General features: G+C 34.0%; 7 protein-coding genes across 7 annotated transcripts in view; 4 read left to right on the forward strand and 3 right to left on the reverse strand.

Moving 5' to 3' along the window:
- Nucleotides 1-3409: 3409 nt before the first annotated feature.
- On the forward strand, nucleotides 3410-9853 carry LOC145574966 (trigger factor-like protein TIG, Chloroplastic). The gene is made up of 13 exons (XM_081632869.1): nucleotides 3410-3809; nucleotides 4185-4268; nucleotides 5250-5378; nucleotides 5583-5671; nucleotides 6021-6204; nucleotides 6925-7015; nucleotides 7463-7617; nucleotides 7865-7957; nucleotides 8045-8137; nucleotides 8293-8373; nucleotides 9017-9166; nucleotides 9341-9436; nucleotides 9533-9853. The coding sequence occupies exons 1-13, from the start codon at nucleotides 3498-3500 to the stop codon at nucleotides 9608-9610; spliced, it is 1635 nt and encodes a 544-aa protein (XP_081488995.1). The 5' UTR covers nucleotides 3410-3497; the 3' UTR covers nucleotides 9611-9853.
- Nucleotides 9854-17121: 7268 nt separating this feature from the next.
- LOC145574967 (65-kDa microtubule-associated protein 1-like) lies at nucleotides 17122-21896 on the forward strand. Its single transcript, XM_081632870.1, has 10 exons — nucleotides 17122-17267; nucleotides 18426-18520; nucleotides 18600-18803; nucleotides 18937-19185; nucleotides 19270-19485; nucleotides 19845-20000; nucleotides 20097-20408; nucleotides 20696-20783; nucleotides 20905-21053; nucleotides 21423-21896. Exons 2-10 carry the CDS (start codon nucleotides 18449-18451, stop codon nucleotides 21708-21710), a joined length of 1734 nt encoding a protein of 577 aa, XP_081488996.1. The 5' UTR covers nucleotides 17122-17267; nucleotides 18426-18448; the 3' UTR covers nucleotides 21711-21896.
- Nucleotides 21897-22978: 1082 nt separating this feature from the next.
- Nucleotides 22979-25973, forward strand: LOC145576937 (putative disease resistance RPP13-like protein 1). The gene has a single exon (XM_081634637.1). The coding sequence runs from the start codon at nucleotides 23091-23093 to the stop codon at nucleotides 25914-25916; it is 2826 nt and encodes a 941-aa protein (XP_081490763.1). The 5' UTR covers nucleotides 22979-23090; the 3' UTR covers nucleotides 25917-25973.
- Nucleotides 25974-29186: 3213 nt separating this feature from the next.
- Nucleotides 29187-37043, forward strand: LOC145576938 (protein HOMOLOG OF MAMMALIAN LYST-INTERACTING PROTEIN 5-like). The gene is made up of 6 exons (XM_081634638.1): nucleotides 29187-29374; nucleotides 29515-29615; nucleotides 30519-30628; nucleotides 34872-34947; nucleotides 35045-35185; nucleotides 36079-37043. The coding sequence occupies exons 1-6, from the start codon at nucleotides 29281-29283 to the stop codon at nucleotides 36880-36882; spliced, it is 1326 nt and encodes a 441-aa protein (XP_081490764.1). The 5' UTR covers nucleotides 29187-29280; the 3' UTR covers nucleotides 36883-37043.
- Nucleotides 37044-38758: 1715 nt separating this feature from the next.
- LOC145576940 (indole-3-acetate O-methyltransferase 1-like) lies at nucleotides 38759-42532 on the reverse strand. Its single transcript, XM_081634639.1, has 4 exons — nucleotides 42240-42532; nucleotides 41163-41591; nucleotides 40140-40415; nucleotides 38759-39382 (listed from the first exon to the last, which is right to left on the reverse strand). Exons 1-4 carry the CDS (start codon nucleotides 42348-42350, stop codon nucleotides 38993-38995), a joined length of 1206 nt encoding a protein of 401 aa, XP_081490765.1. The 5' UTR covers nucleotides 42351-42532; the 3' UTR covers nucleotides 38759-38992.
- A 10615-nt stretch (nucleotides 42533-53147) lies between these two features.
- Nucleotides 53148-61447, reverse strand: LOC145576941 (uncharacterized). Its single transcript, XM_081634640.1, has 8 exons — nucleotides 61299-61447; nucleotides 60627-61092; nucleotides 58855-59227; nucleotides 55527-57022; nucleotides 55246-55359; nucleotides 54907-55058; nucleotides 54097-54218; nucleotides 53148-53355 (listed from the first exon to the last, which is right to left on the reverse strand). Exons 2-7 carry the CDS (start codon nucleotides 61053-61055, stop codon nucleotides 54170-54172), a joined length of 2613 nt encoding a protein of 870 aa, XP_081490766.1. The 5' UTR covers nucleotides 61056-61092; nucleotides 61299-61447; the 3' UTR covers nucleotides 53148-53355; nucleotides 54097-54169.
- Nucleotides 61448-67784: 6337 nt separating this feature from the next.
- Nucleotides 67785-71606, reverse strand: part of LOC145574968 (putative BPI/LBP family protein At1g04970) — a 5763-nt gene continuing 1941 nt past the window's right edge. The window contains exons 2-6 of the mRNA XM_081632871.1: nucleotides 70849-70988; nucleotides 70306-70657; nucleotides 69542-69790; nucleotides 69183-69308; nucleotides 67785-68144 (exon numbers count right to left, since the gene is read on the reverse strand). Of these exons, the coding sequence (XP_081488997.1) occupies nucleotides 67920-68144; nucleotides 69183-69308; nucleotides 69542-69790; nucleotides 70306-70657; nucleotides 70849-70988 (1092 nt within the window). The 3' untranslated portion in view covers nucleotides 67785-67919. The remainder of the gene's footprint in view (nucleotides 68145-69182; nucleotides 69309-69541; nucleotides 69791-70305; nucleotides 70658-70848; nucleotides 70989-71606) is intronic.

The following is a 71606-nucleotide window of genomic DNA, read 5'->3' on the forward strand; positions in this document are numbered from 1 at the left end:
GATAAGAAAAATTGTGAAGGATACTTGATGGGTTCAACTTGATCTATGGACACTAATACCTCTCAACTAGGTAAAGCTAAGGCTGCCTAGGACCTCGGATCATATCTGTCTACATCAATTCTCTTCATGGTTTACCTTCCTGTAGACCATCAAAATAATAGTACTAGCTAAGGCAACTCTAGCACTAACTTATTACCTGACGTGATCCCATGAGGTCAGTGTTGATATCCAGCAACCCATATATATCTTCATTGTCTATTACTCCCTTTTGTGCATACTGGTCAGTTTTTCCTGATTTATCTTCATCGGCAACTCCTTTTGCAGTCAGCTTCTTCTTCTTCTCCTCAAAGACAGTAATCTGCAATTGAAAGACATGATTTATGTAACACATAACACACATTCTAAAACCCAGCAATTATGTTAAATCACAAATACAACAGACAAGAAAGTGGCTAGCACTAGCCTATTACAAAGTACTAAGGAAGTTGTGGACAGTCAGCTTGAACTAAAAGTAAAAATAAATAAAAATAGATTTTATAGCATATAATAAACATAAAATTTACAGAACTAAGATATTAAAAGATGAGTTCACTTGATCAAGATGTAAGAAGTACAATTAGAAAATCTTGGAATCATATATAGCAGCTGATAGAAGGCTCTACTTCCATTCAAAATTACCAAGGGAAAATTCGTAATCATCAATGGGAATAGCAGCCTACTTATCACACATAGCATTCTAAATTCCTTACTAGATTTATGGAAGCACATACATTACATTATTACAGCATATAGAACTCAAAGTTCTTTTAGTCAATTGAACATCGGAATTAAACTGAATTAAACCAGTAAAAACCAAGATATACCAACTTGTTTCCATGTTAAAGATAACATGTTTGGCATGAATATAGGAAAAGAAATTGAAAGGAAACATATACGAAGTGGAAAGGGTAATGTTAAGTGTTACCATAATGATATGTTTAGTATACCCTAAGGAAAGGAAACCTGGAAACAACTTTGTTACCATAGGGAAGGTAGGGGGTAACAAATTGGAGGTAAAGATTATCTTCAAGAAATGAAGTGTGTTTACCCTACTTCTCATACCAAAACACTTGGTAATGGAAAAGGATTCATTGATTCAATTTCCATCCATTAAAAACACTATACCAAACATGCTCTAAACGAAAAAGAAAAGGCATCATAATAAATTTCACAACACAGAAACACCAAGAATTTCGATAATCAACCTGTCAATAGTTCTCTATTATTCAACACTTCCCCAAATTAATAAATCATTAACACATTCAAAAATTAATTACTAATAAGCAGTAAGCATACACATATTATATTACTATAGTAAGCACGTTAACAAAGATTAAGGTCACTTCATCGGATCAAACCCATGCAAGAAGGGTCTAAACAAAATCATGATCATGCAAGCTGAAATTCATAGCCAATCACAAAATGAAAAAAAAAAAAAGAAAAATTATCAACGAAAGTATTCATCGTTATAAGTAAAAGCAACCAACATCCATGAAAGTGTTCATCTTTTTAACATTTAACAATAAATTCATCCAAAAACCCTAACTTTCTACCTAAAACCTTATTCGCAACCCCAAAAAAAAACCAAAAAAAAAAAAAAAAAAAAAAAAGGAGACAAGGGGGGGAATTTAAATTTTTTGAAAACCCAGAAAAATTAATAATAAAGGGTACATATATATCAAAGTTATTTCCTTTTCTAGCAAAGCATTGAATATAATTGAAATCATTCAACTACCCAAAAACCCTAATTTCAAAATTGGCCTAAACCAAAAGGGCAAATTAAAGGACCCACCGGAGTATACCGAAACTTGCGACGACAGATTTGATCGGTATTAGAATTCCCGTCGGCGACGGCGGCGGAGGTGGTTTCTGAGGCGGCGGAGGGAGGACGAGAAAGTGGGGTCCATTTACAGAGAAGAAGGGGAGCATCAGATGGTTTGAGACCGTTGGATAGGAATAGTTTGCGAGGTTTAGAAGGGGTGGAGGAGTGAGATGAAGACACGTGGACCCACTTCTTCTCCCACCTTCGGACGGGCCCACGAAAGGTGGCCGGAGAAGCGGAGGAAGAAGAAGAGTTGCCGTACAAATAGCGGGAAGCTCTTACAGGGCGCGAGTTAGAGTGAGAGTGAGTTTGAGTGTGTGTGTGTGTGTGTTTGAGGTTGTGGAGGGTCCCTCCATTGTTGTTGTTGTGGTTTTTTACTAGTTTCACTGTTGTTTTTATCTTTGCTTCTTCTTCAGGGTTCACATGAAGGGTTTTGCATTTTGATATGGTTTATTTAAGAGGTTTGATATTGCGTTGTTGAGGAATGAAGAGTAATTTATACTCCTACGACGAAGTACGTCATTTGTTTTCTTTTATTTACATCATTTGTTTTCTTTTATTTACATCATTTTGATTGGAACATTTGACAAAGACGCAACTTTGATCATTAATATCTTTTATTATTTATTAGTAAAAATTGTAACAAAACTATATTACGAAACTAGATGATATGACTAATCTAATGATATATTATACAATAACATTTATTTATTTTATAGAGGTGAAAAAATTAAGTTAACCATGGTATGTGAATAGTGCAAAAATCAAAGTGATGCATTAAAAAAAACGGAGGGAGAACATAATAGGACATAAAACAGATAGCCAAATTTATCCGGGTGAGGTTTTAGTCTTGAGAGAAGATGAGCCTAATTGTAAACGTGTATCTTTCTTTAAAAAACAATAAATAAAGCTTGTGAGAGGAGTGGAGCAGGAGAGAGAGTATGGATGAAATTCGATATGAGAATTTGAAAGATAACCGTGCATTTCTAAAACAGAATTACTAATGTGTGTCCATAGGCATATTGCGGACGAAAGTAACTCAGAAGATTCTACATTACTCTAACAAATCAATTTAGAATCTTTTCATAATTAATTAATTTAAAATTGAGAAAGTTTATAAATTTCCTTTTAGGGTTCAACATTTTTATATTTACTTAAAAAGAAAAGGATTTTTAAGTAAAGTAATTTAGTAGCAAAACTGCTAAAAAATATTTATTTTTATAATTTAACTTCTATCCATGAATACACTTTAGACAAACCTTTTTTTAAGATGAATTGTTATGCAAAAGTAGTACCCATATATGTGAATTGCTATTTACTATTATAATTACCTAATCAAAATTGTTCGGCGGAGATGGCAAGGGACTCTCATCATCATTACATTTGTTTAAAAGTAGGGGTGTTTTCTTACTTCTCCTGTATTCTCAAGCACTAATCTATATAATTGGGCCGATTGACTTGTGAAAAGTGCTGAGTAACCTGGATTCCCTCATAAAAATTACTACTCGTAAAGAGTGACAATAAAATGGAAATAGGAATATCCAAATATCATAGATGATAGACAGATTACATTTATCCAATCAAACAACTTCCTCCCTCTCTTATTCACTCCACTGAAAAACAGTATAGCACAGCCATGTCTTTAGAACTTTGGAGCTCAGCAATTTCCATGAATCTTTCATTCCATACTCGTTCTTCTTCTTTCTCTTTCTTACCCACCAATAATTTCCACCCTCTTCACTTAACCAAATCCAACAACACCCTTTACAAATTCCTCCATTTTTCTCCTTCTTCCCGCCAATTCTCTGCCCTGCAACACCAATTTTCCAAAGCTCCAACCCATTTATCAGCTTCATCCTCTGCTACGTCTTCGACCGTGAATGCCGAAAAGGAAGATAAGCTTCCTGCTGATCTTGACATCACAGAGATTCAGGAACCCAATTCTAGAGTAATTGTTCAAGTTTTTTGTCTTTAAATTTGTAATCTTTTTTGCACTATTGAGCATACTTTGATGATTTCTCAATTGGGTATTGGTTGATTTCTTGAAATTTTACTTTAAATCCAAATGGGTTATTCTCTTAGTGTTGAATTATCATGTGGTTGTTTCTTATTTAGTTTACTTTTATTGGAAAATATAAATGGGTTATCTTTGTTTTCCCTATTTATGATTGAACTGTCTGTGATTTCAATTTTTCTATAAGTATGTAAATTTTTATATACATATACAAGTATGAATTTTGTCTTGTGAGTAAAAAAAAAAATCATGGACTTCAATTGAAATTTCCTCTATTCCCTCTAAATTTGATGTGTTTTCTCATGTCAGGTCAAGTTGACTGTAAGTGTTCCATCAGAAGTATGTGAAGATTGCTATGAAAAAGTTATGCGAGAGCTTTCGAAGCAGGCAAAGGTGCTCATCTCCACACTTTTCATTCCTATTAGAAAGTTTTTTTTGTAAATAATAGCTCCTGTATTAAATTTAGTATATATGCATGACAATATGACATATACCTAATTTGTTTACTGATTGAATTAAATACCCCGTCCCACTTTTTATAGATCATATTTCTATGTTGGAATCCCAAAATGATAGGCCACTTCATAACTGATTCTTATTTATCATGAATTTTCCCATATTACTTCCAAATATCTAAGGATTTGGCCCTTATCAGTTATCATCATAAGATTCATTTTAAAAAACAAGGTAACTATGGTACTTTTAATGAATCCTTTAAAAATGACATTTAACCAAATGTGGCCTATTAAAACGGGATGGAGGAAATATTATGCCTTTCTGAGGACCTGTATTCACATTTGAAGCTTGATGTGCTGATATGTGTTTGGATATTGTTCCCTTTTATAATTTTATGTGAGCCAGAAGATTGTGCTGTGGTTTAGTTTACTAAGGGCTTTTGTCCATATATTTATGTTTTTGGATGAAGTTCACCTTTAATCCATGATGTTGTTGAATTCTTATGTATAGTACGACTCAGTAGAAGTTGGAACCAGTTTTCTTGGGAATTTTTATTGACTTTGGGTCACAATTGACTAAGTCAGATGTCTCAATGAACAATTCTGCTTGCTTGATGTAAATTACTAAGCATATAATGCATCAACGGAATTTCCCAAACAATCTCTTTACAGTTATAGTACAAGGAGTGTTGACTTCTTTGGTAATCAAAACTCCATATACTGAATTTCCTTACCCAGCCCTAGGCAGGATTCTTGTAGGGGCATTGTAGTAATGGTATGGTATTGCCTTAATGATTGGTTGAGTTGGTTTTACTCACTTTCCTTCTGGACTTCTTGTAACTTAGTTCATGTCTTTGTATATACGTAGTATATCTTATGATTACTCGTATTCATACTAGTTATGATTTTATTTTCCTAGGTTCCTGGATTTCGACCTGGAAAGCAAGTTCCAGACAGTATTCTTCTTAGCTATGCTGGGAAGCGAAATGTTGAAAGGGCTACTATTGAGTCTATACTCAAAAGGACCCTTCCTCATGCCTTGTCATCGGTATAATCCATTTCCTTTTGAATATATTGCAATAGAATTTTCTTATTTATGTGGAATGCCTTTATACACCAATTTTTTTGCTTGATGAGTGCACCATTCTGCATTCATAGTTTAGCCTCACTATGCTTTATTGTGAAAATAATTGCTTTGATGAGATTACAGATTAATTTTCTTACTTTTTTTTTCGTTGGTCATCTGATAAAGGTAAATGAAATAGCTTTACAAGATTCCGTTAGAATCATTACATCCTTTGCAGAGTTGGAGAAGATGTATGCCTCATCAAATTCTTTGAAGTAAGTGATTTATATTATGTGATGAATTATCTGTTGTATTCTGGTAACAATTTGATAAAATATGTATCATGCACGTCAGACAACTTAAACGCATATTACGCAAATTGGGAAGATGAAGCTATAAACTACTCATTGCACGCGCATCAAGGCTTCATTCATTTGAATATAAAATCGGTCTAAACACTTAATATATGATGGTTGAAAATTAAGGATGTGCGTTGTTATTGGGCTTAGCTGATTTGATAGTCTGATTACAAGTAAATGTGGGGCCATCTTATCTTACAATTAAATTCATGTGTTTTGTTTTGTTGCTTGCATCTTGTATCATACTTTTGTGTAATTCATACAGGTTTGATATCGTCGTAGATGTGATGCCTGAAGTGAGATGGAATCCTGAAGATGGATACAAGAACTTAAAGATTGTTGTTGAAATAGATAATGAAATAACTGCTGAGGTAGCTTGCGAACGAGAGCTAAAACGTCGCCATAAGACATTAGGTCTAATGAGAATAGTGACTGATAGAGGGCTTCAGGTAACTGTTGAGAGTGGAAAAGTTCTTATTTTATTTTTAAGCAAGCATATCTCAATTTACTATCATGAAAGAAATTTGATCAAAGCTTCATTTACGTAAATGAGATGCTAGAAGCTAGATATCATAACTCAATCGTGCACAGTTAGGCCATCATGGTCAAGCACTCTAGTCTGTGTTCTACTGTATAGTCCCTCTAATCCAAAATATAGATTTTTTATTTTTTTTTTATTTATTTATTTATTTGAAATTTCAACCCATAATAAGAAGTTAGATAGATTTTGTTCGAGTTGCATTAGTAGTGTGAAGTGGCATTTAATGTTGTTCTGATATCGTGGAACTAGTAATATTATGGATTGGCGAGAGAGTGTGTACAAAATAAGATCCAACTTTTTTGGTAACTCCATTTCAGGATAAAGTCAGGGTTTTACAATTTAGCCAGAAAGCAATTGTTCTTTTTTTTTTTTTTCAATCAATGAAATGCAGTGCGAGACTGAGAGAGAGTTTTCAAATGGATTTACTGATTCTTCTTTCTTCAGTGGTGCAAATGTCTGATGCTCTCTCTCTCTCTCTCTCTGAATTCCAGCATATGAGCTTTTGAAAAAATTATCTACTATCTTTAAGTACTTCCCTGTAATCTTTTACTGATGCTATTTAATTGCTTATTTTTTCTTCTGCATACTGAAGTTGATATATATCTCGGTTATCATTGATTGTATGCAGGTTGGTGATGTTGTGGTAGTGGATGTATCAGCAGCAACACTTGAGGAAGGTGGGAAAGGTTCTCAAAAGATTCCATCTGCCGAGAGCAAAGGTTTTGCTTCTATGATCTTAGCCACTTTCTATTAAAATTACATTATTGTGAACATCACAGTTATCCTTTGGAATCTTTGGATTCTATGATCGACTTATCTTGAATTTGGACTGCACTTTTCGACGAAATATAACTGTAGACCCATAAAACTTAATAAGGTAACGACAAAAAGTCAGGGACACAATTTCTTAAAAGCAATATTGCATGAGAAAGCGGTTTTGTCGGAATTTGATGCAGCTTTCTGGCTACTTTTGGGGAATTTTCACCCTTTAGAACAATATCATAATTTTATGTGATGTGAGAAGTGTTAGGGCTTCATTTATGTGCCAGACTTTCAACATTTCATGCTTAAGATTTGTCATTCTCACTTTAAGTATAATCAGGTAATTTGCCAAGGGTAATGTGCATCAACTCTTAAGTCTTTAACTATTGATTTGTATGTTTCAGGTTTCAACTTTGACACGGAAGATGCTGAAACTGTTCTTCCTGGTTTCCTTGATTCTATAATTGGAATCCGACAAGGTGAAACAAAATCCTTTCCACTTGTGTTTCCTGAATCGTGGAAACAAGAAGACCTTCGTGGAGTGCAAGCTCAATTCACAGTGAGTATTGTGCTTTCGGCAGAACCTCATGTTACCTAGGAACATAAGAAGGAGAGAACAAAAAACATACATTGGCTTATGCTGAATTCAAAAATGCATGATATGTTCTGTAAAATTTTGCATTTCACTACAGTAAAGAAAATGTTATTTCTTCCTTGAATAGAATTTGCAGTTCGATTATGACATAATTGTTCTTATAAAGTTATAAACAAACAATAATTTAAGTACCCGAATATTTCATATCCAGGTAGAGTGTAAAGAACTATTTTACAGAGAGCTGCCACCGCTTGACGATTCCCTTGCTGAACAGCTTCTGCCAGGATGTTCAACTTTGGAGGAGGTAAGCTGTTTAAGATGACTGTAGCTTGTGGTGGCTTTAGGAAGGAAATTAATATGTCATTATCTTACTTGTGCTACATTTTTGCAGGTCAGGGAAGCATTGCTGCAGAGATGCCGAGAGCTTGAGAAAACAGCCAAGGAACAAGCAACAGATAATGCAATCCTAGACCAGATTCGTAAGGTATTGCTGTCTTTTCAATTCACCTATGCCAGCTTCTCTAGAATAGCAATTATAATGAGTCATTGAAGAACTCAGATTATACCTCAAAAAAATTGTGTAAATCTTACATTAGGGTGTCACAGCTTCTAAATTTAAATCTTTTTTTCTAAATACAGATGGTCGAAGTTGATATTCCTCAGTCCTTGTATGAGGAAGAAGGCAGGCAGATGTTTGGATCAAAGCTTCTGGAAGTTCAGGTCAGCACTTACTATTTTCCTCAGTCCCAGTATGAGCGAGACTGGAAACTGCTCCTGAAAAGTATTATAATAGGGAGGGAGATACGGAAAATCCAACGTGACTACTTGCCCAAGTAAATTGGATCACATTAAAGAAAAACCATAAATTGAGAGGCTTGCTTGGTTTGACATGCTACAAAGCTAGTCTCACTCCTCAAATATGTGGCTGGAGAGTAGGAAAAAAAAGAACTTAAGAAGGTGATTTATAATAGGAACAAGTGGAAAATGGGATGTTTGGCTTGAATCATATTTGGATGATAAGTCATTTGGTTCAGTTTCAGGCCGGGGGACCAGGTCAAATGCAGTTAGGTCAGATTTGGGCCTATTGTCAATTACATTATTTTATAATGAGTATAATAATCAATCGGCATTGATTTTAAAAAGCTTTGTGACTAGTCAATTTCGGATTGGGTCAATATCAGTCACCTAATAAATTACAAGTACGGTTCAGGGCTGGGCGGCTGGCTCAAGCTAAACTGGGTTAGGCCAGTTTTGCCAGGTGTATTGGGAAGTAGCTTATGGGTTTTCCACAATACATGATCCATCTGTCATTCAATTTCCTATCCTAATGTTTTCTTTCTTCTGTTTCCATTTGATTTTATAGGCACAAATGAAGCTGAGTGACGAGCAGTTGGCATCCTTGACAAATCCGAAGACTGTAAGTGAGTACATTGAACAAGAGAAAGAAAATATAATTCAGATCATAAAACAGAATCTGGCTGTAGGAGATATTTTCAAACGAGAAAATTTGCAGGTAAAGATCTTTTAGCTAAACCATGGAAAATTTCATCTAATGTCCTCTTCTCTTGTGCTAAAGCATCCAACTACACTTTCCTTGTTACCTCAGTGCATAATTCCTTATTCATTGTTAAGGCATTGTAGGTAACTTTTAAAGAACCATACCACTTGCTGATGATACTGAATGCAGGTATCAACTGATGAAGTGGTCAAGGAGGTTGAAAACTCCATTGCAGAATTTAAGAAACATCAGCAAGAGTACGATGAAGAACGTGTCAGAGGACAGGTTTACTCTTTTGTTTGCCCATAAAATATTATTTCTTGCCTTACTCCTTTCTTCTTCAAGTGTGATGCTTCAATGTTTATGTATTGAATTATTCAGGTTGAAGAGGTGCTGGAGGGAGCAAAAGTGCTCGAGTGGCTGAGAGAACATGCTGAAATTCAGTATATTATCAGGTGAAAAGCAGAAAAATACTAAAACTGGGGAGAAAACCTGTTTTGTTGTTTATTTGATAATTAGGCTACTTTAGATGCTCTATAGTCTGTGAATCAATGAAGCCGCGTTATTTGAAACTGCATGGGGTGTGACCCAAATTTGAGTTAATTATAGAGATGTTTAGCCGGTGACTCAAATTTTGTAATTCGAGTGTTGGCATTTGAAGTATCAGTTTTATTGTATATAGGAAGTAGCTACTTAACTTCAGCGGTTGTTTTCTTTTCAGTCACATTTTCATATTTTGGTAGCACATAATTACATAGAAAAGCCAATATAAATGATCAGATGTTTTGATAAAGAGATGAAAAGGCCTTAAATGGATCCTCCCTCTGTCGTCTAGATGCAAGGGTTTGATTCTTGTGGGATACAATGACTGGGAACACTAGGTATGCAAGTCTAACTCGAGAGAGGACATGTTTGATGTAGCCTATATAATATTAAATACCCCCGTCAAAAAAAAATATTAAATACCGATCCAAGGAATTTTTGTAAGAGTTTTGTGCTCCCTTCGCTTAGAGTCAACAATCGTGTATACTACTCGTATTTAAATTGTCATTGTAATATGACAATTTCTTATACAAATGACTTGCCGACCAATAAACTAATTCAAGTATATACTCCCTTAGTTCCTTCCTTTGTGAAAAGTTTACCTATTCCATGTTGAAGTGTTTTTATTTTATGACGTCAATTCAATTTTATACGTGTTTTGAGTAAGCAGCTTTTACCATCTTACTACCGCACCCATATTTACTCTTGTTTATGCACCCTCTCACTATTCACTCCCGCACCCATATTTACTCTTGTTTATGCACCATCTCTTACAATATACACTTATTTTTTATATCTACCAACACTCCTAGAATCAAAAGTCAACAGTAAATGAGTATATAAAAAGAAAACGGGGAGAGGAGAGAGGTAACAACAGTAGTATATATACTTATGTAGTCATATTCTGCAAGGGAACAGATTTGGAACCGCTCATGGCTTGTCCCAACCAAGGATCTTCCCGATCCCCTTATATACTTTGTCAAGCAGTTCGTAGTATCTGTAACCCCAATCCCCCTTAATTACTTGTATTAGTTTGGTAAAGAGAGTTAAGTATTCTCCTTGTAGTCTTGAGTCAGTTGAGAGCTAGCCTCCTTTTTAGACCGTTGTAAAAAAAAAAAAATAATAATAATAATAATAAAAAAACACTGTTACACATGATTACCAAGATCAATATTGCACGTGTGTGAAACTGGAATGAGCATGTGTTTAGATTTAAGTTTTTTTAGCATCTCACTATATGTGTGCATTAGTGCATATGTGTCAAATTACATTAATACTATACTAATCCAAAAATCATTACATTATCTACATGATTTGGACCATTAGTGCACAAGGTTGTTATCATTATTATAAAAAGTTTCATGCAATAATTTTTTGCAACATCTTAGTAGTTAGTACGGACAATGAGGTAAAGGGATAAAAAGCTCTCTTCTTCTTTAATCATAATTGCTAATTGGTTACAGAAAATGTAAAATCAAGAATCGTACTACTCTCGTTTTATTAATTTATTAACGTACTTTAATTTTTCACAATTGTCAATATAAAACTTTGACTATGAGGAAATAAAAAAACAAAATTCAAAATGAAGTTCATGATGAGTGTCAATGCTTGAATTGTAAAATAAATATCACAAAAGACAAAGGGTATGTTTACTCCAATCCGATTTTGGAATCGCAATTTATATCCGATTTTGATTTTGAGTACCCTAAACAAGAAAAAAAAATAAATAAACACGTAAAAAAATAAACATTTAGTGCTAAAATGTTAATAAAAACATGTAATTAAAATGAACACATTAAAAATAGACATTTAGTAATAAAAAATGAACACGTAAACAAATGGAAAAAAATGAACAAGTCAAAAATATATGAACATATATGATATTAAAATGAACATGAATTTCATATATGAACATATATTCAAATTCATATAATTATTGATGAAATAAAGATAAAATAAATAATCGTTTAAAATGTGTTCATTTTTTATGTATTAAATGTTCATTTTTAATGTATTTAATGTTCATTTTGTACTAAATGTCTATTTTTAAATTACTACGTGTTTATTTTATTTTTATCTTTGCAAAAATTATACACAAGTTGATTATGATTATTTAACCCTAAATTTTGATATTCACCTTAAATCTAATATTGGTTCATCATAGAAAAAAAATAATTATTGAGCTATAACATGATGGATTAGGAATCAAAAGAATACAAACAGAGAAAGAGAGAGAGATAGAGAGAGAGATAGAGAGAGAGAGGAGGGGGGGGGGCAAAGATTACTATAATCAATTGTTATTTAATTATCACATACTACAAATTGACAAAATACACAAAAATTATAGATGCAATATCAATTACAAAAGAATATATAACTTAATTAAACCAAATTACAAATTTATAATAACATAAACTAACCTATATCAACAATTCTTCAAGAATATCAATTAAATCCATCACAAATCAACGAGTTTGGTTCTAGAGGTTAAAGTTCAAAACTTGTCCGCCTCCCATATATAATGATATTATATATGGGCTATGAATAAAAAAAATGTTATGATGGAATACAACAATATTGGGATCAATCAAAGCAAGAAAATTGCTGAACAACCTTATGGTCTTAAGAATCTCGAAATGATTTTCAGCACTTGGGGGTAAATCACAAATTGAGTGATTATTTAGTTCAAATTTTACAATTCCTTTTTCCTCTTATAAAAATATTTGATAATAATATATCTTATTTTTGTTTAATCCTTTGTTGACCCTCAACGAGCTAATATCGAGTCTAGCCGATATGTATAAGTTTGCGGATCAATGCAACAGACGATTCAACACTCTATAAATGAAGTTTGTACGGAGATAGGTCAAGTTCTGGACACAAACATTTTAGGAGGTATTGCACGTGCAATTCTTACATCTCAAGGAGATTCATGCCTTAAAACAGAGAATTCATCGAAACTCGTACTTGTGCATGGTTTAGAACCAATTCAAACTCGTTGATTCGTGATGGATTTGATTCATGGTATTCTTGATGAAATTTTTGATACATGTTAGTTATGTTATTGATTTGTAATTTGGTTTAATTAGGTTATATTTTCTGGATTTGTAAATGTTAATTATTTTCTCTATGATGAACCAAGATTAGATTTAAGGTCAATATTTAAATTTTTAGCGTTAAAATAATTATAATCAAGCTTGTGTATAATTTTTGTAGTAAAAATGAATATGTAGTGCTTTAAAAATGAATATTTAATACATTTAATCTGAAAACTTGAGTACATAAAAAATGAACATATTTTAAACGATTTATTTATCTTTATTTTCAACAATAATTATATGCAATGATTGAACATATATGTATATATGAAATTTATGTTCATTTTTAATCTACTAAATGTTCATACATTTTTCTTGACGTGTTCGGTTTTCTTTTAAAAATTTTAAACGTGCTCATTTTTTATTATTACTAAATGTTTATTCTTTTAACGTGTTCATATATTTTTTTTTTTACAAAATGTTCATTTTATTGGGTGTGGTCTTACTATTTTATTATTTTATGATAATCATGTTAATTTTTAATATATTAAATATTCATTTTTTTTTTAACTTCGTATTTACTTTTTACTACTAAATGTTCACTTTTTTACTTGTTCATTTTTTGCTGTTATTTTTTTTTTATTTTTATTTTTTTGAAAGATCATTTTTTGCTGTTATTAAATGTTCATTTAAGACTCATTGTTGCATTTGCATTTAAAAAAAAAAAAATCCAACTGGCAAATAGAGAATTATTGGGCTTAAAACATTACTTCTTGAAATAAATAAGCAAAGGGCCCATCTGACCCCTTAGAAGGGTGCATGTCATGTGGCCCATGCTTAAGAATTTTATCCATTATAATAATGAACTTCTATTATTATAATTCTATCCATTTTAATATTGTTTTTCTATAATTATAACAATAATAATACATATATAAATATGCCTAGTTGTTGAAGCAGTAGAGAAGGACAAATTGCATGTGAAATATTTTGGATGGTTCAAATGGGTCATCAACGTTACGACCCCTTACTCTATTACCCACATCACTTCCTAGGGACTCATAAATTAGAAAAGGACCTACTAAATAAAAGTCTATAATATATGTTGGTTTCTGCTTCCTATTTGAGCTACTCACATATCCAACACTTTAATAATAATCAGTGATTAGTGGATACAAGCTTGTTTAGTTGGTGAAGTTTAAGGCGCTATTTAAGATTAGAATTTCATTATCAATCATTTATCAATTTTATATTATAAAAGCTAGAAGTGAAAAACTAGTGATTACTAAATATGAAAGTACTTCATGGTAGATACATGTGCCATGTCATAGTTTTTTTTTTTTTTTTTTTTTTTTTTTTTTTTTTTTTTTTTTTTTTTAAAGAAGAAGGCCTATTTTAGGAAAGGGATATTAGAAAATTCCCTCATAAAATAACTTGGTGAAATTCTATTCATGACTTCGCATGAAAAATTATCTAACTATTCTAGCATCCTATCTTGAACTCATAGTAAGTTAGGGTATGTTCTCTTCAGATTATTTTCAGTTCAGTTCAGTTCTTAATTTCCTTCTCTCATAAAAAATTCACTTCGGTTCAGTTTAGTTTAGTCAATCAGAACAGGCCCTTAGTAGCAACACACTTGCATGTATTGACGTATAGTATATTCTAGCATCATTATACGACTTAATCTACGTAAATAAATGGATACATACATGATACTGATATCCTAGATTTGAAGTTAAATTTCATCTACAACAAATTTTCCGAATAATTATCTTTACATTATTCCATTTGCTAAAACATATCAATAGGATTATTGTAATGTTAGCCCATTTATGCTACCAGTTACTGCATTAGAAAATACGAAGTATATAGTAAATCCGAGAGTGTAGGTTGACTTATCATCTCTGACAGTAGGTACCACTCAATTAAAACTTTAAAAAATAATCATAATCAATTAATCATATAGAAGAATCTTAGAAAAACCGACGGAGTGATATATACATAATCCTTATATGAACCGCGGCCGAGTCAATGCATTGCCGCACTGGTCATGTTTTCATGGGAGTCTCGAGACAATGCTCCATTGCTCCACGCATTACCATGAAAAAGGCTAAAGTAACACTTACTTATACTGTATTATTAAGTAATATCAATCAATCACAGTGATTAATCATGGAATTTTAAGCACTTTACCAAAATCACTAATGCAAGAAAGGAACAAAAAGTTCGTACAATATATAACTCGGTAAATGTATTATTTTATGATATAGACTATAAACTATTACTAATTACTATATTAATAGTAAAAACTAAAAAGATACATAAAAAAATAAATAGTTAATTGTTTGTATGTGTTAATGTGGCCTATTAATTAACTTTTTAAGGTTGTCTACTCGTGAAGATTGGTTAAGAAGTATGTGCATGCCATCCCTGTGTCCATTTTTATTTTTATTTTTTTAATTTATTTATCTTAGCTGTATAAAATAAAATAAAATAATTGAAGTATTTTTAATTTTTAAATTTATTTTCTTTTTTGCGGTTGCGCCAAAAGTTAATAGATTGCCAGTCAAAGAAGCAGCTATTAGCTCAAGCTGGTCAAAAACCAGCAAAACTAGTCAAATGTCTTCGTCTCTAACTACCAACTACAACCTTGTTCGCCAAATTACCCCGTAATTATGTACGGAGTAGGAATTAAGTGTTGCTTGGACAACTTGGAATTGGACTTAATTGATGGACTTAATTGAGGTGACTCACATAGTTACATTCTATGGCGATTTAAGACCATTTTCAATAGTGAGATTCAACTTTGATTATTAAAATACAAAATGAGGTGTTTTTTACCTCAAATGGTGATACCCAACCCACTTTTCAATTTAATAATTTATATGAAGTCTAATTTTCCAATGGTGAAACTCTCTAAAGTATACTAAAGTGACTTTTAATTTATGGCCCACTAAATCCATATTGTAAATTTTTCAAAAAAATAAAATAAAATAAAACTTAAATAAATTACAAAATATATATTATAATATTGATAAGGGCCCACACTTTTTATCAAATGAGACTTAAAGTTGAGTATCTAAACTTAGCAACTTTCTTTTGGAGTTATTAAGTTTGGATACCAACTTATTGGTATCCTTTGCAAAAAATACTCTCTCTCTCTTCTAAAAAAACTCACTCAAGTCTCATTATCGGAGATGGTCTAAGAACCATGGAGTACAATAATTTGGTTCTAGACAGAGGTGATTAATATTGGCTCGACTCATTCCGGTTCGAAAATAGGGTAGGTTTGGGCAAACCTAAAACACATTTTTAGTTAAAAGCTCAAACCCGACCTGAAAAAGCTCGAAAAACCTGCTTTGGCTCGACAAGTTTGCTATTTTTTTGCGAGTTTGGGCGCGACGTATCATGTTAAGGCTCGCCCCGACCAGATTCTTTGATCACCTATAGTTCTAGAATATGTATGCCGTTCTATTCGTATTTTTCGACGTCCTTTTCTGTAAGATATCTACATGAAGGAAAATCTACATTAGTTTATTGCTACGTTGAGTGTTTCTTATAATATACTCGTAGTGATTAGCATGAAACCGATAAATTTCACAAAAATTCAAATAGATCGAGTATTATGTATGTATGTATGTGCAAGATGCTCATTTGGATCATACCATTTTTGTGCAATCAATGGACAGGATTTTAAGAAGGAAAATCCTTAGATATGGTTTGAACATAAGATTGTTTGTATTGAATCATCAAGGTCTAACACATGACACCATAACTCAAACCCAAAAAAGAATTTTAAAAGCGTTGCACACGGTAGCCAAACACAACATGATTTGCCAATGGTCAGGTCAAGGTATAAGATGAGCATGTATACAATTTTTATTGGGAAAGCATGAAAAGGCAAAATCCGACACAACTTATTATTAACTTCGTATAAGTTAATACATTAACCAATAGAATCGCGATTTAAATTTTACCTAGTCATAATATAGCCACCATCAAACAAGTATGACAGAACACTACACGACGTTGCAACCAAGCTACATTGTGGCTCATGCCTAAACAACCACCCACGACTCCACGAGACCACTAATTCATGACCCAGTGCTCTCAAGTCAGATCTTAAAGGGCAAAAACTGTCGTTTGAGAAGGGAACAATGTCACAACTCACAAATCACAATCAGTAAACACCACAAGAAATCATAGGTGCCAAATTTGTCAAACAAGAAAAAGAAATTATTTTTAATTACAAGAAATTAAAATTATAAACCTACCCTAAATAAAAAAAAAAACTTTTCAGACAATCATATGGAAAAGAGAGAGAAAGAAGAGGGTCGCTCACAAAGTAGGCCCCACCTCAATTAACACTCACAAATCGTAATTTTCTCTCTCTTATTCTTCTTCAATCTTCATCTTCCTTCACTCAAGAGTCCTCACTCACTCTCTCTTTCTCACTCTTCTCACTTTCTCTCTCCTCGAGACGACCAACATACTTCAGATCTAACTACCCAGAAAACCCTAAGCATTTCATAAGTGTAAGCTTTTTCTTCCTTTACTTCTCACTTCATTTACTTCTACATTGCCTTTTTCTTGCCATTTTTGGTAATGGGTATGGCTTAATTTTTGTTATTAATGATAATTTGTCGTATTATTATCTAATTTGAAGTGGATTTTTGTTTTATTGCTTTAAGGATTTGAATGATTAACTGATTTCTTGATTTAATCACTGATTTCTTGAGTTAATTCATTTGGTGGGTTTTGATTTGATTTTTACTGGGTTTTTTTTTTCTTGATTTTTCTGGGGTTTTTTTGTTGGTTAATGAGGTGGTTTTAGTTAAAGATCTTGTTTTAGTTAAATGGGTGTTTGATTCTTTTTAATTTAATGATGTAGATGGGATTTGATCTCGGGTTATTGGTTCAAGCAATCCCAAGAGGTTTCTAAATGGGTGTTGGATAATATATCAAAATGACTTGGGGTTTAAGATCGTCAAATCTTCTATTTGTTGCTTGTTTGTCTGGTGAAATGGATGAGTTGGTCTATTGCTGATTCTTGAGGGTTTTTTTTTTTTTTTTTTTTTTTTTTTTTTTTTTTTTTAAATTTAATTTTATTTATTTATTTATTTTTTTATTATGTGGATTTAGCATGTTATGTTTTTGTTTACTTTTTTTAAAAAAACATTATCAGTATAATATAAATAAGAGTTGGATGTTGTTATCATTATGTGGGTTATTGGTGAGTGATGCCAAAGATGTTAATTTTGTGGATAATGTTGCTATTTGCTAAGTTGCAACTTTATAGTACTAGATTGACCTATTAATTTTATGGTAGTACCAATTGTAAATGACAGTTGATCTGTCACATATTATTGCCTTGTCATCTATATTCTTATCATAGGTAGGTGATTGATACAATTGCTTCTTTTCTGTATATATGATGGAGTGAATGGGAGTCCTAGTGTGATTATCACTCGTATTCTTTCTCGGAATATTCAAGTCATTTGTTGTTTCGTGGTTTTGTGTGATTATTTGTTGGTTTACTGCTGAGAGAGAGATTGATGGAGGAATGAGGGTTTATTTGTGTGTTTTGATCATTAGCTAAAAGATAGTTTCTGTGTTTTTGTTTTGTTTTTATCATTTTGGAAGTCGGGCTTTTTCTTTTAAATGAAGAAGCTGAAACTTTGGGTTCAATGCAGGTCTGTAATAGGCTTTTTCTTCAATGGCAGTGGCAGATGCAGAAAATCCTCTTACAGGAGAAACCACTTGTGGGTCTCTACTACAGCAGTTACAGGTAATTAAAGAAAAATGAGATAATTGTATTTTGAACATCTTAGCATTGTGCTGATTATCATTTTTTTGATTGGATGTAGCGAATATGGGATGAAGTTGGTGAAAGTGATGAGGATAGGGACAAGATGCTTCTTCAAATAGAACAGGAATGCCTGGATGTTTACAAAAGAAAAGTTGACCTGGCTGTTAAATCAAGAGCTCAGCTTCTCCAGACCTTGGCCGATGCTAATGTTGAACTTTCTACCCTCTTTTCTGCTCTTGGAGACAAAACTGCTGTCGGAATGGTTTGATTCTACTATAATTCAATTTATTTATTTAATTTTTTAAGGAGATACAAGCCAATATCTTGTTTGTATCTGATCTACATATGAATTTGAAGTGTTGATTATAATCAGTCTACACATTACTTTTGGGCAGCCTGAAAAAACATCTGGAACAATTAAGGAACAACTTGCAGCAGTTGCACCAACATTGGAGAAGCTGTGTAAACAAAAAGAGTATAGGTTGAGAGAGTTCTCTGATGTACTGAGACAGATTCAGGAAATTAGTGGAGAAATAGCTGGGAAGTTGGACGTGAATGATGCACCAGTAGTTGATGAATCGGATTTATCCCTACCGAAGTTAGAGGAATATTATGCTCAACTTCAAGATCTTCAAAAAGAAAAGGTATAATTTAACCTTAAATGTTACATGTTGATACTATGTCCTATTTAATAGGAGTTACACTCATAAATTTTGTTGATGTGACAGAGTGAAAGACTGCACAAGGTCTTGGAATTTGTGAGCACTGTACATGATCTTTGTTCTGTCCTTGGTATGGACTTCTACAGCACCGTGACTGAAGTGCACCCAAGCTTGAATGACTCTAATGGTGTGCAGTCAAAAAGCATTAGTGATGAAACCCTGTCTAAGCTTGCTGAGACAGTTGTTGCTCTAGAAGAGGACAAAAAACAGAGGCTTCAAAAGGTAAACCATTGATCAAACTACTCAACATCATTTAGACCTGCTTAAAGTTGATGTGATCTCTTAAAGTTCCGACCCCACTCAATATGTAAAAAATTTTGGGCTCAAAGTTCCAATGGTTACCCTGAAAGGCTGAAACAACCCGGAAAAAGAAGGAAAATTAGAGTTTATCCAAAGTGACTTGACCTGAACCAAACCAAACTGACCAAAGAGTACCACACCTGTGATTCTCAAGTTGTCCTTGTAAATTTTGTGTTCATGTTTCATTATAAGCTGCTGCTATGAGGGGATGTGAGGTTAGAATTTGATGTTGCCATTCATGTAAGACTAACATGAGGCTAACAGAGTGTCTCTATGCGCAGCTTCAAGAGTTAGCTAATCAATTAACTGATCTTTGGAATCTAATGGACACACCTGAAGAAGAGCGACAATTGTTTGACCATGTTACATGTAACATATCAGCCTCAGTGGATGAAGTGACCATTCCAGGTGCTCTTGCTCTGGACCTGATTGAGCAGGTACTGTAGTTTTATTTTATGTATGCTGCTCTTACAAAAAATGATGCTTGGTACTGACAATAGTTTTTTCATTATGCTTGGACTTTTTGTGGTTAGGCTGAGGTTGAGGTAGAGAGGCTTGATCATCTAAAGTTTAGTCGGATGAAGGAAATTGCCTTCAAGAAGCAGGGTGAACTTGAGGAGATATATGCCCGTGCACATATAGAAATTGACACAGAAGCTGCTCGGGAAAAGATTTTGGCAATTATTGATGCTGGAAATGTTGAGCCCTCAGATTTGATTGCTGACATGGATAGTCAGATCTTGAAGGCCAAAGAAGAGGCTCTTAGTAGAAAAGAGATACTGGACAGGGTTGAAAAATGGATGTCAGCTTGTGAAGAAGAGAGTTGGCTTGAAGACTACAACCGGGTATGGCTCTATTCTATTTTGTTTTGTATTTCAGGGATTTAATTTCTTTTTCTATGTCTTGTTGCTTCTTTCTTTTCTATTCTCTTCAAGAGGTTAGAAATGTTTGGTATTGATTATGCTTTACAATGGGGCATTGCTAGTTTATGCGATACAACCATTAGTAACCTTAATGAAGGTTTTATATTTCTTCTTTTGTCATCATTTTCACCTGTCTTTTGAGCGAAGTGATGTGTAGAGCGCATGCCCATGCGTTGGCCTCTGACTTAGAACTTCTTTCATTTTTACAGGATGACAACAGATATAATGCTAGCAGGGGTGCTCACTTAAATCTTAAGCGGGCAGAGAAAGCCAGAATTTTGGTGAACAAAATCCCAGGTTTGTATGATATTTGATGAAATACGAAGCTGCATTTAGTAGCTGCCAAACTGATTCTTCACACAATGCAGACTGCTTATAACTTTAATATGTGAATTAACCTACTTTTGTGACCTTGCAGTGATGGTTGAGACTCTTGTTGCCAAAACTCGCACGTGGGAAGATGACCGGGGCCTGACATTCACTTATGATGGAGTTCCCCTGCTTGCTATGCTGGATGAATATGCCATGCTCAGGCACGAAAGAGAGGAGGAGAAACGGAGGTTGAGGGTAAGTAACTTACTATAACAGCTCAAAGCAAAACTCCTGGCTGCATAGCCTGGTCACGTATTATTCCATTTCACCCCTTGTTTACATAGGCTGGATTTTAAGCATAGTGGTGGGAAATTCTACTTTCTTAAATCAAACAACTTAGTGAGATAGAGCACTACATGCCTGGATTCTTGGATACAACATACAAACATGATAAAAAGTCTGAGGCTTTGAGCCAATACCATCCCCTTTTCTTCGATTTTCGTTCTCACTAGATTATGTATGGAGTTGGTTTGAAATGGCTAGGCTAGTACCTGTCCTCTATGGTAAATGGGCTGTATATTGCATTGTTTAGTTGTGATGGTAACTTCTGTGTTGACCCTGCAGGATCAAAAGAAATATGTTGAGCAGGTAAGCACAGATCAGGAAACTGCTTTCAGTTCAAGACCTAGCCCTGCTAGACCTGGTAGTGCAAATAAGAAAGGACCGCGTGCAAATGGAGGCCCCAACGGGACTCCTAATCGTCGACTCTCTCTAAACAGCCATCAAAACGGAACTCGATCATCGAAAGAGGGTAAGATCAGGCCAGCAGCTCCAGTGAATTATGTTTCCGTATCGAAAGATGATGCTTCCTCCCACATCTCTGCCTCAGACTCCATTCCTGTTACGCCTTAATAGTTGAAACTAGAAGAGATAATCTGTAGGTTTGTTGTCATAGTGTAGTTTTAGTTCACTGTCGTAGGATGATAAATGTGAACAGTAAGGTGTAATGAGAGTATTTAGTATATACTGGGAACTATGTGTGTTATATTGACATTAAGAAGCTTACTAATTCATGCTGTACTATTTCCCATTTTCCCGTGTTGTTAGTTGGTTTCGAAACCTATGGGATAACCGAGTCACATGCCTTCGAAGTTTTTTGTTCACAGAGCATCAGTAACAGAGAATTCTTCTCACATGTTGTAAGCTATTAACTTCTACTTCTACTCAGAATTTACGCTTACAATTAGCAAGGCTAGTTAAGTGCCAAAATTTTGCCTGTTGCCTGTTTTTGCCTAAGTTTGTGTCAACTTAAACGCACAAATTCATGTAAACGCACAAATTCATGTTCAAGATCCTCTCAGCTTGATAACTTGCAATCTTCAAATGAAATCAATTGTTCGTGGGCGAATTGCTCATCTCGACTATTTTCTATGTCGAGTCTTGATCGTATGAATATGAATAGCTCGTGAGTTGTCTCGTCTCATGAGCATCTTGAGCACCAATGAACCCGCAAAGTTCTTGTTAGTCGTTGCTACCCTATCATTTCTTCTTGTCGCATAGAACTGTAATTCATTTCTTCTCTCTATTCCTTTAGAAGTTTAGATGAACCTAAGTTAATCACGAATCATCAATTATTTTTTATTTATATTTTTTTTTCTGGTAAATTTGGTTGTAGGTCGATTTCATGCAATGGAACGAAGGTTAAAATTTCTCAATTCTTTCTTGAAGCAGCTTGAAAAGGTTCTGATTTATCTCAATCTCAGTTATAAATTAAATTTTTTATGAGCATTTATTTGCAATTTGAGTGTTTTTGTGAAATATTATTTCCAAAAAATAAAAAAATATATTGAGAATTTTGCAATTCAATATGTTAGCTCTTGTTGCTGGAGTTTACAAGAGTTAGGTCGACTGTATGAATGCCAGTGAGAACATAAGATTTATGAAACCGAATCGATTCGAAAAAAAATGTCATAATTTCAATTCTGGTTACGTTATAAGTCCTTATCACACTATAATCTAACTTAATAGTAATTCTTTGGTATATTATTGAATTACACCACATTTGACTAGATCAATTGATGGAGACAGATGCAAATTCGTGGGAACTTAACATTTGCTGTTCAATACATACATTATATACGTGTGAGGTGAATTTTTTACAAGACTAATCAATTCGAGCCGAGCTTGTTGTTAGCCTTTTGTTCAGCCAATCTAACCCAACCTAAAACTAGATCAATCACTTCTGAACTTAGCGTTAGATTTAAGAGATTCAGGTAATTTTTTGACATAGAAATGGACATTGGAACAGTGCTATCTATTGCTCAGACTGTGTTTGCGGCGCTGCAATGTCCGGAGCTAAAAAAGATGTGCTCAATTCTTGGCTACAAAACCCAACTTGGTGACCTTCAAGTCACTGTCTCGGCCATCAACACTGTGCTCCGCAAGGCAGAGGCCAAGCGTGAGCTTGATGATGAAGAACAGCTTTATGTTGAGGACCTCAAGGATGCAATCTATGAAGTTGATGATCTGTTGGATGAGTTTTTTACACTGGTTGAGCAGAAGAAACTCACAGAGAGTGACAAGCTGGCGCGTTTCTTTTCTCTTTTTAATAAGTTAGGTGTTGCTTACAAGATGTCTAGAGGGGTTGAGAAGATTAAGAGGAAGTTGGATGCTATTGCTTACAACAATCAGTTTAGATTTAAGCTTGATCCTGAGCCTAACAGGAAGAGGAGGCCCGAGAGCGATTCTTGTGTGAATGCAGTGGATATTATTGGAAGAGAGGATGACTTTGAGAAAATCATTGGTATGCTGCTTGATTCTAATGCTCAGCAAGATGTGTCTTTCATTACTATTGTGGGTATTGGAGGGTTAGGCAAAACTGCCCTTGCTCAACTTGTCTACAACGATCCAAAGGTCAAGAGCGCATTTTCGTTGAGGTTGTGGACTTGTGTCTCTGATCAAGATAGAAAAGAATTGGACTTGGAAGATATTCTTGGTAAGATTCTGGCTTCAGTTACTGGCCGGAAGCATGAGGGGTCAACCATGGATTGGGTGCAAGGACAGCTTCGAAAAATACTAGCCGATCATAAATATTTGCTTGTTTTAGATGATGTATGGACTGAGAATCGCAATCAATGGTGTGCTTTGGTTAAATACTTCATTGGAGGTCAAACGGGAAGTCGAATAGTGGTGACCACACGTTCGCAAAAAACTGCAGCAATTATAGGAGATAGTTCAATGTATGAGCTACAAGGCTTGTCAAAGGAGGATTCATGGTGTTTGTTTGAAAGGACAGCATTTGGATCAAATCAATCAAACCTCCCAGATCATGACTTAGTCGAGATGGGCCGAGAAATTGTTGATTTATGTGCTCATGTCCCTCTTGCTATAAGAGTGATAGGTAGTCTGTTGTATGGTCAAGACAAGAGTACTTGGAGGTCATATCAGAAGACCGGGTTAGCCAACATCAGGGAGGGTGAAAACGATATTATGCCCATATTGAAGTTGAGTTACTATAATCTTGAATCTCCACTAAAGAGTTGCTTCAGTTATTGCTCATTGTTTCCCAAGGATTTTGAGATAGAGAAGGATATGTTGATAAGCCTTTGGATGGCACAAGGCTATATTGTTCCATTAGATAAAAATCAGAGCATTGAAGATGCTGGTGAGGAATATTTTTCGATCTTGCTGAGAAGATGTTTCTTCCAAGACATCAGAATAGACGCATTTAATGACATCATTACATGTAAGATACATGATCTTATGCATGACATGGCTCAAAGTGTCACTGAAAAGGAGATCTATGCAATAAATACCATTAGTGGCAACCTGGATAAAAAAATTCGCCATCTATCAGTTGCCAGTAGGAGGGAATATGGCAGATATTTCTTCAGTAAGAACCATATTCGTTCCTATCTTCATGTTGATCGAGGTGGTTTATTATTAAGCACGGTGGACCTGTTTTTCCTAGAGCCATTGGTAGCAAATTGTATGCGCCTAAGGGTATTAGACCTAAGTTGGTTAAAGATCAAGAAATTGCCAGGCTCCATTGGTAAATTGTTGCATTTAAGGTATTTTGATCTCTCATATAATGTTGATTTGGAAATGCTTCCTAAGTCAATTACAAAACTATATAATCTCCAAACTTTTTTATTAACCGGGTGTGAGAAATTGAAAGAGTTACCAAAAGATTTGAGTAAATTGGTTAAGCTCAGGGTTTTGGATATAGATGATTGCTACCATCTGACTTATATGCCTCGGGGCTTGGGTAAGTTGAGTTGCCTTCATAGGCTAAGTAACTTTATAGTGGGAGGAAAAGGGAGCAATTCAAGTTGGAAGCAATGGTTTAGCGGGCTGGAAGATCTAAAGGCTCTAGAGAAGCTGAAGGGTGATCTTGAAATCCAAATCAGATGGCCAAAGGATGCTAATAATGCTGTTAAGGAAGACTATACGAGGGATAGATTATACCTGAGGAATAAGGAACATCTCAAGGCCATTTGTTTTAAGTTCACTCATGAGGAGGGCGGTGGAAGAGTTAATGATGAGATGGCAGGAAGTTTGATGGAAGAGCTGCAGCCGCATTCTAATCTGAAACGGTTAGAGGTGCAGGAGTACCATGGTGCGAGAATGCCTGATTGGGGAACCCTTCTTCCAAATCTTGTTCAACTTTGTCTTTTTCATTGTGGGGAGTTGGAATACCTTCCATTCCTGGGAAGCTTGTGTCATTTGAAAGTCCTCAAACTTTTAGGGTTGGATAAGTTGGAGTACATAGAAGTAAATACTTCATTGGCTAATTCCAGTTTCATGCCTGCATCCCAATTGGTGTGTACAGAGGAACTATCATTCTTGCCCTCTCTTGAGTTACTTTGGTTAAACAATCTGCCAGAGTTCAAAGGTTGGAGGAGAAAGGTAGTAGGTTTGGGAAATGATCATCTTGATAACAGCAACAAGGGACAGTGGCAGTTACTACCGTGTCTTTCGCAATTGAAGTCATTGGAGATAGTAGGGTGCTCAAAGCTGACATGTATGCTGCTGTGTCCTAGGGTGGATAACATATATATATACAAGTCCAATGATATACTAAATGAGAAATATATACGCAATGGGATGAGAAATTAGAAGATGCTGCTCCATAAATTTTGAGTTGCAGTAGTGTTCCCGTGCACAATTGAGGGTGATTGGCATAAACAATGTGGCATGGCTAAAATTGTTGCTCATTCATAGTTGCTCGTTTTGACGGGTGCAGTATACACTATACAACCTTTGTAAGTCCTCACATTTATAGTAAATCTGAGCTAGTCCAAAACAAATGCTTGTACATTGTTTGTCATAACATTAGATTTCCATAATCACAGGTCTGTAGATAATTGTTACATTAATACTAGTAGTTAAATAGCTTGTGGATGAACTTCATTGACTATAGGTAAAATAATTATAACCTGTAATCTTGTTTAGCTTTTTTTTTTGTTGGGGGGGGGGGGGGGGTGGGGAATTCAACCTTTTGCACAGTAACATTTTTTCGCTTTCTTTGATTTCTGTGATATTAAAAAAAGTGCACAGTTTTTGTTTTTGAATTATAATTTTCTTTGGATTTGTTTGTTGGCGATGTAGTGGTAGTAAATTGTCAAATTGCAACCCAAATTTAATAATCAGGGCCTCAGGGGTTGAAAACTATGAAATTGAAACTACATCTTATACATAATTAGGATCTTCAGTATGTACATCTTATATGTCCTCTATACAGAGCTAGGTTTACCCGAGAACACCTAAGACTATGTATAGTATCCATGTTTTGATGTTTGGCCGAATGTATTAATTTGGCCTCCTAGTAATTAAGAGTCTTGCATACAAGCAAAAGTAGCAGATATATTTATCTGCAAAAGATGTAGGGGAAAAAGACTTATTTTTAACAAAATAATTTTAGCCTAGTTCTACAGTTTAAAGTACATTATATTTTAGCTAGATTAAAGAGCTGTCGGGTCTCTAGATTGAAGTAGGGCAGTGAATAGGAATCACTTGAGAGTTGAGACTTGGGTTTGAAAGATTTTTCCCATAAATCAGAGTTTAGCTTATCAAACAAGACAGTCGTCAAGTATTATGTGCTACTATAGGTGACACACTGACACTATGTATTGGCTTCTGGCTTGTGTCTTGCATTTTCTCATCTTTCCCTTTCTTTGCACCAGCCATTCCGCATAGCCACAAATGTTGTTTTTTTAGCAGTGATTGATATAGCTTAAGTTTCCAAGTTTAGTGCTGATTTTCATTTTTGGAGACAAAGACTATGATTTTGAATTTTTTTGGTTTCTTGCTGTTGAATTTCCCGTTGCAGTAAGCCAGTAACATACAATTGAAGAAGCTACCATCTTGCAATATGCTTTCATCCTTTACCTGAGTGACTGACTCTTACCTACTCTTATATCTTTGCGACCTCTTTTTGGTTGAAACCTTGAAGAAGTTGGAGTATGTAGCATGTCGTGATGAAAATTCGGAATATATTGGCATGCAGCTAAATTTCAGACACAGACCTGGAATGTCAAACTTATTATAAATTTAGGAAGATAATCTTTTCAATGCGGTTATAAAGAAGATTCAACTAGTACATAATTGTAGCATTCCTGATATTGATTATACTACATTCTATTTCTTCATTTTAGCTGTTTCTGTCAGCACCTTTTTTTTTAAAAAAATTTTCTCAAGTTTTTTATTTTATGAATTAATTGTTAAGCCTTCATTTAGTGCTGTCTCCATTACTATCTGTATTCAGAGGAGGCACTTGAACTTACATTTTGTTTACTTATTATTATGCAGCATTGCAGAATTTGGTGTGTTTTTTTTGCCCAATCTAATGTGGTGGACTTGTAATTTCATATGGTGGCATTGCTTCTGCGGTTCCACCTTTTCAACTGCATATCATGCTATGTGCCTCTTTGGGATCAATTGGCTGTGGGAAGCTGGTAAAAGGTGGTTTTCTTTTTTTCTTTCTTTCTGTTTTTTTTTTTTTTTTTTTTTTTTTTTTTTTTTTTTTTTTTTTTTTTTTTTTTAATTAAACCAAATACTTTTGCTTTTATATGATGGGCGATGGCATTGCTGATATGATTTGGCTAAAATTCTGGTAATCTTTCTTGGCATTGCTTATCTCTCTGTGTGTGTGCACGCACATGTGCATGGGATTTAATTGTACAGAAAAATTTCTGGCGTGTGTGTGGGTTTTAATTGTACAGGAGATTTCTGGTAACAATTTTTTTCCAAGACTAATTGGATGGTTTATTTTGGTCAGGAAATGAGAGACCGAAAAACTGATTCTGGTTCCAAGCTTAAGAATTGAAGCCGCATGATGAGTACATGGAATCTATTTAAACTTCAAATTTATGAATGGGACACTGACAATTGAGACCAGAATTCGTACTGATGGCTCTAAATCATCAATGAGCTCAGTTGCCCTTTACAAGGCAAATATGTGTTGTGATCACAGCGCTTTGTGACGGATCATGATCAAGATTTGACGATGCATAACGACTACATGACTTATCAACACTTCGGATTCATGAATTGGAACACTGACAATTGTGAGCAGAAATCGAATTTTTTTTGGGTCCAATTCATCAATGAGCTCAATTACCTTTCACAGATCATGTGTTTTACGTTTATAGTATATTTTAATGAGAAGATGTTATGACAAGTAGTTTTGTTGGCAATTTTTATTTATTTTTTGGTTTGGGAAGGGCCCTACTATTCTTGAACCTCTCACAAATTCATCCGGCCGGAATTAGCGAGTCAAGCCCTTTGGAAAGATGGAGGAAGGGTAAGGAAATCCCCACTCCAAAGTACTCTAGTGAGGTTTGATCCCAAAGTCTTGCTTGGTACTTTGTTAGCTGGTTAACCTGATCACATCTTATGCATAAAGGTGATCTTGTCATATAAAACCTTGAGCATGTACAGTAACAAATTATGTGTGTATATTTGGTCATCTACTATTAAGAATTTTTGGGTGAAAATATATTCTATCTCTAACCGTTACTTATTCTTTCCGTATTTTGACAGATATATAGTTTTAGGCAATTTAATTAACTTAAATAAAATAAAAAGTGAGTGTGGTTATTGGAGTACTCGTATTAAAAAACCGTAAATAAAAGATAGTATGTTTTTTTTTTTTTAAAAAGTAACCAATATCCAAACCTGTTTTACAACTCATTAGCTACTCAATCCAACTCGATCAAGCCATAGTTCCTTTCAAGCTAACCCATAAACTAACCCGAGCCAATCCGGTGCCAATACTCTCCAATTCCAGCCAATAACGGCCCCGGTGACCACTTCTAATTTCAATACACACAATCGTAAAAAACTAACAAGTCCAAAATCCCTCCTTAAGGAAACTTCCTAATATTGAATTATTGAAAAAAAAAAAAAAGCTCAACGTTTTCAAATTTACAAATTTATTCTCTCCTTTCGTCTTCTTCCCTGAAACTAATCAAGCTCAGCAATGGCGAGCGACAATGAACCCGCGAAGCTGCTACTACCCTATCTTCAACGCGCCGATGAACTCCAAAAGCACGAACCTCTCGTCGCTTATTACTGTAATTTTCAATTTCCTTTTTCTTTCCTTCTTAATCACCTTAATTAATCTCATTGTTACTCGAAAACCCTAATTTTTTCGCTAAAAATTGTATGAAATTTCATGATTTTTGGTGTTGATTTTGGGGAATTTGATTGATAGGTCGATTGTATGCGATGGAACGAGGGTTGAAGATTCCTCAAAGCGAGCGTACTAAGACTACTAGCTCCCTCCTTGTTTCTCTCATGAAACAGCTTGAAAAGGTGTCGAATTTTCTCGATCTTGATGTTTTTGTTCATCTTTTTGATCAATTTTGCGATTTTTGAGAATTAGTGTTGAGTAATTTTGGTTGATCATGTTGCTGGAATTGATGAGAACTAGGTTATGAATGTATAAAATTCTAGGAGGATAGTTATATTTGTGTCAGATGATTTCCACTTATTTTGTGATAGTTATGGCTGGATTGTTGGCCTTTTTCCAAGTTGAAGTGAAGGTTTAGTTGAGAGATATGACACGGCTTATTTGAAATTTTGGGGCTTTTCTGAAAGCGAAAGCTTAAATTGAGGCATGTAATTAGCAGTGTGTTTTGACACTATATTGTAAGATTGTGATTTTGGATCATAAACAATAGTGCGAGACCCTTACAATAATAACGCTCAGCTATGCAGCAAGGAACTGGCTTGGGTTTCAGCAACGGGCAATCTTTAGGCTTATCTATTTCTGGCTTCATTAGCATGGGTATAGTGTGCTTTTAGAAACAATTATGTGTTTTGGAAGTGAAGAAAGCTCATGTTCCAGGGAGTTGCTGTGCTAGCTGCTTTATAGTTGCATCATGTTAGTGGTGTGCACACAACCTCTTAAAACATGTCTAGATATGTCAAAATATCTGTCAAAATATAGTTGCATCAAAGAACTTCATTCTAATATAAGTCAAAATATGCCTAGATACGTTCTTTAATCATTTTGATTTTTGATTTTTGATTTTTTTGATTTTTTTTTATCTAAATATAACTAAATGAAATTACAAATCTAGAATAGCTTAGATGTTTGAAAAGGAAAGAAAAATGTTACCTTAGTCATTGATTGTGTTTTTTTTTGCAAGAATCTCATCTTACCATTACTCAGTTTGGTGCTGGCTTGTGCTCATATGCATGCATATTTTTCAGGATAAGAAGTCGTTGAAGTTGGCACCTGATGACCACTTGCACTTAGAAGGTTTTGCCCTAAACGTATTCTCGAAGGCTGACAAGCAAGATAGAGCTGGGCGAGCTGACATGTATGATTATATGTATTTTAATTTAAATTTGATGGTTTTCTGATTTCTTCTTGTGGTCCTCGTCTTCTTGTTAACCTTTTAAAGAGTTTGTGTTCATTTTTGTATAATTATTTATTTATATTCACAAGTTTGAGGTTTCACCGTGGAAAGTCTAATCTACTCCCATGCTTTAGGTCTGCTGTTGTGGTTTCTGTATTCTTGTGCATTTTCGTTATTCTATAACTTAGTGTTATATTAGGCTTATCCCAACTTTAAAATCAATTAAACTATAATCTAAGCTACTCACACCTAAATTATAGTGCAAGTATTATCAATTTATAATGCATGCTTACAGTTTGGGCTAATAGAGAAATATTTATATGTGCTTATTGTGTATTATAAACATTTATTCTATTGAAGTATGAGACTGTTTATGATGCCAGTTGCTGCCTTGTAATATGCTCAAGGATGCTCATGTTGCATCAAGTGAATTTAGGGTTTTAAATCCTGCAGTAATGGTCATAGATCATGGAAATTTACTTCTATGCAGTGTCATTTAAAGGGTTTGTGGTTGACAAAGCATAACTTTCATATTAGTTAATTGGTTGTTTATTTTGTTTATCAACCTGTATGTCAGCCATATTGGTTCTGTGTAAGCTGCATCTGCTGATATATTGTTTCTTGGGCTATATTTTAGTTCAGTAAGCTGATTTGTATTGCCAAGATGTTGCATATCAGCTTAGATTCAAAACCATGTGCTATACATGATTGCTTATGCTTTCTAAAGGTTTCATATTTGGGACTGTTCATTTTAAAACTTTTGGAAAAGAGAGCAGAAGAGAGCACATCAATACTGAAGAAGACTTCATCTACTTTGAGTAGCTTGGAAGAATGAAAGACACTAATTTGTTATAGAATAGTTGGAAGTGTGGAACATGGATGATTTAGGCAGTGTTAGAATAATAAGAGTGATCTATTTGGAAAAGACAAGGCATGATGTTATGGCTAATTGACAAAGTAGATGTACCATGGGACAGCTTGTTTAGAGTGAAATTGGAGGAATTGATCCTTAGGAAAGAAGAGCAGAGCCGAATTTTGAAATGAATTTGGGCTAGATAGGGATAGGGGTAGAAATCATAGTAGTTCTCCAAGTATGAATATGAAAAGGAGGACCCTTCAGAGTTCGTTAAAGAAATTAAATCGAGTATGGTGCACTGTTTGGAGCTCAAGAGGCTATTCTAGAGGAGACCCACTGTACGGAAGGGAATGGATATTTGATATTGTGGACTTAAAAGAGTTGGAGCACTAATTATGGTGCTGTTAGTGTCTGGCTCGAAAGACATTTACAGAATACAAGATCATGTGTTGTATTTAGCATACAAGGCTCTTAGTTTGCAAAGGCATATTTGTTGATTGTTGTACGTCGATTCATGCCCCCTCGATCTGCAACCTTTGCCTCTAAAATATCCTTTTACTGTCTTCAGCATATTCTACACTCAGGTTATACACCTTAGTAGGCTTAACAGAACTCAGAGATCATCAAGGTGGTTTTTCATTTTTGCCCTTATCTGCATGCCTAACATATGTATAGCAGATCCGTGGCTGCTTGGGTTAATGCATTACAAGGTTCAGATTGTCTTTTGACTTTGTGCTGTGGATGTTTGTTACTGGTCTTTTGAGTTGCATCAGATCCTCAGCATGTATGACTTAATCCCTACAACTGTACCTTTACTGTCTCCTCTTTGAAGGCTTGAATCCATCCTGGCCACACTTTCTTGAGACGTGATGTAAAATATTGATGATGGGCTTTCAAAATTGTAGTTTACATTCAACCCAAATCAGAGGCCTAACTGGTAAAAACCTTTAAAAATGAAATCATAAAGAATTTGTCTAGCTTCAAGTAACTCCCAAGGTCTCTTGTGTTCCATCTTGGCCATCAGGATCATCCCAATCCATGAAGTGGATAGGGTTTTTGGTTTTAATAGAGAAAATGGGGGAGGTAAATTTTTGTTGACGTCCTACTTAGTGCTTTTGGTGCTGGTAAACTGCCATCTTTGGTGGTGGCATGAGATTTGAGGAGTAGAATTTCAATTAGGTATTTTGGCGAGAATTTTGTGGCACGGGAAATCTCTCAGGGCATTTGTTTTGATTGTTTTTAGAAGTGACAAACTGACTGATTTTACTAATGACTAGCCCCTTAATGAATTAATAAGTTCAAGACTCCTTTTAAGTTGTAAAGCAAGGAAGAAAACACTATTATAGAAAGGAATGTTAATTGCAGATGCCATGTGATGAACAAGAGAGTATAATTCAAATTCAACTGTAGATTAAATGAATTGGATGATTTTAGAGGGAGAAAAGACTCTGGTATTGCTAGTGATTTTTGGCTGGGTAGAAAATTAATTGATGTGGCACTTTGATTTCATGGATAGTAATATTCTATATCAATTATGTTTTGGAAAATTTGAAGATCGCTGAACTTTCTTGGATTTGTTTTGGGACTGCTAGGAATTAGCTTGGTTACAGTACTAGTAATGGCAGAAATTAAGGAAGAAGAAGATGGTTATAGTATTAAGATGGGAATTACAACTAATTGAACGATAATTCCACTTTCGAGAGGTGGATTCTCTCCTAATATGAGCTTTCGAGAGGCTCACTCTCTCCCAATAACATAACCTCAACAATATTCAACATGTCCTAATTCCTCCTAATGAGGTCTATTTATAGAAAATCTCTCTTAACAAATCTCTAACTTATTCCCCAAGCTACTACTAATAGGCTGTGACTAACATACCCTTCCCCTAATATTGATTCCTTGCAGGGACCTAACTGTGGTTTAAATGAATGTCTTTGGGAGATAAATTAAGGATGGATTTCTTTGGGAATAAAGTAATCTAAAGAACAGGGCCTCATTTTTTGTTGGGAGATCATTTCATGGGCTGTTGAATTCTTGAGCTTCTGTCGGTTGTGGTTGAGAGGTATGAAGAATTGTGAAGGTTTCATTATGTTTGGAATGTAAGGAGGAGAAAAGAGCTTACCTAGTGGGCTTGGACCTTGTCTCCAAATCCTATGAGGCCCAAAGAAGAGGGAAGATAAAATTGGCCTTTTGGAATAATCTTGTGTTGGTAGTAGCAATTCCTTATGGCTTATACATGTAAACATGTCTTTCGCTTTTATTTTTTCTTTTTTCTTATTTAGATTTTTCTTGTTTCTTCATGCACTTACCTCTACATATATAGTGGAAAAGTTGTATTTAGATTTTTCATTCTGGAGAAATACTTATGATAAAGAACTGGTTGAGCTTTCTAGTCTATGCTTGAATTTACTTCTTATAAATCTTCATAGAGATGCCATGTTTCCTTTTCTGCTTTATTTCTTCCACAAGAATTAACTAAAGCCATTGTTTGCCTCTCCTATTTGCTTGTCTGTGGTGTCAAATTCATTTGATTGTCTAAGGTCCTAAAGTGATTGAGACCTTTTCTTTGCTCTGTTTCCCTGCTGAGAGTCAATAGTAGTTATAAGTGCTTTTTCACGTATGCAACATGCCTCTTGCTTGCAATAAGATATTAAGCCGTTTGTTTTCACACTCCAAGCTGGCTATCTTCTTATTGCAGCTGACCTTTACAATTACTTGGAAAAAGTGGGGGTTCGCCCTGCTGTTGTCTAAAAGCACTTGCATGTTTCAGCAAAGGGTGGACAATCTTGTGATGGTCTGTTATTTAGCTATGAGCTATCTTGTGGATATATGATTGGTGAAGAATGATAGAATCTTCAGTAACTGGGTAGTCAAACTGTGTGGAAAAGTCTAGTTAAATTTATGCATTCCTTGTTCACTTCTTCGAGCTTGCCCTGGAATGTCCTCTTTTAGTTGGGGATTTTTCAAATACTGATCTGAAATAATTACTGTGTTTAAAAAAGTAAAATGACTACATCAATGGAAGTTATAGAGTCATTGAAGTTAAGTAAAACTGTAGTAGTCAAGATTGTGGTCAGTGTTTAAATGTATGATTTATCCAATAACAATAAACTTAAATCTCCTTGTGCTTCAGGATCCCACTGCAACAAAAGAGAGTGGGCTAATTCCTTTTTTGCATTTATTATGTTCCGTATGATTCTTTCATTGGTTGCCTCCCTATCCTTGATTTATCTACTTCACTTCCCCCTCTTCCTGCTCAATCAGAAGTGGAAAATACATCTTAACAAATTATTGACAAAGGTCTTGTTGGATGGTATGTCAAATGCTAATATACTGAATTTGATGCAGAAATACTGCAAAAACTTTTTATGCTGCGAGCATCTTCTTTGAGATTTTGAATCAGTTTGGCACAATTCAACCTGATGTAAGTTTCCTACTTTGTGTTAAATTCTGTCCCTTCATTTAAATAATCCTTTCTTTTGTTTTACTATTTAATTTAAATTTCCTTTCATGCTAAACAGCTTGAGCAAAAGCAGAAGTATGCAGTGTGGAAAGCCGCTGATATAAGGAAGGCTCTGAAAGAAGGAAGAAAGCCTGTTCCAGGTCCTCCTGGTGGTGAACAGGATTTATATGCTCCATCTAGTGCTTCAATTGGTGAATTTGTAAGATCCCAACTTGTCACACATTGTTATTTCAGTGCACCAACGTTTTTCGTTAGAATGTATTCTTATTAAGGTTCTTGACAGCGAGTTGTGTTGTTAAAACATGTTTGATTTAAAGTATATGAGTCATTGATGATGTAGTGTATGGTGATAAGCCAATTATTGTCATGAAGGTCATCCTTCCTTACAACTAATGTTCACTTTCATTTTCTTTAGTTTTACTTTTATTACTGTAATAATATATTACTCTCGAGCCAAGAATGCCCTAAAGGTTAATAATCTCTAATAAGATAGTTATAGGAAAAATAAGCTCATATAAGAGTTAATAAGGGTTATCCAAGTTCAGTTTACAACTACAATGAGTATTAAATTTGTTCAATTAAGTTCAGACAAGTGAAGAAAATCAGATGAATGCCCCCTAATACGGCGAGAAGTCAAGTATTATGGTGAACGAAGGATTTTTTTGCTTCCCTTGTCTTGGGAATTGGGATAAAAGTATTGCTGTTTTTGTCTTTTCCTAGGAATGTACATAGATTTACAAACCCTATTGGAGGTTTAACCCAAACCAATAGCAATCAACTTTTGTTTGACCAATTTCTGATGGGAATTATTGCTTGTTGATAGCTGAATTGTAGTTCGGTAATCTGTAAAGTGGACATTTTGTGTGGGAAATATGCTTTAAAATGTACGGAGCATATCAGTGCTCAAGGAAGAATATTATATCTGAAGCTTTTTGATAAAAAGTTTGGCATTCTTTTAATATGATTTTTGCTGTTTTAATTTACTAGGGATATATATATAGAGGCATCAAGTTTATGTATCCAGTGACAATGAATTTCTATTGATATTATATGTACTTAGATTCTGAATAAACTTGTAATTGTCTTTCACAGGATGTTGACTCAAGGCAGACAGGACATGATATCAGTCCGGGTCCAGAACTGGACCGAATGCCATCTGCTCATTTTCCAGATGGTATGAGGAGGCAGCCTTCCACTGATGGCTTGCCATCACCTCCATCTTTTCCGAGTGGTGATTATCCTTCCCAAAGAGCTGATTATCCTTCTCATGATTTCCAATCTGGTCCTGGTTTTGGAAGGCCAGAGAATCCTACTTCCCACAGTGCTGATTATCCTTCCCATACAGCTGATTATCCTTCTCATGATTACCAATCTGGTCCTGGTTTTGGAAGGCCAGAGAACCCCACTTACCCTCAGCCATATCAGAGTCAATCTTATCCGCAAGAACCTCCCCATCTACCACAGGTTCCGCAAAATTATCATACTCAGGACATTCCAGCACCCTTAAACTATCCTAACTTTCAGTCATACCCAAGTTTTTCAGAAAGCAGTCTCCCAGCTGCCCCATCACATCAGCCATCTTTTTATCAAGGTTCTGATGCTTCATACTCACATCAGTCTAGCCCATCAGCAACGAACTATGCATCAGCTCCTCAGTACAGTTCAAGTGGTAGAAATGGAGTTGTACAAGATGTCCCAACCAGTGCTCAGACTCCAACCAGTGCTCAGACATACCAATATGATAGTAACTACCAGCCCTCGGCTGACAAAATTGCTGAAGCCCATAAGGCAGCAAGATTTGCTGTAGGGGCATTGGCATTTGATGAGGTGCCTGTTGCAGTTGAACATCTCAGAAAAGCACTCGAGTATCTGACAAATCCTTCTGCAGGTCAGTAGGTTTGCCGTTTGACACTACCAAGATGATTTGGCTGTGATGATGTTTCCTGTTGCATCCTTGTTTTTTTCCTAATGGATTGAGTTGTAAATGTTACTGGATATGTCAATGAGCAATTGCCTTTACCCCAGATCATGATGTGAATGAAAATCATGTTTGCTTTCGAAGTGTGTACTCTTGTCGTAAATTTTAATGGTTGGGTTGAGATTGCAGGGGTACTATAATGAAATCTGAAAATGCCCTACTTATTGGGTTGCTTGATTCTCTGATCTGTCTCCTGTCTAATAAGACAGAGACACACATAATCAAATTGTGTCCTTGCTGCTTCTACTTTACCCTTTGAAACCATTTCTGAATGTCGAATCAGACAGTGTGCTAATTATTTGCCAAAAGTACATAAGAAGGGACAGTCCAATTTTAAATATTACATGATTACATGCAATTCTAATACTGTTCACTTTTTTTCCTTCAATGATTTACCATTTTGTTTTATTCATGCATGACACAACTTTCCAGCACTTGCACAACCTTTTTGCTTCAGGAAACCCATATTTTTTAGCCCAAGTTTTATCCACAAACACATGCACTTATGCTGTGCCCTTTAGTGTTTCAAAATAATTTGTATAAACATGATACATAGTAGTGATTTCACCCTAGAAATGGAAACCTTGTTCTGTTTCATTCACCAGATAAAGTAATTCATTGCTATGTGTAGAAGCACAATATTGTCTTTACCTAAACTGAATGATGCTGAAAACCTCATTTTCAGAGATTTTATAATATGATGCAGAAACATTATTAATGCTAAAATGCATTGCTTATGATGAATTTTTTTTCTCCCGAAACCCTATTCAATTCCTGATACTTGGGAAATTAGTTGTTTCTTGCTGTGTGAAAAGCTCACTTTGAGCAAGTACCAGAAATTATGGACATCTTGGTCATTTTTTTTATGGATGAAGGCCAAATTAATCAATTGAATGAGTATAGAAGAGAGTAGGTACTAGGTACTACACAGACAGTTGTGGTGATTGGTTTCATTGACCCAACCGCGCTTAGACCCACCTGCCAACCGGGCTGGAATTGTTCTGCAAATTCAGCTCAATTGTTGTGGTGATTGGTTGCGTTGCCCGAACTGAAGTTAAACCCGCCTGCCAAATTCAGCTCAGTCGACACGATTATGTTAAACCCGATTGCTTGAAACAATACACACTTTCCTTGTCAGGTCACTAATCGACTTGTATCATGTAGATTCTGTGTGCTATTCTGCTGACTTAGCCCAAAAGTTCACCCGAACCACTCTTGGCTAAGCCGAATGTCACAATACTACTCGTACCACTAAAATAGATCACAATTTTATTTATATTTATCAAACCTAGTTTAAAGGACATTAGCCTCAGAACCTTTTTTATTTTATTTGAATGGTAGCCTCACTACTCAATTGCATCCTATTTCTCTTTTCAAGATTTTTGGAGATAATGCTATGTTATGCTTATGCTGTTAATATGCACAACAAATTGAAGTCCCAAAATTATGTGTACTACGTAATATCTAAATCGTTCACTATTATTAATCTAACCGTAAGTAAATGTAAAATTTGCATCCTCAACTTTACTCAAGTATAATTTTCGTGACGTTAGCAAAATCCTTTTCATACTAAACATACCATAAAGTTTAGACCGTTAAGGCGTTAAACATATATACATCCAAGTGCACTTAGCTATCTCTATTTAAGGTAGTTTTGCTGCTCATATGAGATTAAATTAGCTCCAAATGACTAGGATAACAATCTTGTAAGTGCACTGAAATGCATAGTACGAAGTAGATATTGCACGTAAAGTTAACATGAACATGGTTTCCAAAAAAAAAAAAAAAAAAAAAAAGTTAACATGAACATATGTAATTTTTTTTTTTTTTCTTACTTGGTTAATAATCTTAAAATACTCTACGTAGATTGAAAAGGCTAAAAATAAAGGCAAAAGAAATGAAAAAGTAAACAAACAAAGAATACACAAGATTAGATCAACTCAACTAAAACCTACAGTTTTTGACTTGGATCATCAGTCAGCAAAGACCCACCTAAAACCTCACTTTCTACTGCCTTCTTTGAGCTAATTAGATATTCTTCAAAGTAGTCATTGATGTTTGGTTTGAGCATAAAGAAAGGGAGGCAACAATGTGGAAAAATTGAAGTTGTTCTAGTAGCTCATTTGCATGGTTTGTAGCTCGGTTTTCCACCCTTAGAAAGAGCTCATCGCCTAGCTTGTCGCCTATGTGAGCGTCGACAAGGACCCCACAAACACTCCGGCAGCTGTTGGCAAAGGCTTGACCTACCTCGGTCGGGTCATCGGGGTGGCTCACCACCAAGGGGCTTCCACCCCTAAACACTTCTAGCTTGTTTATGGCAAATGAGCCATTGGCTTCTACTACTTCCCTGAAGTCTTGTAAGCTTGGTGCATAGACTGGAATATTGAAGCTGTCACGTTTTTCACTTGTTATGAGACCCTGTAAAATTAAAAGAAATGTGTTAAGGAATTAAAATACAAATAATATATGTGAAGATTGTAAATTGTTCTCTCTTCCTTAAAATATTTGAGAACTATTGCACATAGATTAACTAATTTCACTATGCTTATTTATAAAACAAATTTTTTAGTGCACTTGAAAGGTATGTGCATCCTCATAGTATATATGACAATAATACAAGATTGTATGTTTGAAGTTTAAAGTATCTAATCTATACATATTTTTAGTTGAATTGTTATCACATAAATTGAGTAACAAATCTTCGATTGAGTTGCCAAAAAAGCTTGTACAAAACAATGTCATCATGTAATCATGGGTAACAATTATCATTCGACAATATGATTAAAAGATAAACGAATGAATTAAAGCTTATATTAGGTAAAAGCACAATAAAGTTCTCCGAAAATATTTAATAGCTGTCAATGCGTTAAAATAGAACATATTCATGATTGTCAAATGCTTGATGCTTCTAACAACCTTAGTTATCATTCTTATCCAACATACAATGAACCTTTCAATTTCCCAAACAAAAGCTAGAAATTTGCCATTTTGATCAAATGGTGCTTTTAAGGGATGTTAGGGTAGGCATGATTCCAAAGAAAAAGAGATAATTTGCATGGTTCTTTGATAATAATAAGGAAAAATAAATGCATATAATAATCATGATTTTTGTATAGCATGCAAATAATGGTTATGAAAATCTAGTAACTAGTTTAGTTAAAACTTTGTAATTTACCTCTTGGACAAGTTCATTCCATGCATCTTGAAAGTGGGTCCCAAAGAGAAGGCCAGCCCCACCTTGGTCAGTGGGGTCCATTGAGGTCCTTCCTAAGCAAACAAGGAACATGGACCCACCTCTCTTCATTTCAACTGCTCTTGCCCTTAAGAATCCAGCCAAATCTGTTTGGAATTGCTTTTTATAAGCATTTGATATTATCTCATTTGATCCATGAATAAATATTCTTCCTTTGTTGTATCCCTTTGACCTCTTGTCTAATATACTCTCTGGAATCTGCGATATTTAATGTTTACTTATTTAATAATTCTATCTGATCTTAAAAAATTACACTAATAACATGATAACTAAATTCGAACAAAAATAATGTATTTTGAAACTCCAAAATGATTATTAGGAGTAATAATAATACATACTTGTACTTATTATATACAATGATATTATTCTTTTATCAAAAGCATTTGTAATTATGGCTAATTTTTCATTTTGGATTATGTTTGGATTATAAAAAAATTATTATTATTACCCTTCTTAGTTCTTAACCTAATTAAGATAGCTTTAAAAAAAAAAAAAAAAAAAAAAAAAAAAAAAAAAAAAAAAAAAAAACTGTTGAAGTCTCCCTTTTAGTTTATTCCATTACTGTTGATTTCAACCATGCTAATTACTGTATTACAGTATCTAAAGATTGTCATTAGCCTATAACAAAGTTATGGCTCACATTAGCTTAAAGTATAAGCTACAGTTACATTAATATAAAGTAATTATTCCTGGTTGAATCCATACATCTCGTTTCACACACTTATAACTTAAAACCTTTCTATGTGTCTAAAATGTTATTCTATTTTGACCTTTTTATAAAACAATCACCGTTAATATAACACAGACATTTTAAGGAAATAGTGGAAGTATTTTTACACTAAAATTTTCATATAATAGTCGTTTGAAATATGAAAATTTTATAGATCTTGATTTTAATCTAAAATACATGAAACTTTCTCTAGGAAGCATGGGTTACTAAAATACCTGAGATAGCCAGTGCAAGGAAAATGCCGAGTGAAAAACATCAATAGACCTCGCCGGGAAAAGGCGACGGTAGAAGCTACCGGGAACCCCGGCAGCGAAGTAGGATCGATGCTTATCAGCAGCCAAGCACTCCTCCATGCTACCACCTCCCTCCCCATCATAGGGGTAGTAGTTAGGAAGCAGTTGAAAGAGGGTGTTAAAGTCATTGGATGGAAGGTCAGAAAAGAAGGCAGAGAACTCGGGTGGCTCGTAACCTGAGGCCTCGTACCGCTTTGCCATGTGGTTAACCATCACATCGACGATGTAGATGGTGTTGGAACCACATGAACATCCTAGGTCAACCACCACAAAGGGCGTGCTTGGTGGTCCTAGTTGCACCCTGTCTAGGGCCTCTCTTAGGAGGTGTAACATTGATTTTGCATGTTGTGCCTAAATAAATAAAATCATGTGTTAGCATAATGTTTGTGACTAATGAATCAAAATGACTAAAATTAAACTTTATCTCCGCTGTTTTTTATTATTTACAGCAAATAAATTTTTTTATGTCTTACAAATAATATCTTTTTGCTGCAAATGATAAGAAATGAAGGTAATACGGATATTTTTATTGCAAATTATTTAAAGAAGTGCAAATTTTAGTACAACAGATATAATGTAATGTATAAAAGAAAGATTTGATACGTGAATATACGGTTAGTTCAAAACTTGAAAAGGTAAAGAGGGACAAAGGAATACTCCTTAAATCTCTCTAACTATATATAAAAGAATATCAATTTCGTTACTATTGATGTATTTTAGGAGAACATGAATGAATCAGTTATGGTATAACAAAATCTAACAATACAACGTAAAAATAACTTTACAATTATTCTTCTTCTTTTAAATCTTTTCAAATAACTAAAAAATTACTGATAATTAAACAGAATAAGCATCATTATAATTAGAAATATGAATTGATATCTAAATGATCTAATAATCATGCTTGATCTACTAATGATATAGCAATAACAAACGTTATTTACTTACTTAAATATGTGTGATTTAATAAATTATATGAAAAATGAAAAGATATAAAACCTGGGCTTGAGAATTATTGGCATAGCTGGTTTGATCCTTGCCACCTTTCATGCACAACATCTTCTCAAGCTTCATATTAGAAACCATGACATTCTCTCCTTTATGAGACATGGCCAATCGATCGAGTTTACAACCAAATATAATGTTAAATTTCTCAAAATTATACAACTGAGGATCAATGAATGAAAGAGGGTGAAATATATTGTTGTTATTGTTATTTTTTTGCTGAACTATAAATTGTGTAGTGTGGTTAGAATAAGGCTAGAAATAGTGTATATGAATAACTAACCAAATAAGAGTGTGGGAATGAGAGAAGGTACGAATGAAAACTTGTGCTGTAGTTTGGGTCAATTTATAGGAGTGAAAAAGTTGACATGTGAGAGAAAAATTGAAGATAAAGATAAGCTTGCCATTTGGGTTACTACTTTTGGGGTATTTATGTTGCGCATGGGGTACTAATGTGTGTGCATATTAGAATATTATGGGGTTTGTAGTTTGTTTGTTGAGCAATTATCGATGGAATTGTCTCGCACTAATTTTTATTCTTATATTTTGTATAATAAGACTTTTAAAAAAACAAAGTACAGGGTTGATCACTTTCAAAAGAGTTATCGAAGTAAAAGTAGTGATTATTAGGTGTCATTTTATAATTAGCTACCAAATTAACGGTTAATATTATATTAAAATTAATTAGTTTATTCAATAGCTTTTAATTTGGTGTTAAGAGAGCCACATGATAAAGACAAAACTGCATGAATTTGATTTCAAGTCTTGGGTATCACCGTATCATCCACAACAATAATAAAACAAGTTGACATTTGCCATATTTGTTCATTATAAAAAAAAAAAAAAAGATATATTATTTCAACCTCCAAATCCTAACTATAAATTGAATAATACACTAAAATATTACTTAATAGATAGGGTAATCACCTAATTCAAAAAAATAATACACAAAAATATTGATTATAATTACATATCCTAACTTCCATGGGGGTTACTAAATAATTCATAATTATTATTCTGATCAACAAATGATACGAGTAAAGTGTTATCTAATAATATGGGGCATATTCACATGGTAGAAAGTCAAGGAGAAAGATAAAAGGCCAAGATTGACGGCGGATTTTGGTGTTATTATTTTAACATGTTATGTTATTAATTATACTCCTAATTAAGCTTATATTAGTAACTCCTTTAAAAAAAACAAAGGTTATACTAGTAACTCCATTCAAAAAATTAAATTAAAAGTAAGTCCCTTACTACTCGGTCTTCTCTAATTACCTTCCCTCGCTTTAATGATGTTGCTGCGTGAGATCCGCGTTTTGTTTCATATATGTTGTTTTGATTGTTTGAGGGTCAATGTTTGATCAGAAACACTCTCATAACTTTTTGGGTTAAAATTTCTATCACCATGTGTGATATTATTAGCACAACGATAATAGGTCTTATATACAGCAGTATCGATAAATAAACTTATACAATTAATTTATGGACACATGTTTAGCGTATTGTATACAACTAAATTTATCAACTTCAATGTTGTCATTTTGACATTTATGATTTTTGATGGAATGAATATATATGTTGTATACAATATACAAGTTCCAACATTTATTTAATTGGCCTTCCATAATATAATACATATGTTCATTATATGATCTGAAATTATATGGAACAAATTAAATCTATTGAGTCGTCGGAGTTACTGTTCTTATGTTTAGGTAGCGTAGTAGACTTAACACATAACCAAATATGTTTTTGGGTATGTATGTGTCGCTTACGCAGTTGTCAACACCTAACTTTAAGTGAATAATCTACATTGTACAATAGATTTTGTACAAATGAATAATGTAAAAGTAAGAAGATGTTGATTTTGTCTGCTACAAGTATGAAGTATCTATAACTAGCAAAAGTATGATGTATATCTTCCTAAAATCCCATCTGTCATGCCTCAAAGGGTTAGACAAGCACTAATTACATAGTGTTCTACCCTCTTGGGAGACCATGCTACTGTATAACTTTCACTTAATAAGACACAATCATTTACCCTATTTTACCTCCTAATCCTAGCCATTTCATTGGACATGTCAGATATTTATAATAACCTATGATTATATGCTTTTCACTACTATTTTTTTTAACTTACAATTGTGGTAAATTATTACCATAATGTACCCTCTTTTGTAATTATTTCTTTAGACTATAGTATTCATAAACAAGATTAATTATAAATCCTAGTAAAGAGAACTACTTAGTTTGATCATTAGAGATATCATTTGCACAATAATTTAGCTAATAAAGTGATAATTAATTAATTTAGGTTAATTAATATTGGGTTAACCATGCAATACTGTCGGCAATGTATTTGTAATTTTGTATTGTTATATGATTTTATCTTTACAAAATTAAATGAGAAATAATCATTCACTTAAAACTTTAAAAGGGAAGATACACGTTAAAGATAAGCCATTGCTACTGCTTGCACTTGAGCAATAATCAACTAAGAATACCCTTTTTAAAAAAAATTAAAAAAAATCAATTATTAGCTACTTGGCTACTTTTATTAATTATGATGAACTTAATTTGAGTATATATATACTTATTATGCACAAATTCACACTTATAAACTTTTTAAGGGAAGCAAGCGCATGCAAATTTTTTTAATTTTTAAATTTTTTTTTTTTTGGGTTGAGAGAGTCATAAAAAATAATAATATAGATGAGATTTGATATAATGTCTTGACTACCACCCATAAGATTTAAATCAACTTAGTTGACATCCACGTGCAGTGCAATTATATATATGCAAGTACTCATTATTTTGCATTAAAATTAAAAGTACTAATTAAGATTAGACTATAATAACATTTTTGTATAGTATGATGGTTCATAGATAAAAACGTGTATGGGAGAATATAAAATTGAAGTTTAAAAATCAAACAATAAAAAAGAATAGAGAGAGTATATCATTACGTATATACAATACGTGATGGTCAATATATTAATTTGCAAATCAAATCATGAGTTCCCCCTTAGTTTTCAACAACTTCTCACCATAATCAACGAAACTTTCCTGACTTTTGTGCTCTCCTAATCTCCTTATCGCTTCTTCCTTTTCACCAATCCTTAGAAACGCAGTAGACTCGCTTGTAGGTTTAGCTTGATTTCATTTGCTAAAAAAAAGAAAAGGACGATTCTAGGTTATTTAATTAAATTTAATTTTTGTCTTGATTATGAAAGAATCAATGCTATAAGTTATTATTAAATATATTTAGGCCCAAATTCTAAGTCGAAGTATCAAATTATAGGTCAATTATCAAGATTTTCATCGATATTAGACTTAGTTAAGTAGGTAGAGTCACATCCGATCCCAAGGATATTATATTATTACAATATATATTGCATTAATTTTGGAACTTATATCTAAAATGAGTTAAATCCCAACGTGACTATGAAATAAATTGGCTTAATTTTTGGAATAATGTCTAGTTTTGGTTAAGTTGATTATAAGCACGCAACATGCAAAATTGCAAATAGCTACAATATATTACTGTCTAATAGCTACCTAGCTTTAATTAAAATTAAACTAAAGAGTTAAAGCAAATATTTACTTGATTTTAAATTGTGTAAACTAGCTAGACAAAATATCCCAATTTATGTGTTTGAGATTAATGTCATATTGGTAGACATGGTAGTATATATTAGTATAGTTTGAATCATTATATAATACATGATTTGGATGTGTGATATAAATTCATGTGGTGGCAATAATAATTAATAATTTGTCTTATATGAGTACATTTTATACTTGCATAATAATTACCAAACATTCATTTCTCATTATTTTATGACTTTGTGTATCACTTCCTTTCCTTTTAGTTTTATCATATATAATGATTTTTGACAATTTTTATATAATCCGGTCACCTTATATCATTTTTAGTGACTTATACGTACAAAGTAATTAAAAACATAAAAATAAGTGATCTTGTTATGTTCGTCTCAATATAGATACATGCAGCCTATCTATGTTTTTTGACCCACTCCTTAGTAAAAATATAACTCGCAACATACGGGTGCATGCAGGATGAAAAAGTTCACCACCTTTGCAAATTCTGATTCTCATCGATATAATCACGTATTACAGAGTTGCAAATTAGGCAGACAGATAGGCTCCATTAGTTAACTAAAAGTGAAGTTTGAACCATTCCCACTACCACTAATCTGAAAGTCTCTTACACAATATGGATACAACTAGTAGTCTTTTACTTGTATAAGAACTTTACCAACCTTAAATGTTTTGCTGGATTTCAAATAGAATAATCTATACCTAGCTAGCCTCCAAGTGGCCTCTAAGATTCCGTTGAATTGATCTTATTTTGACTTAGTTTATGTAAAATATATTCAAATCGATAATTTAGAATACAATGCGTTTTGTGTGTGGCCCGACAACACTATACAACAAATTGGAAAAAAATAAAGTAATCTCTATAAAACACACTGACCGAGTAATTAACCCCTATAAAGATTTGCATATGTTTTACGTAAGCTTATATAATACATAAAACATAAAATATAATATATACTCTTTGTGTAGACAATTTTTAAAAAAATGAACACAAATACTAAGATGATTTAATTTAAACAAATAGGTTTTTGTTTCCAAACAATATAAGTTAAAATATAATAGATTAAAATCACATATGTTTGAATTTTCAATTTCAGACAAGATAAATTGAGTCAAACACTATTAAACGAATTCAAAAAAAAATTCCAAATCCATGACTGAATTCCATCATATTCGACCAATAAGCAAGGCAAGCATTGCAGCCTTGGGAAGGTGTACTATTGTATTGCATGTCTTCTAATCTTTTTACCTTGGCTTAAAAGGAAGAAATAATATGTTTTCTTTTTTGCTTTAACAGAAAAGTTAAAGTCTTATTTCTGACCATGCAAATATATATATTTATATGTATTTAAATTATAATAAGAAACCTTTTAAGATTTTATGGCCATGAGAATGTGCCTTTTTAATTCTTCATCCTTATTGTTTGGCCTTTTTCTTTAGGGTTTCTAATTTCTGTTTTGCCTTTGTTAATTATTTCTGATGCTGCCGGTTGATGCTTTTTAATTTCTAGGTCCCTCCCCTTAACTTTTGGGTGCCCCCCATTCAATTTTATGAAAAATGGTATCTTTGAAAATTAATTCAATTTGTACATGACAATTAAAAGAATAACTTATCATGCATGCATATATCATATTGATAGACTATATTCAAAGAGCTAATGGTCGGTTCCTTCTTAGGAATCGCAACCCTAATTTCAAAAGGAGGTATAATGTACATGTCAACCATAATATTGACCGGCTAATTTATCTAGTTGATATCCATCATATTAAATCCGTTGTATACTAAAATAAATTAAACAACTATCAAGCGATCAATATATATAAAGAAATCCCCACAGATGCATGTAATTAGCCACCCCCCAAAATTTAAGTCATTATTGTATAATGGTCAAACGTCCTATTAGAGACATGCATGACATACACAATCTATCATGAGAAAGCAAGTTATATTACAAGCACAATATGTTATTGTGCACACGTCACCACACCGGGTATTAGGTTGTGTCTCTAGGAGATGTTTGAGGCACAATTTTGATGGTCATAGTTGAAAAGCCTGAAATAATACAACACGATAAAATAAATAAAATTTGTGAAAGTTGACTTGGTTTAAACCCATAAACATGACAATGCAATATTGACATGAGTTGAGATATGTCTATCCACTCAATTTCAAAACAATATTAACACGGTCCATAACCATCTTTAGTGCAAAGAAATCATGGTAATAACTACTAATCTTGAGCCATTTAATCATTCTTCCCCACTTTCGGTAGTCCTTAATTCCTTAGAAGGAATCCGTGAAAATCGGCTGATCACGTGACTCTAGGCCGTGATAGCGTTTTGCTTTCTAACTTCTTTAACTACCAACTAACCCCAATTTTAAACACTAAACACTTTTTGAGGTGATATTATACATTAATTACACAGCTTAAACAGTTGGAGCAAGATTCAACTGTCTGCCAATTACTTTAATCTTTTTTTTTTTTTTTCTTATTTATTGTTTTATTTTTGCTATTGCCTCAACACTTTGATTAGTCATTGCAAATACTGAAGTAAACAAATCATAGAAGACTAATGTGATTAGTACCTTCTTATATTGCTTAATGATTTTATATGGTCCCATTTTCAAATCATGACATTCATCACTAGAGGTGTCAAAAGCACACCCGACCCGATTCGAAACCGACCCAAAAAATATCCGATTCAGATTTAGACTCGCGTGGACATAATAATTTAGTATAACTCAACTTTAAACATTGACCCGACTCGACCCGACCTTATTAGACCCGATCCGATCATCCGAACTGACACCCCTATTCATCACTACTCAATTGACTTATTTCCGTTTCAAATCAAACACTCCATTAAATTACTTGTAAATAAATCATAAATATTTCTTGTTCTATAAGAAGCAAAAACTATCAAGAATGATTATTGATCTAAGATAAGATTGTAACATAATTAACTAATTTTAGTTGTTTCCCCTCAAAAAAAAAAAAAAAAAAAGAAAAAAACCTAATTTTAGTTGTTGATTACTAGCTTTGGGCAGTCAAAAGCTAACCAAGCTTTAAAACAACAATTATTCCACCAGAGTAAGATGCAATACTATCTCCGTTCTTAAATACTCCATATTTTGCTATAAAAACACAAATTTAAATTACACAAAATAGTAATTACTATCACAATAAGTACGTGTTTCAATGCTTTTATGAAGTACAAATTTTAGAAACTAAGAAAAATGATATAAATCTCAAATTTGATCTAGTAAATTAAGCAAACTATAACTTTCGTAAGAGTAGATGAGGATGGAACGTTAACTGCTGTATGAGATAGAAAAAGGTGGTTAATTAGCTAGTATAATAATCAATTGGAAAAGGAGTCTTTTGATTTCATGGTTGGTTGAATAATTAAAAGTGTTTGCCTTAAAATTTATAGTCAAAAAGAGTGATTTTTATTTATTTTCTAGTCAAACTAATACTCAAAAGTTGGTACAAAGGAATCTTTTGTGACAAAATCTGCAAGTACTTGTATAATGGATGAAATTTGGATAGTAATTGATGGGAGTATTTGATTTATAATTATATATTATTAATTTATTTTTGGCATAGTTGAGCCCTTGGTTTGAAATACTTGGTTGTTAACTTGTAATTAACTAGAAGTATAAAATATGTCATTTTTTCCTTTGTGATATTAAATTTTTTTTCATGTAATGAAGTATGTATATATACTAAGTTTCTAATGACTTTCATAACCTTTTATTAAATTTTAAAAGCACATAAACACGTGAAAATTATGTTACTAGTCCGACTAAAAAAAACGTAGCTAAATCATCAAACCTAGCTAATGACATCGAAATTGAAGCTTAGAATCGATAATAACTTGATGATGACCCTTTTAACCTAGTAAGAATAAAGTCGTGAAAGTGTTTTTAAAAAAAAATAAATAAATAAAAGAAAAGTCGTGAAAGCATTAAGACTTTAATGAAGAATTAGGGCCTTTAGGGAATAATTAGGGGTTAAGGTTTTGATAGGAGCAAAATGCGAGTGAAGAACGTGTAGAAGAGAATAAATTTTCATACTCGTTTGACGATTGTTTAAAGCGATTATTAAAGATGTAGTTAGGTAAAAATAGTCAAAAAGATAGTTAATTTAATAATTATGTTAACATCACAAAAGTCTTTACATATTATTCCACCAAAAATCAAAGATGATTTTGTGATTCTTTGGGCCCTCTCATTTGTTTAAGATTTCTAACCAAGGTTTGGTGGTTTATTTGTTGATTTTTCAAAAAAATTGTAGATAATTTTATTTATTTATACATATATTTTTGGATTAATGGCAGGGACAAAGTGAGCTTTATGGGTTTCATCATGGATGGTTTTATTCAAAGTTTACACCGTATCCAAAGGGGATGCAATAATTAGAAGATGTCGGGTGAAGGAGAAAGATTAAAAGAAGGTGAGGTAAAATAACATAATTTTTTATATATAAAAAAAAAGTTATTATTACGTATATTTTTTCCATAATCAACTCGTATTTGGTAAGCAATTGTAAATTGAGTGATTATAGTAATTTTATGTATAAATTTATTAGTAAAAATCTCATATGAGTATAGATTTATTGCGGATTATCATAGTAATAAAAATCCATCACCAAAAGCGCCTACTTTTTATTACAACTCAATAGTATCTCTCAAGCGGTAATGAAAGATGATGATAATTATGAAGATAATTTGGTAGGAAAGGAATTACATAGCTATGGACCGACATAAATAAAATTTAGTCTTTATTATCATTCTTGCGATTTATGACCATTTACTGAATTAATTATAGGATATTAGAACATTACTTTGTATTTTTCCCGTCAAAAAAAAAAAAAAAAAAAAAAAAAAAAAAACTTTGTATTTGCCTATAATAGTCCTCACACTAACCAACTCTACTTTTCTATCATAACTTCACCCATAAAAGTAGGGAAACAATTTACAGTAGCTTTTATGCTAAATTTGAAGATGAATGGATTTGAAAACTGTACATATCATACACGACCATAAGCTCCAACACTTAACACATAAATTACTCGTCTTCTCCCACCACTCTCAAAGTGCTTAGTTCTGTATACCTCGTACTAGATTAAATTGTGAGAATTTTTAACTCGCTAGGACCCTTTGTCTTACGTACCAAAATGGTAGGGGAGAAAATCACGGACTTTTCAAACACCTTCAAGAGCTAGGACAACCATCTTTGGCCATTATTTAGAAGTAAACTCTTGGTTTTGGATTCAATCATAGATTAAGAATGACCTATTGTTGTCAACTGAGACATAGGAAACAAATTTTACATCAACCAAGAAAAACTCTGTAACAAAGGACAAATAATTCATTAAAGTTTGATGCTTTTGCAAAACATAAATCAGTTGAAATATGACTTATCCTAAGGCATAGCTTTGTCTAGGAAACCAATAATTTTCTAATATCTTGACATCAATTGATGAAATGTTTCGAACATGCACAACCATTCTGCCCTAATTTAGGGTCCTTGCCTATGAGATGGGGGTGAAGCTTTTTCAATTTGTTTCTTAATATAATTACAAGCAATTATAAATGCTATCATATTTTCCAAGATCAAAGCTATTAGAATTTGATTCTTTTATCATACTCATTCATTTTCGTAAAATTATAGTGGTTTGACTGATCAATATCTAATTGTGGCCTTTTATATCTTTAATTTAATTATATAAATTACTAATTAGTAGTATACGTATTATGAAATTTAGATACATTTAAGTATTTAAGTACATATTTAGACATCCTTAAAAAAAAAAAGTACACATCGAGACAAATATAACAATATATTCCATAACAACAATTTTTATGTCAAACTATAGAATTTCCTTTGCTCTTTAATTGCATTTATTTTATATTTATATGCTTATCAATGTCAAAATCTAACAACAATCAATATTTTCAATTATCTTGTAGTAAAATTATGAAAGTTGATATTTTAAAATGACTTTTTGTGAAAAACTACCTTATATACATCAAATTTTGTGAAAAACTAGTTTATCAATAAATTGTTGTAAGAAACTACCTTATAAAAATTAAATGTTGTAAGTTGCTACCATGTGCTTATTTTAACAATGAAAGAGGGAGAGAATTAGGGATTATAGGGGGGCTATGGAGAAATTGGGAGGAAAAAGGAGAATAAATGATTGAAAATGGGTCATTAAGCATGTCTTATTCAATGCAATAATTCGGTAAAAGGTAACTTTTTACAACATTAATTGTTTTATAAGGTAGTTTCTTGCCACATTTATTGTTTAAAAGATAGTTTTTTACAATATTTTTTTTATAAGGTAGTTTTTCATAAAAATTTACTTGTATAAGCTAGTATTTCACAAAAAGTCCTTAAAAATATAAAGAAAGTCATTAGTGTTAAGTTGACACTTGAAGTTTTTTTAACTTTTAACTTCACGTATATTAGCTTTTTAATTTGTCTGTAGTATATCATTTTCCTCGATATGTTTTTTTTCATAGATGAAGGGGTTTATCAAGTCGGAACCCCTCACGAGTTAATCCGATCCGGGTTTGCGGGTTAGAAAATTTGAAAGAGTGGAGGAAAGCTAGAAAGGTAAGGGAATCCCACTCCCTAAATTGTCACTTTAATATATAATAATCTCACTTTAATACGAAGTATACAACTACAAATTTAACCAAGTAACTGCAAGTCTACAAATTAAATCAACGTACATGTGTGAAATTTACAAATGCCGCCTATGTTTCGGATCAGAGTACAATCTAAAAAAGTAAATACAATATACATACTAAAGGGAGGGAACCATGTTATATCACTTAAAAATTACAGAAACAAATATTCTAGATAACTAACGTACAAATGCATCAGAGAAAGGGAAGAGACAAAAAGAACCTGTAATTGATGAAATACATTGATTATAGCCATGGCTATGTAGTATATAACTCATCTCAGATTCCTTGGGACTAGATGTGCATGAAAGTCATGCTGATAGATTAAAAAAAAATAGTTCGCGTTTATAATTATTTTCCGAATATGGATCTTAAATACAGTCAGAATTTGACTAATACTTCGAATGAATAACGTACGTATCCAGTATTCACCCATGCTATTCACAAAAAAGATCAGCTTCAATGACAATCAAAGGAACAAAACACATTAACAGCAACAAAACCAAAAACGAGTGAGTCAATCATATGGCCAGAAAATGATCATGTACTTACTGGAAGATCCAAACTTAACTCACAAATATAAAGAAAAAAAAAAGGCTTAGGATATTATTATTCATCAAATGCTTGGGCACCCGAAATTTAAGGGCAAACCCTGAACAAATTTAATCTAGAGAGGGCAGTGAAAGAAATGTTATACAGCACAAATTACCGCAGGAATGCTACATATTGTACAAAAGAGGAGAAAAAGACTACCCTATAGGCTGAGAACTTCATCCGCAATAATTTACCTGGAGATGAGAGGAAAGTATTATGAGAAAGACTTACATAACTCGACAAAATAAATACTGAGTATTTGAAACAAGAACAGATAGATTTTGCTAACCTCATTCGCTAATTTCTATACTATGTCATGTGTATTCTAACCTTAAAAAAAACCCTAATTTCATACAGGAATTTCCAGGATTTTTTTAGTATTCTCAGAATGTCTGACTGATGAACAGATTTGCAGTATTCCCATGACATAACCAGCAATTAACATTAATACAATCAAATAAGCTCTAAATTTATGGAGCACTGACTTTTTATGGCTTCTCGTGTTGGTTAAAGCAACTAGTCCATGCCTCATGCTGATTGTCTTCTTATAACCAATTGACAAAAGCAATCACTTCAGACACTCAGAAACTACCTAAACCACATCACCCAGAGTCCCAGACTGTAATATTTTGCAAATTTACAACTACGCTTAGATGCTACATCCAAAAGCATGATGCACACTCTCAGTTATGTTCCTTTTTCCATGTTCATCATAGTGAAACTTACAATGTTATTGAATTTAAATTATTCTTAAGGAAATGAAAATTATACAAGTTCTTTTATTTGGAACAATAGATTCTTTTATTTATATATATATATAACTGTAATTAATAAAATTCAGTCTCCCCCACCCCCCCAAACAGACAAAGCCTATCCAATCTCTAAAAACAATCAAATACAACTTCATTCAAAAGAAAACCATTACAAGGTATTACCTGAAGACATATGAGCTGTATGCCACGAAAGGTTCTGAAAGCATCATCAAGTACAACATTAATCAACATCCAATCAGCTAGCGTTGGGGCAAAAAGCCCGTCTCGTCTCATCATAGAACCAACTGCAAGGCATTGGCACATAATTACAAATGTAACTTCAAAAATACAAGAAAAAATTATTCCAATCAACATTCCTTTTTTTTTTTTTTAAGGGGGGGGGGGGGGGGGGGGGGGGGGGGGGTGGGGTGTGTGGGGGTTAGGGACTTCAGTTGGAAGGAACCACTAGTTACACTGCTTTGGTACTTTTATCCACTTGTTTATCAGCTCCACAAATTCTTTGTATCTTTCTTGTCCTTCTGCATAGCATTTCTTTCTTACTAATTCGTCTTGGGGATATGTACGACACAGGATAAAACTATTATGGCACAGATAAATGTATACATTACGTAATCCATGTACTTCATTGGTAGATGTCTCATATGATGAAAACAAACATATCTATGCTCATAATTATTAGGAAAACCTGAATGCCTACAACCAGGAAACACTACCTAACATGTTTTATTTAAATTCAATACAAGTAACAGCATCAGTTAACTGATGCATGTTTGCACCAGAAAAAAGTTAGGTCGTACAAAGTCAGTTACGACGAACCTTGGTTGACATCTAGAAGAAGAAAAAAAGGTACCCCGTTACGACAACCTTGTACAAAATCTCTCTTTCTCAACAGACAAATCACACACATCCAATAATTTCAATATTGCCACAAATTTAACATTTACAGCCATAAATAACTAAACACACACATACTTGCGTATAAAAACTGGCTGCTTCTGGTCATTCATTGGAGAGCCTTGATCACTTTTTTCAGCCTCTTCTCCAAACTTCCTGAATGGAAGGACTTCACATGGGCCTTGAACTAAACCCGCCAGCACCTTGCTATCATGAGTAGACTCATAGACCTACCAGAAACAAACATGGCAAATCCACCGTCATAATCCAAATTTCATACTTGCAAAGTTGCAATGGCCAACATCATTCTAGATGTTGTATAATTATATATCAGACTTTACTATGACCTTTATAAAGTCAAAAGGAGAAAATGATAACAAATTTTCTATATAAAATATGTTTTTAAAAAAAAAGTACCTCATTGTTTTGAGGAGCACCCGGGCGGCCAACCTCCTCTGGCAAGTCATCAGGAAAGTAACACCTATGGGCAACAAGCCATTTCGAACCAGTTTGAATATCCTCCCACATGTCCTGAATCATAATAAAAACATCATTATACGGCCAAAACATGATTTAACAAAAATAGGTGTATGAAAATTATGGATCAAATATAACCTTATATTTTAAAAGTTGAGTAAAAATAGCTTTCTACACAAGAAGCTAAATGGCATCAAGATGTTGATGTGGATAACATTTACCTGGAGCTTTACAGGTATCAATTTGCCATTTTTAGAACGGAGAAGGACATAAGTCTGCAATTGATATACCATTCCATTGATGCGACAAGACCGAAAAAACTTCTTTTCATCTACGACTCTATCTGCATCACCAACCCAGTCAACTTTATGCAAGCAACTCTCTGAAGTGTCAGTAAACTCCTCAGCAAGGTCACTAATCCTCTCCATCTCAACCAGATTTTTCTGCGCAGCATCTTTTTCATCACTATTATCAATGTTACACTGGGGGGATTCAATTACGCCATTGCTGTCACTGTGTTGATGTAGTGAAATTTCAACACTATCTAACACTTTTTGATCAACATTGTTTTGATTGTTTGATGTTATTAAGTCATCAAGTTTGTTATTTGCTTGAGGTATGGCTGGAAATTTGGGCTGTGCCTCAGACATCAACCTATCTTCAGAAGAAGATATTTCAGATTTCACCTGCAGGGAAGGTTTATCACTAGAAGGTTCATTTGATGTTGATAAAGAGGGATCTACTGCAGTTTCTGTCGTGTTGTTTGAGCAATTTTTTGACCTAGGTTCATCTTCCTTCAAGCCTTTCAATATGCCCTTTCCATCAATCTCACTCCCACGTCGCAGGATTGACTCAGACGATGGTTCAACAACTTTAATAGCCTTAGAGTGCGTTTTAGAATCTTGGCTTCCATTTGTCGTTGCATTTGGCTGATTCACCTGAGTGTGGGGTTTAAAATCTTGGATTCTGTCTATCATTGCATTTGGTTGGTTCATCTGAGAGTGTGTTTTAGAATCTTGAAATCTGTCAATAACTGCATTTGGCTGATTCACCTTCTCATCCAAGGATCCCGCCTTCCTCTCAGAAGGCAATTGAACTCCAGTTGTGCTTGAAAGGACTTTTGGTACATTCATATTTCTGGTAACACGGCCATATTTAGGAGGAAACGGTTTCCCATGGCTCATTGTCAAGCACCTAGGACAATGCCATTCTCCTCTAGGAATGCTTTTTGCATTGTGTGATTGAAGACATCCCATATGGAAACCCTTCTCACAAGCATCACAAACCACCATATTTTCAACCTCGTTGATAGCCAGCTTGCAGAACTGACATAATAATGTCCTGTTCATATAATCCCTTGAAGGAGGAGTCCACACAGAACGTGGAGGAGGTTTTGGGTTCAGAAACTTCTGCACTATCCTAGACACCTCAAGGTGGTGATTGACAGCAGGAGTATGAACAAATGGCATACCCTGAACTGGGTGATGCATAGTAGGCAGAGCTCCAGGAACTGAGTGACTGACGATGACCCCTGGCATGTGACCAACAGCTGATTGTGATGTCACTTGTGGACCACTTAAACTGACATGAATGTCAGATCTTGCAGGCAGTTGAGCTGGTACCACATTCTTTGTTCCAACATTAACCTGCATTGGAGGTTGAGGTCGCAGGTGTACAGGAGTAGTCCTCACCATATGTTGATTAGTTGCAGAGCTCACTGAGATATAGAAAGTATATATGTATAAGTTTGCAGCTATTCAACAACCTCTACATGTATTAAGGTACTAAAATGACTACAATAGATTGAAGTTCACATAATCAAGTTCACATAATCTGCTCAAAAAAAAAAAAATAGTTCACATAATCTATAACTGTGACATATGAACAATTATACAATTAAATGAGAATGCTGGAAATAACAAATAGAAAAATATCACCATGAATCAAATGATATCTAGAGCATTGTTGCAAACTAACAAGGTAAGCTTTAGCAGCAAAGTAAAAGGCACAAAGTAGTGTATGCATAATCATTATAACATGAGAAAATCAAAATATGAGGTTTGAAGAGAGAAAAAGTGAGGTTTCAAAAATAAACAACATGAATAGTGATCTTCCCAATTGAAGCCTAAGGAAGCCAAAAATCCATTTATAAAGTGGCAAAACCATAGATAAATCAACAAAAATGTCCAATCAACATGGCATCCTAGTAATTATATCAACAATCTATATTTAACAAAAAGTTGTTGATTAATTTATAGTTTTGCCATTTGATGTGATAAACTCGTATTTTCTCAGGAAGCCTCTTTGCTAAGTCAATCCCTGTTACAGGAAGAAACCCACTTCAGTGCTTTGTTTCTAGCACTATTATTGTGTCAAAAACTTACAAAACCTTTCTAAGAAATGAAGCACCTTGTAAACTATAGTTCATCATATGTGTACATATCAGGTACCAGAACAACCAGCAGCTGCACAGGATTTCAGGTTACTTTGGTAGGTGATACTACTTAAGACCTTATTTCTACAAAGGTAAAAAAAAGAAAAGAAAAAGGACCTATATTCTCTACATGGATATTAATAGTATGTATTAAAAAAATACTTTCTTAATCAGCTCTTTCACACGCACACGCACACACGCACACGCATACACACACCCTAAGATAAAAATTTAATACACCTAGATTATTGCGTGTACACTCAGGATGATTATAACACATTGCTGTATAGTGCACGTTCATTAAGTATCAAATAAAGCAATTCTTTGTATCTTACAAACTTGATGTCATTTGTATGAATAATGCCCCTGGCCAATAATATGACTCGTAGTAAAACAAGGGTATATAATGGTGTAAGGCCCATATTATGATACAATGGGCAATCATCCTTTCAATTATTTTCCTAATCAATGTCTAGTAGTATGAAAACAGGTGACTGGTGCTTCAAAAAAAAGAACAATTATTCATTTATTTCTCGTGGTTAGTGAATTTTGATCAGTTATTAGGACTCAGTAATATCTCAGTAACCTTTAAATTCAGTAATTGTTAAGGCACTAAATGAAAACTGATAACCACTGTATGATACATTCAGTAAAACAAAAGAACCCAAAAATTCAGTAAAACAGACACATTCAAACCATTACACTGTATGATACATCTCAATAACAATGTGCAATTGTCCTTACAACTGATCAAAACTCACTAACCACAAGACAACCTTCAAAAACCCACAATTACTGAATATGTCATAATTATTAAGATTATACATCTGTAAAAGGCAACTAAATGAAATCTGATGCCACAATAGAAAATAATTTATTACACCTATAGTTTCAGCAACTAATGATTAATATTATGCATTTTTATAGAAATGTAAACAGCCAATAAAAAAAATTAAAAAAAAAAATTAAAGCATTTAGAACAAGTCAATAGCAGCAGTATGACTAGGCAACTAGCTCATCATGCAATCATGACTCAACACAGCTAACAAAGAAGGAAAAGGGTATAAATACAATCGAACTTAATCAGAATAGATGGGCAACGGCAAATAACAAACCTGGAACATGAGGCAAAGATTGCCCATTCGGTCTGACGTCAGGTCTTATGTGAGCTCTATCAAGTCTAGGAGGCATCACAGACGTCGGATCCCTTCCCATATTATTTGGAACTGAAGAAACAACTGGAGGGCGAGCTTCAGTGCCAGAAGGGTGTTTCCGCACGGGCATAGAAGCTGCAGAAGAAACACTAGCAACAGTAGTAGGAGGTTGAAAAGCTCCTGTGGACACAGGCACATGACCCACTTTATCAGAAGGGAACCCACGGACAGAGGAAGTTGGTCCACGATTCTCACCAACAGCTCCAGTAGCAGTTTGCACTCTCTGAGATGAAAATGTAGAAGGCTGTGCAGCAAACGCCTTGGATTCTTCCATCTACAATATATATCAATCAAAGGAACAGAAAGTAGTCAGATCAGGGATAATAGGTCTGCAACTTTGCATGCATGACAGATTTAACTATCCTCACTGAGCTATCTCAAAGAACATAGCATTAGCAATAAAAATAAACAATATAAACAGAATAGAACTATCATGTCATGCAATTCCAAATGATATTTACCAGCACAGCCTACTACACAACATGAGCAAAAAGACAGTTGCATTCTTATCATGAACTGAATAAAAAATCCTACTCCTTCATAATCTAATACTAAAACCAAAACCGTAGTATTTTTCATAGACCACACAAAAAGCCAAACAAAACTGTCAATGATTATTTTTCCTATCAAAAACAGCACATGCTACTCAGAAGTATAATGTCAAACAAACATGCAAAGCTAATAGCAACCACAGATTGACACTCAGCAAGATTGATTTTTCATATTAAAGCTTTAATGAAAAGTTCTAGACTCCAGTGACCGAGCAGACCCAAACAGACAAGTAAATACCTCTACATTTAACGCCGAATAGCTCTCAGGCTGGCCTCAGTAGTCAGTACTCAACATAACTAATGGCTCGTTTAGTACGAGGTAATCAAAATGCAACTTAAATTAAGTAACTAAATCTAAATATGCCTGAATATATATGTTTTCACAAGTTTGGGGTAAAGAGTTAAGAGTATGGTTTCTCATATTACTGAATATATCATCAAGTATATAGACTAGACATAACCTAGTCAATCTCGGTGATTAGGAAACAATCATAACACCTTGCCTCCCCAGAAGATAATCCTAAAATAAGTAAATATCCTAGAGATATCCTAATTAACCCAATATCAATATGAAAAAGGCAATATATCACACAAATATATTTTCCTGTATTGAGTATATTTCATCTCTCTAACAAGTACAATGAATCAATATCTCTAAAACCTCATGTTTTAATGGACAATAAATGTCACAGTTATGTCAAACAAAGGTCAAAGTGGTGTGTGTGAATAATGCATAAGTCAAACAAGGGCATTTAATTTGATACGGATGGAGTAATAAACAGATGCAACAATAACAATAAGTTATGTGTGGCATTGCCATTGCCAAGTAAATTAGCATAAAGAATGTAAATTTACACACAAATGTACTAATAAAACACCCTATCGAGCAAACACGAAATTCATCAAATTTAAACCTAATGCTTTAATCAAAGCTTTAGTCACATAGATTTTAAATGATCAACATTGTCTTCCTCTAACCTTTAAATCAAACAAGTAGCACCCTTCTTTCTCAGATTCAGCATAAATGTACAGCATTAATTCAATTGCAAACTTAAATAAATATAAAAACAAAACCATCAAAACTCAAATTAATAAAATAGTAGTGATGAACAAAAACCTCACCCTGCGCTTACTAAGAGCAATCTTATCCGAAATCGAGATCTTCGGAGGGCGAAACCCTACATTACGATCCTTCAATCGATTAAGCCCTAAATCTTCAATCACAGAACCAAAAGCTTCGGCAGGAAGAATATCTTTAGGAGCCAATTCCTCACACATAGACACAACCTTACCCCTAGCTTCCGCCATCATCGCCTTCTCCGCAACCGTCGGATCTCTTCCAGCTCTCATCCTTCCTAAAGCAGATAACACAAGCACAATTTCCGCCACTCTCTTCATCTCCACAACCTCCTTCTTCCTCCTCTTCGCCGTCACCACCTCACCACCACCGCCACATCCGCCGCCGTCAATCGCAACCTCGACCTCCATCGCTCGCTTCACACCACCTCCGCCGCCGCCGATGTCGCCGGAAATCGGCAAACAATCATCCATAAGACAAAGAAAGCGCGAGAAACAAAGGTCGAAGTACCTGCAATGGAGAAAAAAACAAGCAAAGAGAGAGATTAGCCGCCATTGAAGGAAGAGGAGAGAGAAAGTGAGAGGTGAGGAAACCCTAGAGAGAGAAAGTGAGAGGAAGGAGGAGAGAGAAAGAGAGGGAAAAACTCAAAAAAGAGGAAGAAGAAAGACGTTAATAAAATTGAGAAATTAAAATAAAAAATCGAGCAAAAACGAAACCTTTTTTTGGCGGGTAAAATTGATAATATGAGAGGAATTTGTAGTACTAGTATAATTGTCTGGAAAAATTGAAGGAGAGATTGGTAGTAGTATTCGATTACTGAACCAAAAACGAAGAAGAGAGAGAAAAAAGGCAGGTGAGTTGAAAACTGATGAGAGAGAAACTTAATTTAGGGGTTTTTTTATTTTTATATTTATTTATTGATTTATTTCTTCGGACTTTGTTTTATTTCTCTTGGGTTTTAGTTTGAGTTGGATTGTGTTTCTTGCAAGCCCATCTTTGAAAGGCTGGCCTCTTTTATACAGAGTCGTAATTTTTTTTTTTTTTTTTTTTTTTTTTATTGTTTTTGTGTGTGTGTGTGGGGGCCTGTCTAGTAATTAGCTGATAGCTGATTGTATTTAGGGGTGAGCAAAAACTGTGAGTACCCGGTATTGAAACTGGAACCGGTTAGGACCCGGCGGGTCCGGACCCGGACCCGGTTGTACCGGTTCCAATTCCGGGTCCAAAATATAGGACCCGGTTAGATCCGGTTCCAATTCCGGGTCCTAAAAATTTGGACCCGGTACCCACCGGGTACCCGGTTATACCAGTTCCAATACCGGGTACCCGGTCTTGGAACCAATATAACCGGGTACCCGGTCTTGGAACTGGACATTTTAGAGCTAATTTGCTGAATAGTTCAAATACTTGTATCTTTTTTTAGAGCCCAAATCAAAATAAGCCCAACATACTAATGTACTCATATTCTTTCTCACTTCACTAACCCTAAAATCTCACAGCCTCCACTTTGAATCACATACTCTCTCACCTCAACAGAGAAAACACCCCTTCACTGGTCACCCCTCCATCACGACGGCTCCGTTCTTGCTCTCACGGTCTCACACTCTCACCACTCGGATTGAAGCTCTCAGATCTCACAGCTTTTGCTCATATTGTTAAAGGTTCTTCTCCTCTCAAGCTCTTTTTGTTATTTTACTCGCAAATTATTTGAGTTTCGCATGTTTATGATAATTGATTAATTGTACTATTTTTTTAGATTAAAAATTTGTGTTTTTTTTTTTTTTTGTAAATATGTATACCGTAAATTTGTCAATTTGTAGTTAGTTTTCTACTTGCTAGTTTGAGTAAGTGCAACGAATAAGCGTGTAAATGAGTAAATGACAGTGATCTAAGGCAGAAAGTTTGATGTTTGATTAGCTTACCAACTTGTAAACGATAAACTACTTTAATTATGTTGCTGCTTTAGTCCCATTTGCTAAACTACTTCTATATATACTACCAAAGTACCAATACAACATAGAAATGGCAATAAGGCCTTAATTACTATCGGTAATACTTTAATTATGTTGCTGCTTTAGTCCCTTGTAAATATGGCTTGTTATTGTTGTTGTTCTGATGTTGCTGCTGCTTCTGACCTTCTGTCGTCTGCTGTAAGTCAGGACAGTGGTCGGAGGTGGTGGTGAGTGCATTGCAGTAAGGAGCAAAATAGAATTTAATTATGAAAATGAATTTGATTAATAATGTATACTCTACTTAAGAAGCTAGTAGTAAACTAGTAATGGCCGAACCTACTTGCTAGAATGTACACATTATTACTCTCCTATTTATTTATATATCAATGTATAATTTTAATTTTATTTCAGATTAGTGATGGATCATGAACGTCATGAACCTATGGATGATGAAAGTGATGCCGGTGTTGGGAATGCAACCAGCGAACCAACCACAGTTGGCGATAAGAGGAAGTCTGAGTTTTGGAGCCATTTTTGGGACATTAGAGATCCGAAAACCAAAAAAATAATCAAGATTAGATGCAAATATTGTGACAAAATTTTAACAGGTAACACTAATAATGGAACTTCATCATTAAAGAAGCATCTTAAGTCATGTCCAAAGTACCCTACAAATATTGACAATAAGCAAAAACTCATTTCTATGTTTAAAGCTTCTCCATCTGATTCTACTGTGATGTCTAATTGGGAGTTTGATCAAGATGCATGTAGACTTGCTTTAGCAAAAATGGTTATTGTTGATGAACAACCATTTTCTATAGTTGAGCGTGAAGGATTTAGATATTTTTGTCATGTTGCTGTTCCTCAATTTCATATACCTTCACGGTTCACTGTTGCAAGAGATGTGAAAAATCTATTTGTTTGTGAAAGTGAGAAGTTGAAGAATACACTTAAATGTTTAAAATCAAGAGTATCTTTAACAACTGATTGCTGGACTTCTATTCAAAATTTTAACTATCTTTGTTTGACTGTTCACTTCATAGATGATAATTGGAAGTTGCAAAAAAGGATTTTGAATTTTCAATTAATGGATAGTCATAAAGGTAAGGAGATTGGAAAAGTTGTTGAAGCATGCATTCTTAAATGGGGAATTGAGGATCGATTGTTGTCTTTAACGGTTGATAATGCAAGTTCAAATGATGTGGCAATTGGTTATTTGAAAGCTAATTTTCTTGATAAACTTGTTTTGGAGGGTTCATTTTTTCATATGAGATGTGCTTGTCATGTGTTGAATTTGATTGTGAAAGATGGTTTATCTTCGGTAAAAAACTCGATTGCTAATATTCGTAGTGCTGTTAGATATGTGAGGAGCTCTCCTTCTAGAGCAAAATTGTTTGCACACTCTGCTATGCTTGTGAAAGTTTCTTGTAAAAGCTCGGTATGTCTTGATGTGTCAACTAGATGGAATTCTACATATCTCATGCTTGAAACCGCTTTGAAATTTGAAAAAGCTTTTAATAGATTTAAGGAAGATGACCCGGATTTTAGTAAGGAACTTAAGGATGGAGTTCCAACAAAAGAGGATTGGGGAAATGCTAAAGTTTTGGCTTTGTGTTTAAAGCAATTTTATGAGTCTACAAAGAAGATGTCGGGAAGTTTGTATGTCACTTTAAACATGCATTTTCATGAGATTTTGGGTGTATTGAATTCTTTGTTAGAATGGGAAAACTCTTCAAATATAGATATTCGTGTTATGGGTAAGCTAATGAGGGACAAGTTTGATAAGTATTATGGAGATCTTACTAAGACAAATGTCATGATGTTAGTTGCGGTTGTTTTAGATCCTCGATATAAGCTTAGGTTTGTGAAGTACTCTTTTAAAAAGCTTTTTCCTCGTGACTTTGTTAAGGTGGATGTTATGTGTGACGATTTGTATGACATTCTTAGAAAGTTGTTTGACTATTATGATGCAATTCTTGCCTCTTCTCTCAAGAATGTTGTTCATGATTTTAATCATTCTAGTATGAATGTTAATGGTCAAGAAAGCTCAATAGCACCAAATAATGAGCAAATGAAAAAGTTTTATGATGAGTTTGATGAGGAAGACGGTGGAGGAGGGGTTATTGAAAAAAGTGAGTTGGATAACTATCTTGAAGAAGTTAGGGAGAAAAGGGTTGATGGGGATATGTTTGATATTTTGCAATGGTGGAAGGAAAAAAGTGACAAATACAAGGTGTTAGCAACAATAGCTAAGGACATTTTAGCTATTCAAGTTTCTACCGTTTCTAGTGAGTCCGCATTTAGTACATCCGGCCGAGTACTCGATCAATTTCGTAGTAGTTTGGGGCCAAAGACGGTGGAAGCTTTAGTTTGTGCTCAAGATTGGCTAAGAGCTTCTAATATTTGTGTGGATATTGAGCGCTTTTTAGAGGATGTCGAGAAGTATGAAGAAGGTAGTACTACTATTTATCATCTATTATCTATTTTTATATTTTATTTCTCTTGCTAAGTTTATTACTTAAATTATCTTGTTTACGATTTTTCAGAATTGGGTGATAGTGGAATCCCACAAGTTAATGACATTGTTGGAAATAATTGATGTGGTAATATTCATTTTTATATTTTATTTCTCAAATTTTGGTTGTGATTTAATATATATACTCTAATGATTTAATATTTTAATATATGTGCTTTTTGTTTACAGGAAATTTGTGAAGTGTGTGCTTCATGTTTGGAATCAAGAGATCTCACCTTGTAATAAAGTAGGATGTTTTTATGTTGTTTGTGGACTTTACGTCAGTTTGTTGTAAACTTGAAATTTTGATGATGTTTGTATGGACTTTGTGGAACTTTATTAACAAGACATTATTATTTTATTAATTATGTTTAGGAACTTTGAAAATAAAACTTTTAATTTATACTTTGTAATTGGCTATAAAGCCTTTTTTCAATTTTTATTTTTTTTCTAAGTTTGGAGATTACAGGAAGCAATGCAAGCTATAGACACTAGACAGTAGACAAGACAAGTTCAAATAGCAAGTTAAAATTTTAGTAAAATAGTAAGTAAAACAAGAAAAAAGAAATTGGGTACCCGGATTTGGAACTGGTACCCACCGGTTCCAATACCGGGTCCAAAATTTGAGGACCCGGTATAACCAGTTCCAAGTATACAGGACCCGGTACAACCAGTTCCAAGACCGGGTCCGTCGAAATCAACCGGGTACCCGGTTGTGCTCACCCCTAATTGTATTAACTGGTTTGACTAGCTGATTGTGTAAAAATGTTTAGTAAATAGATGTTAATTGTTAGCTGTTTTAGTGTATTTAAGAGAAAAAAAGCTAATTGTACAATAAGCTAATTTTAAAAAGCTCTTATAATGAGCTTTTTCTAAAAGTGCTTTTTGAGCCCAAAAAGCTCTTTTAATAAGCTATTTACCAAACATCCAAATTAGCTTTTTTAATTAGTCAACATCTAATTGGACAAAATAAGCTAAAAGCTCTTTACCAAACACACCTTTCTCTCACCCCGATTCACCCTTTAGGCTAATCCGGATTTGGGGTTCAGTTATGGATGATAAACCGAGAATAACTTCTCAATTATAACTAGATATCTCTTTAGATTTCTGCTATCTTTATTTGTTTAATGATTGTTTTTTATTTGTTATTATTATTAATATTTTTTTTATGACATTCATTAGGAAATTTTGACAATTACCACCTTCTATTATGTCCATTTTAGCAATTACCACTTTCTACTTTTTTTTAAAAAAAGTTACCACCTTCTATTTTGTAAAACATCAAAAACTCCCACCTTCTTGCCTCCCAACTGCCTAATGACGTCAGCTAGGCCCCACTCTTTACCTTCCCTACCAATTTCCCTCCCATTTCTCATTCCTAACTCGATTTTCATCTCCCCTTTCACTTTTTTTCCCTCAAAGAAATCAGAAACACTTCAATTCACTCCTCCAAACCAAAATTCACAAACAATATTTGGTGTTGCTGCAACATGACAACGATTCCACGAAGAAAGGTATGTTGTTCATCTTAATTTAGGGGGTTTCAATTGATTTTAGGGTTTTTGATTTTCAATTTGGGGATTAAATCAATGTAGTTGAAATTAGGGTTTTGCAATTCAAATTAGGGGTTAGAGTATTCAATTGGTGAACTAATTAACAACAATTTGTGAATATAATACCACATTACACAAATTTGTATGCAATTAAAGTGTAACGATTTCTAGGATTTGACAAATTCACTGTTTAAAAGTCAAATTACCTTGCTTTTTTTTACTCCCTTTTGCTGATTCCAACAACCAAATTCCTCCTAGCTTGGTCCTCCCTTCAGCGCTGTCGTTTTCCACCCAATTATACTCTCTTACAACGCCTGGAATAAGGTACAAAACTAGGACAATGCTGCAACTTTTTTGACCAACAATTATGGCAGAGAAAGAGGATGGGATGCAAGGGAGTAAATTTTTTATAAAATGAGGTTGATGAAGTTGGATTAATTGATATTAATGGTGAAGGAGAGAGAAGAGAGACAGGGGAGTTGAAATCGAGTGAGCATAGAGGAAATGGGAGGGGAAAAAGAAGAGGGAAGGTAAAAAGTGGGCCCCACATGACATCATTAGGCAGTTGGGAGGAAAAAAGGTGGGAGTTTTTGATGTTTTACAAAATAGAAGGTGGTAATTGCTAAAATGGACATAATAGAAGGTGCTAATTGTCAAAATTCCCCATTCATTATAACAAACTTTTCATTTGATTTGTTATGAGAATTATTGGAAATAACTATTGAAATTTCCAAAATATCCTTTAACTAATGTTCTTCATTTCTTTCATTACGGGCAAACTTGCCTTTAACTGGTAGAAATATACCCTTCAATAATAATAATCCCTCCCCTTGTAACTTTGTAAGTAGACCTTGTGGGGGTCTTTGGTAAGTTGGAATGTGGGATGGAGAATGGGAGTTTTTAATCCCATTTATAACAAAATCTCATGTTTTTTTTCTTTTTTTTTTTTTTTTTTTTTTTTTTTTTTTTTTTTTTTTGCATGAACAATTGAATTCCAATGCCACAACTTTTCTCCGGAGTTAAGCTCTGTTTTTATTTCTTCAAAATGCAATTTGGCGCTCAGCCATCAACTTTCCATGAAAGGAGCTTCATGTGGAAAACACGGAAATGTTCGATTCTAACAATGTCGGTTCAACATAGCATGCAAAAAATGAATTAAGGTGAAAAAAAAAGGGATACTTCGTATTAACAAAAGAACGAGTACAGACGACTTTTCTGATTTATTGATTTACAATGCAGAAATATCCAACCAGGAGAAGGAAATTACAGATACAAAAAGTTACAATAGGGACAACAACAGAATGGATACTGAAGTATATTTCACATGAACAAACGGAAAGAAAACATGTCTCTAAAGCTATGTTTTGCCAGAAGCTGATCTTCAGTAAATGCGACATTGCTACAAACAGTAACTACAGAATCAGAGTAGACAATCTCTGCATCTTGAAGAGTGAAGCCATGGATCAGTGGCAAAGGAAATCCTTTTATCAAGCGCGTGTTCAATTGTGGCAGTAGCACATCTTTTAGCACCTCTGCGATTACTGGCTGCAATATAGTGCCCATATAATAGTTAAACGATATATAACGTTATAAGTTATAACTGTCTTAGTCTCTTAGACATAGTTGGAGATATAATTAAGAGCAAGGTTCTCCATTATATCATCTTTGGTACCAATAATCCTATCCTCGTATGAATCTCACCAAGTCACCATACTAGAAAACCACAAATCCGAGGTAATTAAGAGTGAAGTAAAAAACCAGACCTCTAGAGAGGTAAAACTAGGATTACTTTAAAAATTATATTACAAAGACAATAAAGTTTTTAGATCATTGCTTAGATTTCGATAAATTATTATAATTTATATTGATCATGTTTCATTTTTTTTAACTTGTGCATTCACACAAAAGCTAGTAGAGTAGTAGTGATGTTATTTCTAATCTAAACTCTCCCAATAAATTAAGCAAGGGCATACTAGGAAAAGTTCAATCATAAACCATACTATAAAAGACGTGACAACTTTTTCAGACATCCAACGATAATACAAGTGACCATTAAATTTAGACACTATGTTTTGAATCCAAACATATTACAAGAAACCTTTATACAACTATTCAAGTATGACCTAAATGTTCTTGTAGGTGTCGAATTTCCCTGTTAATGGCTAAGTACATTTTAGGTTTTCTTATTCTTTATCTGTTCTTTCAAATGTAATCTTTCTTCCCTCCCGGGTCCATGATTTTTAACACTAAGGACATTAAGTACTAAACTACTAATAGGACATCTCTTATCTTCCCTTAGCTTCCACTGCCCCCGGCTTCTTAAATGTACAAACATGAGGGATCGGTGACTTCCCCTCCTCTTTTTTTTTTTTTTTTTTTTTTTGAGAAGATCCCCTCCTCTCTTAAGCATCCTCAATTTCCCAAACCCAGTACTCAGGAAAAGCTTTTTGCGTAAAACATAACATCATATTGTAATTTTTTTATATTAGCGAAAGATAACAGCATAAGGTTTCTGTCTTTGACCAGATTGCTAACAGATTCACCATTACTCTTGCATGCAGGCAATGGGAGCAGAGGGCATACCTCAATTACATCAATCTGCAGATCACCGATTTTACTCCATTTAGCTGACAAATTAAACTTATCCAGTTCAATGTTGCCTGTCAGGTTATTCCCTGAGATTACAACGGAACCTGAAGAACTAATTACCTGCATCATAAATTTGCAAGTTTAGCCCATTAAATGTGTGCTGCAAAGATTATGTCTAAGATTTAGATTTCAGAAATAAGTATTATATGGTATGTTTCAAATCATGTCATGCTAGTTAAGAGAGGAAGGACAAGTAGTTCAGCAGAAAATTCAAAATATTCCTTTGTTGGCACTAATACTGGCAAAGATGTATGTAATCTAAGGCACCACATTAGCTATATAAATAAACTTACCACAGATCCACAAGCAATTGGCACCGCTCCCCCATCACTCACAACATTAATTGTTATTTCTGCATTGATAGTTGCTTCCATTTCATCATCAAACACGTGCACATATGGAGGAGAAGCCACTAATAAGTCCAAAGCCATTTTGGCATTGGGATATTGCTCATAAAGTTGGGGTACAACTTCTTTCCACTCGCTAGTATTCAGAAGAGACTGATCTGGTATTTTGTCAACTCTCCACTCCATAAGACCTGCCTAACTACAGAAAAATGTAGTTAATTTCGGCCCTACATCACATGCTGCAAGGGAGTTGAGCAAGATGGTTTGACACAGTGAACTGGTAAAGTCTGTAGTATTCAGCTTGTTACAAGTGTGCAAGCCAAATATATTAGAAAATGGAAACTAGAAGAGCTTAATCTTATATCTGCAATGCTAAGAGATGATTTCTTGAGTTTATCATAGATTGTAGCTTTGCCATCCAAATGTGTTTTTTGCAAAGATGAGCGATATGTATTATTTCATAGTTTTTAAATAGAAAAACTACATCCTCAAGGCACAATTCAATATACATTTCATTAATGCTTTTGTGTCATTTATTGTTTAATAATTCACAAAATAAAAAAAACAAGCATAACTAACCAATATTGACAAGAGGTTAGTAATGAAGTTTATTATAAACAGCATGCCTTGGCAACAGAAAGGTATCAAGATTAACTCATAATGGGACCCAGAGGAACGAGAGACGAAAATATCAAGCCAAAAAGACTTACATTGAAATACACAAAAGCTGCAGAGTTGAAAACATCTTCATGCAATGACATTGCTATCATCTTAGCAGGAGTAAAGCATGGAACTGAAGTTTGTAATATGCGGTGCTGATGTGGGGTGGCCAGAGCTCCGTTCCTTGGAATAAATAACCCATTTATCACAAAACCAATGGAAGAATCACTTAAGGTGGGATCTCCAACAAAGGTAACATTTAACGCAGAAGATTCATCCACTTTAATTTCTGTAGGAAGAGACTGCAACAAGGAACCAATCTTTGAGATCCCTTCATTAAGTTTCTTTACAATAGCATTCTCAACTGCTGATTCGATATGGTTACTAAAGGCATCCACCACCCTGCGAGTTAAGCATCACATGCAGTCATGCACTCTGTTAAAACCATTCCATGAACAGTTCAGGGACTTCAAGGCCACAATATTTGGAGTCTTATTTGAGAAATAATAGCTCATGAATTATAAATAAATAAATTAATTAATTAAAGTGAGATACCGAGTTAAGATCTTAAGTACAAGATCTTAAAACCATACCCTTGATATAGCCATGACGCTCCACCATCTAACTGAATATCGATGTCATCTACGTCACATCTACTATCCAGGAGGGACAACTTAAGACCACCACCTAGGTTCTCCAAGCTTAACTTCAAGCCCGCCTCCATATCTTGAACCTTTGGAAAAGTAACATTCATCAATTACTTTTCACGAGAATTGATAACAGAGAATAAATTTTTTTTTAAAAAAATAAATAAATCCTTCAAAGGACTCTGTAAAAATACAATTCCATATATCCTAGTATCAACTTATAGAGGTAGGTAATGTTGATCAACATTATATTCATTTTTCCGCAAAGATCATAACTTGTACATTCAGTCATTGACTAGGAATCTACTAAGATATATTTTTCATTTGCTTTGATTCGATTGGACTAATAACACAAGTCAGATATCATCTACTATGTTTAAACCATTCAACATCAAGATCAATCAGGAAATCTAGTTAAGAAGAAATTGATCCATTTGCAACATATGCTTCTGCGTATCTGACAGTATCTAGACAAAAAAAAATTGAACAAGTAGATAAAGCAAACAATATGACGGCTCCTCAAAATCTCGTGGAAAAAGAATGACCGAGTTCACCTTAAAACCTTCGACAATTTTACTGTACCTTGTAAAAGAAACTATGTCCACACACACAACGCAGCACAGCAGCAGCAACATAAGCAGGGTTTTCATGGAATCATGTGTATAAATTTTTTATACTACGTATTATATCACCTCCAAACAGTC

The sequence above is a fragment of the Chenopodium album genome, chromosome 13, assembly GCF_948465745.1.
Source record: "Chenopodium album chromosome 13, dcCheAlbu1.1, whole genome shotgun sequence".
NCBI classification, from domain to species: Eukaryota; Viridiplantae; Streptophyta; class Magnoliopsida; order Caryophyllales; family Amaranthaceae; genus Chenopodium; species Chenopodium album.

Coding starts and splice junctions, on each gene's coding strand:
- LOC145574966 (XM_081632869.1), top strand. CDS start 3,498: ATGTCTTTAGAACTTTGGAGCTCAGCAATTTCCATGAATCTTTCATTC. Junction 5,379..5,582: donor TTCCTCATGCCTTGTCATCG/GTATAATCCATT, acceptor CATCTGATAAAG/GTAAATGAAATAGCTTTACA. Junction 8,138..8,292: donor TCCTAGACCAGATTCGTAAG/GTATTGCTGTCT, acceptor TTCTAAATACAG/ATGGTCGAAGTTGATATTCC.
- LOC145574967 (XM_081632870.1), top strand. CDS start 18,449: ATGGCAGTGGCAGATGCAGAAAATCCTCTTACAGGAGAAACCACTTGT. Junction 18,521..18,599: donor CTCTACTACAGCAGTTACAG/GTAATTAAAGAA, acceptor GATTGGATGTAG/CGAATATGGGATGAAGTTGG. Junction 19,486..19,844: donor AAAAACAGAGGCTTCAAAAG/GTAAACCATTGA, acceptor CTCTATGCGCAG/CTTCAAGAGTTAGCTAATCA.
- LOC145576937 (XM_081634637.1), top strand. CDS start 23,091: ATGGACATTGGAACAGTGCTATCTATTGCTCAGACTGTGTTTGCGGCG.
- LOC145576938 (XM_081634638.1), top strand. CDS start 29,281: ATGGCGAGCGACAATGAACCCGCGAAGCTGCTACTACCCTATCTTCAA. Junction 29,375..29,514: donor ACCTCTCGTCGCTTATTACT/GTAATTTTCAAT, acceptor TTTGATTGATAG/GTCGATTGTATGCGATGGAA. Junction 29,616..30,518: donor TCATGAAACAGCTTGAAAAG/GTGTCGAATTTT, acceptor CATATTTTTCAG/GATAAGAAGTCGTTGAAGTT.
- LOC145576940 (XM_081634639.1), bottom strand. CDS start 42,350: ATGTCTCATAAAGGAGAGAATGTCATGGTTTCTAATATGAAGCTTGAG. Junction 40,416..41,162: donor CCTTGCACTGGCTATCTCAG/GTATTTTAGTAA, acceptor TAAATATCGCAG/ATTCCAGAGAGTATATTAGA. Junction 39,383..40,139: donor GGAATGAACTTGTCCAAGAG/GTAAATTACAAA, acceptor TTAATTTTACAG/GGTCTCATAACAAGTGAAAA.
- LOC145576941 (XM_081634640.1), bottom strand. CDS start 61,055: ATGGATGATTGTTTGCCGATTTCCGGCGACATCGGCGGCGGCGGAGGT. Junction 59,228..60,626: donor TTGCTCTTAGTAAGCGCAGG/GTGAGGTTTTTG, acceptor TATATATTGTAG/ATGGAAGAATCCAAGGCGTT. Junction 54,219..54,906: donor CAGCCAGTTTTTATACGCAA/GTATGTGTGTGT, acceptor AATGCCTTGCAG/TTGGTTCTATGATGAGACGA.